General features: G+C 39.8%; 1 pseudogene across 1 annotated transcript; it reads right to left on the minus strand.

The window, feature by feature from the left end:
* Positions 1-30103: 30103 nt before the first annotated feature.
* Positions 30104-36330, minus strand: LOC114291228 (pre-mRNA-splicing factor SLU7-B-like; annotated as a pseudogene). The gene is made up of 4 exons (XR_014328344.1): positions 35964-36330; positions 34876-34938; positions 31083-31494; positions 30104-30835 (listed from the first exon to the last, which is right to left on the minus strand). The product of XR_014328344.1 is annotated as a pre-mRNA-splicing factor SLU7-B-like (transcript).
* Positions 36331-72089: the final 35759 nt, after the last annotated feature.

Raw genomic sequence — 72089 nt, forward strand, 5'->3', positions numbered from 1 at the left:
CCCGCTATACACCACTGGAGAAGGCTTGTTTGGCCTTGGTATGGGCTACCAGGAAGCTGCGGCACTACCTGTTAGCTCACTCTGTAATGTTGGTTTCACGTTTGGATCCCATCAAATATCTTTTCGAGAAACCAGCACTTACGGGTAGGCTAGCCCGTTGGCTGCTATTGCTTTCTAAATTCGACTTGAAGTATGTAACACGCAAGTCGGTGAAAGGGAGAGCGGTAGCGGAGTTCCTTGCCGACCACCCGGTTGAGGGGGATGAAGCGGTTGAGTACCTATTCCCAGATGAAGCCATTTTGCACATCGAAGATGAAACTTGGACGATGTACTTTGACGGAGCGTCAAACCAGTATGGGTATGGGATAGGGGTGTTGCTGATAGCGCCTGACGATTCCCGTATCCCTTTGGCATTCAAGCTCCAGTTCAGAGTCTCGAACAATGAAGCAGAGTATGAGGCATGTATTGCTGGTCTGGAAGCAGCCCTAGAACTAGGGGTAAGACGATTGGACGTCATTGGGGACTCGAATCTGGTTGTGTCTCAAGCAAAAGGAGACTGGAAGGTCAAGGAGGAAAGGATGATAATTTACCACCAAACCTTGGATTTGTTAATTCCTCGGTTCGAGAAGCTAAAATTCACCCACCTCGTAAGAGAGAACAACAGGTTCGCAGATTCACTAGCAACTCTATCTTCCATGATAGACATCCCGTCTGGAGTCCGGATGCGTCCAGTCATCATTGATCAGAAGTTTGCACCAGCATACGAGTCGATTTCCGCCATAGACGAGGCTCAAGACGACAACCCCTGGTATTACGATATTTGGAACTTCTTGGAAAAGGAGACGTATCCACTAGGGGCAAATGCCAAGGATAAGAGGGCGATCAGAAGAATGGCTGTTCAGTTCATCATCTGCGGGGGTAAACTGTACAAAAGGGGTCATCTGGGAATGCATAAGCTCTGTGTAGAAGCTGAAGAGTCGAAGCGCCTAATGGAGGCTATTCATGGAGGGGAGTGTGGTGCGCACATGAATGGAGTAATGTTGGCCAGAAAGATCCTCAGGCAGGGTTACTACTGGTCGACCATGGAGGAGGATTGTATCGGCTTTGTTCGGCGATGCCACAAATGCCAGATCCACGCAAAATGTATGAACATCCCACCATCCAAGCTTTACAACATGACGTCCCCGTGGCCATTTTCCGTGTGGGGGATTGATGTGATCGGAGCTGTTACCCCGAAGGGGTCGAACGGACATGAGTATATCCTGGTAGCGATAGATTATTTCACAAAGTGGGTCGAGGCCCAATCATACGCGGTGTTGAAGGCGTCGCACGTCGCCAAGTTCATCAGAAACAACATCATTTGTCGCTACGGGGTACCAAACGAGATCATTTCGGATAATGGATCCCACTTTAAGAAAGAAGTGGTCGACTTGTTGGAAAAGTATAACGTGGCTTTTCATAAGTCATCTACGTACCGGCCGCAAACCAATGGAGCAGTTGAGGCCGCCAACAAGAACATCAAGCATATACTGCGGAAAATGGTGGAGACCTATCGAGATTGGCCAGATAAGTTGCCGTTTGCTCTGTGGGGCTACAGGACTTCAATTAGAACTTCTACCGGAGCAACTCCGTATTCGTTAGTTTATGGAATGGAGGCTGTTCTACCTATTGAAATTGAAGTTCCGTCTTTACGGGTATTGGCTGAGTGTCAGATAGCTGAGGCAGATTGGCAGCAGAGCAGGTTCGAGGAACTCATGCTCTTTGATGAGAGAAGGCTGAAAGCACTGTATCACGTTCAGAGTTATCAACGCAGAATTGCGCGGGCTTTTAACAAGAAGGTTAAGTCCAGAAATCTAAAGGAAGGGGATTTGGTACTCAAGGACAACCGAGCTCCCATCCACGACCCGAGGGGCAAGTTCAGACCCAATTGGACTGGTCCCTACATCATCAAAGCTATCTGGTCAGGCGGAGCTGTGGTTCTGATGGACTTAGATGGCTTAGAATTCTCTCAACCGATCAACATGGACAAGTTGAAGAAATACTATCCTTGAGAGGCTCGCTAGGCCGAAAACCCGAAAGGGCGACCTAGGCAAAAGTTAGAGCACAAAAAATTAGAAAATATAAAAACTGAGCTCGCAAGGCTGAAAACTCGCAAAGGGCGGCCTTGGCAAAAGTTATAGCGCAAAAGGAGAGTGAAAATACTCGAGTGAACCCGAGCCGGAACTACGTAAGGCTTGATTCCCATCCTTGGGATACGTAGGCAGCTTCATCCCGAAGTTCAGCCGTAACATTTCCCCGATCAACTTTGTCCATTTGATCATCTCAGTCATCTTTGTCTATCAGCATTCGTTGGAATCCCCAATACAGTGCTCTTCAGACTAGGGGCAACTTTCTGTTGCTGTGCAGTGCTGCGGCGCTCTTCAGACTAGGGGCAACTTTCCAGTTGCAGGAATCTGGGGTTGTGCGTCTCAGTGACAAATCTCAGGCGTGTCCAGTTCTGATCCACATCAAAAATGTTTTTGAGAAGTTTTAATAAAAGCTGACTTTGTTCAAATAATCTTTTTACAACTTTGACCATTTTTGGACCAAGGTGGAAAATTTTCAGTGCCACAACTTTCAATTTCTTTGATTTCAAAACAGAGTTCTCATGCTCTTACATACAATTGAAGTTGCTTTTTATTACATTCATAAGAGAAAACTTGAAAATACTAATAAAACAATAAATCTAGGGCATAGTCAAATCAGGTGTTCCTGCGCCCCCTCCCAGAGCTGGTCGAAGCCTCAGATGCCAAGTTGGGCCCGATCTGTGCTTCTTCATTGAGCCAATCTATGCACTCATCAGACAAAGTGCAACTGAAAGTAGGAGCGGGGGCCAAGAGTTCTCTCATCCTCCATGCGGTGGCCTGCCAAGCAAGCTGTGCGCCTCGGGCTGGGAATGCAGTAGGATACTCTACCCCCTCTGGCGGGCAGGTCTGATCATGGCCAAATTGGCGTCGAATCCGAAATGGGAAATAGAATACACAGTGAGTGAGACCAACCAGTTGAATCCCAGTCTGCCGAGGCATGTTATAACTCATCGCCGGAAGGTTCAGCCAAGGGCACCGCCAAGCAATACGGTCTGCGGACAAGTGGCACATCCAAGCGAACCACCATCCCTCATCCAAGGCATTGACTAGACAGTGCCGGAAGAAGTAGCCGCGAGCTGAATATGCTGGGCAGGACTCCACAACTTGTAGCTTATCCATCAGCCATACCTGGGGAGGGATTGAAAAATGAGAGATTAAAGAATAGAGAGATGTACGAGGAGAGAAGAGTGAGAATGGGGTTTTTGTGAGAAAAGACCGAGCTTGAAGGCCGAGTGATGTGAGCAATACATGAATGCGAGATTGGGTGGGAAACATTACCTGTAGTAGTAGTGGACTTCCTGCTAATCTGGTCGTCTCATGGCGATAAAAGGCGTCTAAGCCCATTAACGTCTCGGCCAGAGCCATGGCAATACAGCTCTTGCCCTCTCTCAAGCCTTGGGCAACCTCAATCAGCCGGACACTAGCCCCTCCAGAGCCCGAGACAAATAGAAAATGGGATAGCATGCACAAGCAAAGGGCATGTCGCCGGAAGCCTTGCCAGTGATGGTTGTTGCGATCACCAACATCAGAAAATCGATTGGCCAAACTCGGAATGTCCAACATCCCGTCACAAATCAGAGACCGAGCATCGCGCATGTTGAGTCCACACATGCGCCCTAAGGATTAGGCATGAGCAAAATTAAGTTGGGGTAGAAGCTCCTCGTCACGCTCGGACTCCATTAAGGCTCGGAAGTCTTCAAAGGTGGGACATATCTCTTGCCCGGCGAAGCTAAAGACATGTGTCACCGGATTCCAAAACCTTGCCGCGGCATGAAGAAACGGGAAGTGCAAGGGGGTGCGACCCAGGGTGAATAGTGCATTTATGCCAAAACCCCGGAAATTCACTTTTTCCGAGCCATCCAAGCTAGCAATCCAAGCTGTGAGGTTTTGAGCAAGAAACTCTTCCATTAGAGCAAATCGGTGTGAAAATGAGAAAAACTACGAAGTTAGGATCTTTTGTAGGAGATAAGGTTGAGTGGGGGACAGGTGTCAACATTCTGCTGATCCCCTCATTTAGTGCCGGCCGGCCAAACTGTTTGCCGACCGGCCATAATAGTTTGCCGACAAGGCAATTTTATGGCCGGTAGCCATTCTTTGTAGCCGATGGTCTCTCCCCCAAGCCGATGGGCTTCCTTCTGGTTTCCTAAGCTATCTATGCTAGGCATCGGGGAATTTCACCACCTCCAAACCCTCCTCGGCGGTCGATTCTTGCGGAGCCACGCCTGTCTGCTTGTCGAGTTTTTGAACATTTGCTTATTGAGTTGTATTTCGCTCTCTTTGAGCTCTTGATTTGTTTATCGAGTTGTACTCGCACTTATTTGGTTGCATCGTGTCTTTGTTTTGCTTATCGAGTTGTAAGTCGATTCACTACCTGATTATTACGATTGCACATTTCCAAAATGAGTTCAATTTCGTTCACATTGTGGTGTGATACCCTGCGATGCGATGCACAGAAAATCCACAAATGCAACATCTTTTGAACAAAATGGATTGTTTCATTCCCATCACGTGTTTTGCAAAATGTGTAACTTTGAAAAAGAATAAAACCTGCCCGAAGCAGTGCAATGTGCTTAAATTACTAGTAAAAAAGGAAAGTAAAGCGCAGAGTGACAAGGTAACAAAGTATCAGAATTGATACCAGTGAAACTCCCCTTTGCGGTTAAAGCACCTTCCGCATCTTTGTTCGGGTCAACCACGTCGTTGGACGCCTTCACAATACGGGAAAACACACCTTTGAAACGTGAACCTTCGAGTTGACCTCAGGCCACAATTTCTGCGAGCAACGCTCGATGCGTGCGAAGAATGTCCCGCCCCATATCCTTTTCATGCTTTGTGAATCCCACAAATTGTTTCAATTATGCTATGTAATGGTACATCCTTTCATTACCTGCGTAGACCGCATGTTTTGATTGCGTAGACCGCATGATTTATCAATTTCATTACCTGCGTAGACCGCATGTTTTGCTTGCGTAGACCGCATGTTTAATTTCATTACCTGCGTAGACCGCATGTTTTGATTGCGTAGACCGCATGATTTATCAATTTCATTACCTGCGTAGACCGCATGTTTTGCTTGCGTAGACCGCATGTTTAATTTCATTACCTGCGTAGACCGCATGTTTTGATTGCGTAGACCGCATGTTTAATTTCATTACCTGCATGTTTTGATTGCGTAGACCGCATGTTTAATTTCATTACCTGCGTAGACCGCATGTTTTGATTGCGTAGACCGCATGTTTAATTTCAATACCTGCGTAGACCGCATGTTTTGCTTGCGTAGACCGCATGATTTATCAATTTCATCACCTGCGTAGACCGCATGTTTTGCTTGCGTAGACCGCATGTTTAATTTCATTACCTGCGTAGACCGCATGTTTTGATTGCGTAGACCGCATGATTTATCAATTTCATTACCTGCGTAGACCGCATGTTTTGCTTGCGTAGACCGCATGTTTTGATTGCGTAGACCGCATGATTTATCAATTTCATTACCTGCGTAGACCGCATGTTTTGCTTGCGTAGACCGCATGATTTATCAATTTCATTACCCGCGTAGACCGCATGTTTTGATTGCGTAGACCGCATATTTAATTTCAATACCTGCGTAGACCGCATGTTTTGCTTGCGTAGACCGCATACTTGTCAATTCCATTACCTGCGTAGGCCGCATGCTTATGATCAATTTCGTCGCCTGCGTAGACCGCTTGCTCCACTTACCTAGTTGTATTTCCATATGCATTGTCATGCTCCCCACTTGCTTTGCGCTGTCACGCATTTCGAGTACACTACTTTGCATGTTGCTAACGATATTGTACCTGTTAAGTTTGTTTTCTTTTCAGGCACGATATTGTATGTACGGTTCATTTGAGGCTGGTGCAACCAGACGAGCCGCACAGGTATTGTATCTCCCGAGTGAGACGTATTGAGAATCGCATAATTCTCTTACATCCTTTCTGCATTGTAGTGTAGTTTGATGTGTGCTAGCTTAAAACTGTCGCATATATGCTTCGTTACAGCTTTCTTTTCATGATCATAAGTTATGTTCGGCTCTCTGCATTGTCTTGCATTTTGCCCCTGCCTTCGGGCGCATATCTTGTTTGTCTTGCATGTTTGTCTAAGTCTTCGGCCTTGTCAAAAATGGGTCGTCTCTGGGCTTTGACATTCACTCCCGTCATTGTTATGACTTTCGAGTTCTGTCAAAGAGGGGCAACTGTAGACACCCCATTTTTGACCGTCCTCAAGACTTGGACGTCACCGCATGAACACTCGGTGATTATCCATGTTCATGTTCGTTTGGAGTTCCCGGAGGTCTCGGCTCGCGCGCCCTGCCTCAGGATCTCCGAACTTGACCGTTTAGTGTCTGGTTTTGCACCGAACACTCGTGTTTTGCCTTGGAGGGGCAGGGAATGCCTTGTGAGACATCCCCACACACCACCGGCAGTGGCTAGAGGCCACCGGCTGGTTTTTGCTGCCATCGGCACTTTTGTTTGCCGGTCGGCACATTTTATTGCCGGTCGGCATAGTTTGTTGCCGGTCGGCACTGTTTTTTGTCGAAGTGACATTTTTGGGAAGCCGACCACTGTTCATCCACTTTATGGAGATATTTTGTGCCAGCTGTGATAGCTGGCACCAACTCTTCCCCCCTCCATACACGTGTATGGAGGGATCTCCCTCTAGCCAAGCTTGTTGTATAAGCTTTGCAAGAGGGAGTCCTATAAGAGAGGGGCTTTCCTCTTGGATCTAGGTTAGACTTTGGCAACCAAAAACCAGAGCTTAGAGATATAGATACATATTATCTCTATATCTCTCTCTCTCCACTCCTTTGTGTGTGTTTCCTTGGCCTAAAGGTGGTTTTTACCTTACTTTTGCACCATTACACACATTATTACACCTTATTCCGAGATTGAGGGACTTGGAGGGTTGTTTCTTGAGTTCTTGGACTGGTTTTGATCAAAAGAAGAGGGCTAGACCATTTGTTCTTCAAGGGTTCTTCAAGGGTGAGCATCTTGTTTTTTATTCCCCAAACTTGCAATAGTTTTCTACCTATCTTGCTTGCTGTTTTAGCTCTTGTGTATAACATGAAAAAGGCTTATATTTTCATGCTTTAGAACTTTCATTAAGGTGGTTTGGTGTTTTGAGTGCAAACTCACTCTATTAGGCCTTGTTTGGCCACTTTTGTTGCCTCTTTGGTTAAGCTTTGGTCATCTTTATATCTTGATCTCTTCACCACTGAAAATCAGTGTATTTTTAGTGTTAAAAAAGTCGGTTTGATGTCTTGCATAGGGGAGGGACACCCCTCTCCCTTTATGGTCTTGTTTCCTTGAGTTGTGGCCCAAAAGGGTGACATGCATGCTTGCTTGGTTTTTGCTTCATTTCAGAACTTTTTGGGTGTTTTTAGGTCATGTGGGATCTCTGTTTTTGGTCGGATTTGTGCCTCCTTGTATGCTTGTAATACTTGCTTTGCATTGCTCCATTTTGCTTAGAAGTGTATCTCATGATTAGGCCATGATTCTTGTGTGTGTTGGCTTAGTTCCATGAAGCTTTTAGCATTGTTTTTCCATGCTTAAAGTCTGTTAGTTATCCATTTGGTCATGCTTGGCATGTTTGTTATAGGTGCTATGTATTTTGGCTTGAAAACTTTGAGCATGTTGACCTCTAGCATGCATGGTTGTGATCACCCTCATGATTTAACATCATTTAGGACCACATATTTAGTCCAAGAATCATGTTTGTATGTGTGCATGCATGACCTCTTTTATGCCTTGAGGGTGTACCCTCTTATGCCTAGGAATGAGCCTTGATGCATATGCCTCTTGGGAGTCACCTTAGCTGCCATTTTAGGAGGGTTTGGAGTCCTATCTTGGTCTGCAAAATTCTGTTTTTACTCGTTTTAATCATGCCATGAGAGGTCATGTTGGTGGGGGTAAGTTGTCTCCTTCTTGTGCCTTAATCTTGAGACCATAACTTTGCTTGTTAACATGAGATGTTGCCCATCATTTTGAGCATTTTTTGGTGCTGTTTTGGGGTGGACTAAGGTCTGTCCCTTTATGGTTCAAGGCCCCCCATTGCATGCTTGTTTCATGTATATTGCATGGTTGCTTCATTAAGCCTCGTAGCATGCTAATCCCATTCCAAAATTGGTCTACGTTTGCATCACATTTGCACCTTGCATGCTTGGCATTACACATTTGTCATGTTAGTTGCATAGTACTTGTTGTGCCTTGCATCTTGGTATCATGTTGCATGTTGAGCCATGTTTGCATAACATGCATTGCATTTACTTGGTTTGGGGTGTCAAACCAAGTGTGGGAATCAAGGAACATTCATACTTCAAGTGATGTAATGTGCCTCGATTCCCGGTCACCGGAGCCTTTGATTCCAACTTGATAAGGCTTCGGTTTTCATTTTGTTTGTTGCATGCATCTTTATATCAAATGGCAAATTTGATTCCTTGAGCCACCATGCACCATTGGTGGCTCGAAGATCGAAGGACATGTTTCCTTGAGTTCAAAACATGATAGGAAGTATGGCCATGCTTACATATGCCTGAAAACCCCATGCCATGCACTGTCTATTCTCTGTTTGCTGTCAAACTGTCTTCTGCAGGAAGTTTCTGCCGACCGACAGAATTTAGTGCCGACCGGCAATATTTTAAGTGCAGATGAATCCAAGAACAGCCGATGAAAATTGTAGAGTGTCGGTGGAAATTCTGTCTGGCCGGTGGTGCTCTGCAGTGTGTAAGGAACCTGCTCCAGGACTTGGGCAATTTTCAGAGAGATAAGGCAGTACAAACAGAGGTGGCAGGGGTACGGTACGGGTTTTTCGGGCGAGTCAAGTTCCGAGCATGCATCATCTGCGCATCTCGAGGCAGAGGCTGCGGCCACCCTCTCCTTTCTTTTGCATCTTTTTCTCTTAATTAATTAGAATTTTTGTAATAATTTTGTTTGTTTATTATTTGGGACTGTAATATTTTATTTGTTTATTATTTTGGGACTGTAATATTCATTTGGACCCTCTGAGTGAGGGTAAATATGTAATAAGTGTGGGTGAGTGTGTGCATGTCTTCCAATCCCCATTTCTTTCTTCCCTTTTATTTACCTGCTTATGATGGTAGATTAGGGCATTTTTTGAAATTAGCATACCTTATGCTGTGCATGCGTGCATTCATTAGTATTACATGCATTACGTTCGGTACATCACGCTAACTGCATTTGTATTTCAATTTACAAATCGAATATGTGATAATTGATCGCATTACATATGCCATGATTAGGTTAACCGAACCTATCTAAATTGCATCTTGTATGTGTTGCATTAGGCAAATTAACATGAACTAGGACACGCACATTTTGCTAACTAGTTTACTGTTTTGGCACGGAGTACTAGGTAAGCTTTTATGCTTTAGCATATCGCATGCGTGTGAATGTTACCATGATAGCATGATTACCATGAGGCTAGCTGCTTATGTGATATAAACTGCTTGAATGCCTGTGGATGGAGGTTGAATTACCTAAATTAGAATAATACATTAAAACTGTGGGTTTTTAAGCCCACTAGATAGTGGCAAAATCATCTTTTCTAAAAGCCCACGTGAGGGTGGCAAAATCCGCATTTTAGCCTACTTGCGAGTAGCAAACCAATTTCAAAACAAACATAAAAATGTTTTATTCCAATTTGGGCGATTTGGTCTATACTTGTTTGCTGCGCGCATAACATAGTAATTCTAGGCTAACAATTGGTTTAAGAACACATAAAGTTTTCAAAAACGTGTATCACGGTTAGTAGAGGCCGGTCTTCGGACCGGACGAAAGGGGGTGCTCATAGCTGACCTTCCCCGATCGTACCCAAGCTCCCGAGCCGAGACAACTCCGGTGATGACGGACATGTGGCCTTCGGCACCTAGTCAGGGTTTCCTAAATTCTCCCATAAAAAATATTTAGGTGGCGACTCTGTATCTGGCAAAGCAGTCCATGTTTGGCACTTCTTTTCAAAAAATCTGTTTCTCAAAACAATTTGCCAGATTTGGACTCTTTGGTTCAGATTAAGAACCGTGACACAAATCGAGTCCGAACTGTAGCGAGGGTCCCTTGCGAGCTTGTTATACTATTGAATCCCAATTAAGTCTTAGTTTATTTTAATTTTAATTAAATTTAATTAAGTTCCCACAAGCTTTACACATTAGACCAAACTTATTAAACTTCTCACTTACAGTTTTTGAATCAAATAATCATTCAATTTTTTATTTAAAATAGATCCTCCATTCTAATTTAATTATTTTCATTAACTCACTAATCTTGATTCAGTTTAATTAATCAATTTAAATTTTCAAATTTTCCTTATCTATTTAATTCCAATTAAGTTAAATTAGACTCATCTAATTTCAGTTAACTTGACTAATTTTTCAACAATTTCTATAAAATATTCTAAATATCAAATTAATAATAAGCTATAAGCTCTTCAATTAGAGTTTCTAAGATGCTTTAATAGATTCAATTTCTAATTTGAAGTTATCCTCCAGCTCAATTTTATCCATTAAATTTTAATACATATACTTTCCTATAAATTGAAGTCTTATAATTTTAATCACGTATAATTCTTTTAAATTATTTGCCATTATGTTTGTATTTAAACATTCCATCACATTAATTTATATTTCCATTTCTAAATATCATTTAGTCAAATAATTATCATTTATTTGTTTTTATTATATAATGTTTTATTCGATATGGCATTTATTTGTTTTGACAACTGAAGCCACTAATTGCTGATATTTTACTAATGTAAATTTGCAATAATAATAAATTTGCCAATACAAACATACAAAACTTAAGACTTAGATTAACGTTAGTTAGCGTTGTAAATAGAGATATAGATCTACTTAATTTGACTTACGAAATGGCATTCGATAGGGCTGCATGGAGAAGAATGATTCATGTGGTCGACCCCATTTGATAGGACTTAAGGCTTGGTTTGGTTTGGTTTGGTTTGGTTTACAAACATACAAAACTTGTAGAATGAGGAGAGAAAAAAATACAAAATACAAAATAAGTTATTCGTAATTCATTAAACAGAATTGAAAGGACATATAAAATTGCTATTTACACACATACATATATAAAATCCCAAATTCAAGACATAAATATACAAAAATCAAAGATATATACATACATATTTGTTTGGAGAGTCTCTGGGGCTCTTCAATTGTAACTAGCAAAAAGATAGGATGATAAAGTAGGTAGCCCAATAGCCAGCCCATTGGAGCCCAAAATTAGAGTTACATTGGCTAAAATGCCTAACAAGCCTTTTTTAACTATTTCCTTGGAGATGTTTATATAGCGATCCCGGTTGTCCCTTTACTGTTCTGTTGTATTCGGGACTCGGTTCCGTGAAGTTGGTAGTGGTATCTATCTTGTTGTTGTCCTTTAATTCCACTTGAGTGAGTTTTAGGATGTTGTGAGCAGGGTTGTTACAGGTTGGTTAGGCCTTGGTTTCAATTCCTTGTTGTTCAGTTTTTAGGCTATCCGCTCGAGCGGGTCTTCTTGCGCTCGAGCGGGGATTACACACCTCCAGTATTTCGTGTTCCTGTAAAACTTCTGCAGATGTGGTTTTTACGCTCGAGCGGGATTGTTTACGCTCGAGCGGGTTTGTTGGTGCTCGAGCGGGTAGTACTTTCTGGGTATAAGTTCTGGGAAGGGGAAATCTACGCTCGAGCAGACTGGTTTTCGCGCTCGAGCGGAAGTGCTTTATTCTTGTGTCTTGGCGCTCAAGCGGGACTTATTGTGCTCGAGCGTGTCCAGATTTTTGTTCTTGGAGCTCGAGCGTTGTGTTCTCCGCTCGAGCGGGTCATGCGTATATGAGTTATCCGCTGGGTGATTTTAAATCACTTTTTACTTTCCTTTCTCTCTCTTACTTTTTCTAAAACCCATTTTGAGAACTCCTCTCTCTAAAACCTTGACTTCTCTCTAGGTATTGATCTAGTAGGAGTGATTTCCTCACCTTTGGACTTTACAAAAAAGTTGTTGATCGTCAAGGGCTACCTTTTGATCCGAGAAATTCATGGGTTGGAGCATTTTCGTCTTCTTCACCTTCTTAGTTGGGAGTCATCTTTTGAGGTAAGGATATCCTACTCCTCTTTATGAGTTTTGTCTTTAAATTTTGGCATTTCGATATGTTGGGGGTTGTTGGGTAATTTTGAGAGAGTTTGGGCCTTTGTGTAATTTTACAAAAGTTGGGTTTTAAATATATAAAACCTAAATACATGTGTGGCATGAAGGAATGAAATTAATGTTGGAACATTGACGAAAACAAAACCGGGAGGGGTTGAAATGTTAATTATGGGAAATGCCCTAATTACATTGATTGATTAATTTGTATAATTAATTGTTGGAAATGAGGGATTGAATTGAGAATGTGGAAATTGGAAAGGGAAGGGATTAAAGGGTGTAGTTGGATCATTTATCGCTCACCTAATTGAAATGTCGATTTAATATCCATTTTGTGGATTTATTTTCTGTTTAGAAATAACTGCTTTGGGCTATCGGTGGAGGATAGTCTTGATTGTTGTAGACAATGCATGATGATTAGGCAAACTAAAACTAATCGATTGAATGTGTCATAGAGTATGACAGTGGATAGAATACATTAATTTTATGTATTGATTGATTGTGTATAGAACCTTTGTGTTTATATGCATTGTGTGTAGAGGAGGAGATGGGGGATGTACTCCGCGGTTTCGGGGAAGATGGAGGATATACCTCTAAACCGGATAGTGTTGGGAGGAGATAGGGGATGAACTCCGTAGATACAGCTCATATGCTTTTCTAGAGAAGTGAAGATACAGCTCATAGGCTTATCTTTGAGAAGTGTAGATACAGCTCATATGCTTGTCTAGTGAAGTGTGGATACAGCTTATATGCTTATCTGTTGATGCGTAATATGTTTATCTATTGATGTGTTGATATAGCTAATATGCTTATCTATTAAATAAAGATGGAAAATGAAAAGTGACATAGACTCGTATGTTATGAAATTGTGACGTGATATATGTGAATGTATCGGTGTTGGCCATCTATCAATTGCTAATCTTTTAGTCATTGTTCATAGTTGGTTTAGTATATCTCTGCTGGGCTGTGGCTCACCCTATATGGGAACATCATTTTCAGGTACAGGTAGCATGCCACCTCCAAGGACATAGCTTGGGAGGCTAGAGGCGGACACACTTTTGTTGTCTTATTTCTTTGATGTATTACATGTAAATTCAAGCCAAGGGCTTAATATGTTATCGAGTTAGCACTCTCTTTTGTAACCAAGTGTTAACTTGGAAAGCTGTAAGCCCGTAGGGCATTTGCTTTGTTGTTAACATGTAATACTTTTGTAATGAAGTACTCTAATGAATTGAAGAATGTAGATCTTTTGTATATAAATGTATGTCTCTATTGATGGGTTTAATGCTATTTTTTTGAGGGCGTTACAACTTGGTATCAGAGCGTACCGGTTCGAATACTTTGCGTACGTGGGAAGTGATTAGTATCACAATGGGTTTGTCTCGCTTGATAGAGACTTAGGTGTAGTGTCATATGCTATGTGTTTAAATTGATAACATGCTTATGTGTTTATATGGGTATGGGATTTAATTTCTAGGATGTTGATTGGATCCTTGGGTTTCTGGGAGTCTTGTTGGAAAAGCACTTGATCAATGTTGTTTCTAACCGGAACTCTATTAACGCCTCGGGACTATCATCATCTGGAAATGAAATTTGTAAGTGCTTATGTGTTTATGTGCTTACATGGAGTGAATTACAGTTGTCCATGCATTAGGATGCGAGTGTTATAGCTTTGGCACATTTGTGAATGTGCTAATAGTCTTGGTTACCTTTATTAGGATGTCAGGACGAGGGCGTGGTAGACGTGGCAGGCATCGTAGGCAGGAGGTACCTCTACCGGATGACGTTCCGACAGTGCAGGAGGGGGTTGGTCAGGCCAACGTGGCCGAGCCAACGGGTCGGCAGGCTATGGGGGCCTTGGCCCGAGAGATAGTAGGAGCTTTGGGTATTCTCAGAGCTGAGAATCAGGTTGCTGAGGCAGGGCCTTCCTTTTTGAAGAGGGAATTCTTCCGGTCTAACCCGGACGAGTTTGTTGGGGATCCGAATGAGCCACTTAAGGCTGACGAGTGGTTGGAACAGATGGAGAAGACGTTCGAGATGCTTGGCATCGAGGACAGAGCATTGAAAGTGACCTTGGCATCCTTCCAACTGAAGGGAGATGCGGGTCAATTGTGGAAGTACGAGAAGGGCAGTGTTGGTAGTGCATGGGAGGCGTTTGTGAATGCTTTCCAGGAGAAGTTTTTATCTTCAGCTGCAAGGGAGAAGCTGAGGGAACAGTTTTGCCAGCTTAAACAGCAGGGCTTGTCAGTGGCCGAGTTTGAGGCTACTTTTACCAGTCTGTCCAAGTTTGCACCTGAACTGTTGGCGTCCGAGGAACGCCGTTGCTTTGAGTTTGAGCGGAAGCTAAGGCAAGGCCTCAAGATGAGGGTTGGTGGATCTTTCATCCGAGGGTATAGACAGTTGGTGGATGCTGCAGCTCATATGGAGCTCATGATGCAGGAGGAGGATGAGGGGCAGAGAGGCTCCAAGAGGAGCCAAGATGGTCAGGGTGACAGCAGGAGACAGAGGGGTCCTAACCCTCAACAGTCTCAGGGTGGTTTGGCTAGGTCGACCTTTCCAGTGCTGAGTGCAGGCTCCGAGAGAGGTAGTCAGGGGGATTTCACCTGTTACAAGTGTGGCCAGCTGGGTCACAAAGTTTTGGTTTGCCCGCAGAAGGGAGGGGGTCAACGAGCTGCTTCTTCATCAACTAGACCATAGGGCCAGAGTCAAGGCAGGGGCCAGTCCTTGTCTTGATATCAGTGTGGTCAGCCCGGGCACCTAAAGAGTTTTGCCCGCAGTTGAGTGCCACTTCGGGAGCGTCTGGTTCTAGGCAGACGCAGAGTTTTCAGCCAGCTCAGTCTGCGCAGGCCTCGAGGGCCAACCCGGGAGCTTCGTCATCCCAATCTGTGCAGCAGTCTTTTGCTCCTAGAGGTGAGCAGCTGGATCAGGGGCCTACAGGACGCGTGTATGCTGTTACCGCACAGGATCTAGTATCGGCTCCATCAGTAGTGAGAGGTACTTTTCTGTTTTGCAACTCGGTTGCTAGTGTGTTGATTGACACGGGTGCATTTCATTCTTTTGTATCTGCTGCGTTTGCATCTGTTTTGGAATTGGAGTTGGCACAGTTAGCATCTCCTATTTGTGTGGTATCGCCAATTGGTGGTGAGTTGATCTTGAAACAAGGTGTTAGAGGTTGTGACATAGAGGTCGCCGACCATAGGCTTCCTTTTCCTTTCGTTGTCATGCCTATGAAGGGTTTTGATGTTATTTGGGTATGGACTGGCTATCGTCATACCGGGCTGTTATCGATTGTTACCGCCAGAGGGTCACGTTATGTACCTTGAGCGGGGAGTGGTTCCATTTCTTGGGAGACCGGGTTGGTAGTGTTTTGCCACCGGGGTATGATTCGCGAGGGCGGAGTGAGCTTAGTGGTCTACTTGCTAGCTTTGAGAGTGGTGAGTGTGGTGAGACCCAACTTGTGTTGCCGAGGGTGGTTTGTGAGTATTCGGATGTCTTTCCCGAAGACCTTGTTAGTTTCCCACCTCACCGAGAGATAGAGTTCTCTATTGATTTAATGCCCGGCACAGCGCCGATTTCTATGGCACCTTATCATTTCGCCCCAGCCGAGTTGAGTGAGTTGAAGATTCAGCTCTAGGAATTCTAGATAAGGGTTTTGTTCGCCCTAGTGTTTCGCCGTGGGGAGCACCGGCCCTCTTTGCTAAAAAGAAAGATGGTGCCTTGAGAATGTGTATAGACTACCGGAAGTTGAATCGGGCTACGGTCAAGAATAAATACCCTATGCCCCGTATAGATGATCTGTTTGACCAGTTGAAAGGTTCCCGCTGTTTCTCTAAGATAGACTTGAGATCAAGTTACCACCAGCTGAGGGTCAGGGAGGAGGATATTCCGAAAACGGCATTCCGTACGCGGTATGGCCATTATGAGTTTCTGGTGATGCCGTTTGGGCTCACCAATGCACCGGCAGTCTTTATGGATTTGATGAACAGGATCTTCCGGGAATTCTTGGACTGTTTTGTAGTCGTTTTCGTGGACGACATTCTTATCTTTTCGCCTTCTGAGGAGGAGCACGAGGAACACTTGAGAGTGGTGCTTGAGTTGCTTAGAGCCCATAGGTTGTATGCCAAGTTTGGGAAGTGTGAGTTCTGGCTAAGGGAAGTCAAATTCTTAGGCCACGTGGTATCCGGGGAAGGGGTGTTCGTTGATGCATCCAAGGTTGAGGCAGTGCAAGATTGGGCACAGCCTACGAGTGTGTTTGAGATCTGCAGTTTTCTAGGATTAGCTGGGTATTACCGTCGGTTTGTGAAGGATTTCTCCAGGCTAGCTTCGCCGTTGACCAGACTGACTCGGAAGGGAGTCAAATTTGTGTGGAGTGAGACTTGTGAAAAGTCATTCCAAGAGCTGAAAGTTAAATTGACCACCGCTCCGGTTTTGATTATTCCGGAGAGAGGGTCGGGTTACGCGGTTTATTATGATGCCTCACGAGAGGGTTTGGGTTGTGTGTTGATGCAAGAGGGGAAAGTGGTAGCTTATGGCTCACGTCAGTTGAAAATACACGAGAAGAACTACCCTACACACGACTTAGAGTTAGTAGCAGTGATCTTCGCCTTGAAGATTTGGAGGCACTACCTTTATGGTGAGAGGTTCGAGGTGTTCTCAGACCACAAGAGTTTGAAGTATCTGTTTACACAGAGAAATTTGAATTTGAGGCAGAGGAGATGGATGGAGTTCATTGAGGATTACGACTTTGAGTTGCATTATCATCCAGGGAAGGCCAATGTTGTGGTCGATGCCCTCAATAGGAAATCCATTAGTGATATAGCCTGTATTGCCATCCGGGAATGGGAGATGTTGGGTGCACTTGGCGAGTTTGATTTGCATCTAGGAGAACCTGTTGAGGCTGCGGCCTTGTTTTTTGTTGTTGCGCAGCCTACACTTGTGACTAGAGTGTTAGAGGCACAAAGAGGTGACCTTGAGGTAGAGTCCTTCCGAGAGAAGACCTTCAGTGGGAAAGTTGAGAAGGGTTTGACGGTATATCCCGACCAGAGTGTGAGATACCGAGACCGCTTGTTTGTGCCGGAGTCCTGCCGAGAGGAAGTACTCCGAAAGTTCCATCATTCATGCCTTGCGGTGCATTCGGGAGGCACTAAGATGTATCGAGATTTGGGTCGCCAGTTTTGGTGGCAGGGTATGAAGAGAGATGTGGCAGTTTTCGTGTCTAAGTGCCTTACTTGCCAGCAAGTGAAGGCCGAGCATCAGAGGTCAGCGGGTTTGTTGCAACCCTTGCCTATTGCCGAGTGGAAGTGGGAGCATGTCACTATGGACTTCGTTGTAGGCCTTCCGAGGACTCAGCGGGGTAGTGATGCTATTTGGGTGGTTGTAGACCGGTTGACTAAGTCGGCGCACTTCATTCCCATGCGCGTGAGAGATTCGATAGATCATCTCGCCGACTTATATATTCGGGACATAGTGAGATTGCACGGGGTCCCAGTGACGATCGTCTCAGATAGAGATCCTCGTTTTACTGCTAGGTTGTGGCAGAGTTTGCAGAGTGCCTTGGGCACTAAGTTGACCTTTAGTACGGCTTATCATCCTCAGAATAACGGGCAATCCGAGCGTACTATTCAGATCCTTGAGGATATGCTTCGGGGTTGTGTCCTTGACTTTAGTGGGACGTGGGAGAGGCACTTACCATTGGTGGAGTTTGCCTACAACAACAGCTTTCAGTCTAGTATCGGTATGGCACCGTTTGAGGCCTTGTGTGGCCGACCGTGTAGGTCTCCAGTGTGTTGGGCCGAGGTGGGTGATGCACCTTTGTTGGGTCCGGAGTTGGTTAGGGAGACGACGGAGAAAGTTGAGCTTATCCGTAGGAGGCTTGTTACAGCCCAGAGTCGCCAAAAGAGTTATGCCGACCGTAGGAGGAGGCCTTTGGCATTTGAGGTAGGTGATCATGTTTTCTTGAAAATATCACCTAGGCGAGGTTTGATGAGATTTGGGAAGAGTGGGAAGTTATCCCCTCGGTTTATTGGTCCCTTTGAGATCCTTGAGAGGATTGGGGAAGTTGCTTATCGTTTGGCTTTGCCACCGCAATTGTCCGGGGTTCATGACGTCTTTCATTTTAGTATGCTTCGGAAGTATGAGCCGGATCCGTCCCATGTGTTGGATTGGACCGACTTAGAGGTAGATGAGGGTGCCTCGTATGAGGAGAGACCGGATCGGGTCTTAGATAGGCGGGATCAAGTCCTGCATGGCAAGACCATCCTTTTGGTAAAGGTTTTGTGGAAACATCACGGAGTGGAGGAAGCCACTTGGGAACGTGAGTTGGATGTCCGCAAGAAATATCCGGACTTGTTTGTTGATGAGTAATCTTGTATTTAAATTTTGTAATGTTGTTGGACTTAAGAGCTTTATATATGTCTTGAGTTGTAAAACATTGGTAATGTTTTGGTTTAATGGGAGTAGGTTGTAAAACTTACCTTGATATGGGAGTTGATTATGATATTGCATATGTTGGCTATATTGTAGAATTGGAGTTGTATCATGTATATTGATTATGATATAAACTGTGAACCATGTGTGTTGGAAATGGTTGGAAATGGAAGAAAATTGCATGTTGATAATGCACTTGTAATATATGTTGTGAAATGCCTCTTGAAAAGAGATGGAATTGACCGGTAATGGGTCGAAATGCTAAATATTATGTCGTAATATTGTTGAGAATGGAGAAAACCTGTTTTTGAAAAACTTGTGTTTAATTTCGGGGACGAAATTCTTTAAAGGAGGGAGGTTATAGCGATCCCGGTTGTCCCTTTACTGTTCTGTTGTATTCGGGACTCGGTTCCGTGAAGTTGGTAGTGGTATCTATCTTGTTGTTGTCCTTTAATTCCACTTGAGTGAGTTTTAGGATGTTGTGAGCAGGGTTGTTACAGGTTGGTTAGGCCTTGGTTTCAATTCCTTGTTGTTCAGTTTTTAGGCGATCCGCTCGAGCGGGTCTTCTTGCGCTCGAGCGGGGATTGCACACCTCCAGTATTTCGTGTTCTTCCAAAACTTCTGCAGATGTGGTTTTTACGCTCGAGCGGGTTTGTTTACGCTCAAGCGGTAGCGCTCGAGCGGGTTTGTTGGCGCTCGAGCGGGTAGTACTTTCTGGGTATAAGTTCTGGGAGGGGAAAATCTACGCTCGAGCGGACTGGTTTTCGCGCTCGAGCGGAAGTGCTTTATTCTTATGTCTTGGCGCTCGAGCGGGCCTTTTTGCGCTCGAGCGTGTCCAGATTTTTGTTCTTGGAGCTCGAGCGTTGTGTTCTCCGCTCGAGCGGGTCATGCGTATATGAGTTATCCGCTGGGTGATTTTAAATCACTTTTTACTTTCATTTCTCTCTCCTACTTTTTCTAAAACCCATTTTGATAGCTCCTCTCTCTAAAATCTTGACTTCTCTCTAGGTATTGATCTAGTAGGAGTGATTTCCTCACCTTTGGACTTTACAAAAAAGTTGTTGATCGTCAAGGGCTACCTTTTGATCCGAGAAATTCATGGGTTGGAGCATTTTCGTCTTCTTCACCTTCTTGGTTGGGAGTCATCTTTTGAGGTAAGGATATCCTACTCCTCTTTATGAGTTTTGTCTTTAAATTTTGGCATTTCGATATGTTGGGGGTTGTTGGGTAATTTTGAGAGAGTTTGGGCCTTTGTGTAATTTTACAAAAGTTGGGTTTTAAATATATAAAACCTAAATACATGTGTGGCATGAAGGAATGAAATTAATGTTGGAACATTGACGAAAACAAAACCGGGAGGGGTTGAAATGTTAATTATGGAAAATGCCCTAATTACATTGATTGATTAATTTGTATAATTAATTGTTGGAAATGAGGGATTGAATTGAGAATGTGGAAATTGGAAAGGGAAGGGATTAAAGGGTGTAGTTGGATCATTTATCGCTCACCTAATTGAAATGTCGATTTAATATCCATTTTGTGGATTTATTTTCTGTTTAGAAATAACTGCTTTGGGCTATCGGTGGAGGATAGTCTTGATTGTTGTAGACAATGCATGATGATTAGGCAAACTAAAACTAATCGATTGAATGTGTCATAGAGTATGACAGTGGATAGAATACATTAATTTTATGTATTGATTGATTGTGTATAGAACCTTTGTGTTTATATGCATTGTGTGTAGAGGAGGAGATGGGGGATGTACTCCGCGGTTTAGGGGAAGATGGAGGATATACCTCTAAACCGGATAGTGTTGGGAGGAGATAGGGGATGAACTCCGTAGATACAGCTCATATGCTTGTCTAGAGAAGTGAAGATACAGCTCATAGGCTTATCTTTGAGAAGTGTAGATACAGCTCATATGCTTGTCTAGTGAAGTGTGGATACAGCTTATATGCTTATCTGTTGATGCGTAATATGTTTATCTATTGATGTGTTGATATAGCTAATATGCTTATCTATTAAATAAAGATGGAAAATGAAAAGTGACATAGACTCGTATGTTATGAAATTGTGACGTGATATATGTGGATGTATCGGTGTTGGCCATCTATCAATTGCTAATCTTTTAGTCATTGTTCATAGTTGGTTTAGTATATCTCTGCTGGGCTGTGGCTCACCCTATATGGGGACATCATTTTCAGGTACAGGTAGCATGCCACCTCCAAGGACATAGCTTGGGAGGCTAGAGGCGGACACACTTTTGATGTCTTATTTCTTTGATGTATTACATGTAAATTCAAGCCAATGGCTTAATATGTTATCGAGTTAGTACTCTCTTTTGTAACCAAGTGTTAACTTGGAAAGGTATAAGCCCGTAGGGCATTTGCTTTTGTTATTAACATGTAATACTTTTGTAATGAAGTACTCTGATGAATTGAAGAATGTAGATCTTTAGTATATAAATGTATGTCTCTATTGATGGGTTTAATGCTATTTTTTTGAGGGCGTTACAACTTTAAGAGATTTTTTTTTTTTTTTTTTTTTTTGAGTTTTATTAATTGATAAGGATACTCATATGGTCCAAGCTTATTATCTACATTCTTTCCCAACCACTTAGGTAACTGTTTTATATTTAAAATAACTAATTTGGTTTAAAGCATTTAAACGTGGATTGTAGTATGTTTTCCGTAAGAGCTATTATTTGGATTGTTATAGAAATTGTGGAGATTGATGAGGGAAAAAAGAAAGAAAGAGAATTTTGACAGGGAAATTGCCACCGCCTCACCAAAGGTAGATCAACCAAAAAAAAAAAAAAAAATCTAAAACAATTTTTAGATTTGTTTTTTTGAAAAAATTAAAATTAATTTGAGAGTAATAAAAATCAAAAATATATTTTTAAAATTTAAAAATTTATTTATGACCAAAAAGATAAAATTATAAAAATAATAATAAGTATTTTTTTTTTCCCCCAATTTTTTTTAGATTTTTAGAAAAAAAGAAATTTGAAACTAGTTTCTAAAAATAAAACCAAACATATTGAAATTAATACTCGACCACATTCTTTGGAAAAGTTTAAATTCTTCAAATTAGCTATCTCAACTTAAGAGTGTGTTTGGGCTAGATGGGTTCATTTTGTAAGCAAATTCAATGATCACTTTAATTTTACAATTCAATAACTAGAATATTTAAAACTCTTTCAAAAGTCATAATGAAAACACAAATCACTAAATCACCTCGATTCACTAGCAAAACTTTTACCGACGAATAGTGTCATCGTCGCTAAATGTTTAGCTCTGTGCCCACGCCAATTTGTCATCGCCAAAAGTAAGCACACTAATAGCAACACTCATGGTGTTGCTAAAAAATAAGCCTCGTAGCTAAAAGTTTTGAAATTTTGGCACTAACCAATGATTTGGATGCTTAGTCAACGTTATGCTCTTTTAAGCAATGGTAGTAAATTGCATTGGTAAAGGTCTACTTTTACCAACAAAATTCATCACTGTGTCGGCGAAAATATACTTTTGGCTATGAAAAATTGGCGATGTCGACAAAAGTACAATTTCTTGTAGTATTTTCTCTCAATCTCTCTTCTTTCTTTTTTGTGCGAAAAAGAACAGGAAAACTTGGACAGGAAAATGAATTGATTGTAACAGCTATCTTCTTCCTTTTGCAATTTAATTGAACCTCAACCTGTCCAGCTTTTCTTGTTCAACTATTGTTGAAATCTATTCATTTTCACTGTCTCCAACTTGAATGCCTAGGTCCTTTGCCACGCTTGTAAGGTCCGTTTTGCATTGCTACAATTAGATCGTTGGATGTAACTAATAAAGAAGACTCCTTTTTTTCACAGGCATTTAATGGAATGCAATGGGGAGAGTTTAACTATAGAAGAAATGCAACAATTTCTTATGCTAAGATACAGGGAAAAGCTGCACTGAAAGCCCACCAACATGGTCAAACTTGAAGACTGGAGATAAGCATGTCATCAGGTATTCACATTACATGAAGAAAACATTTTCAAAAATTTTCAACTTGTATTTGTTGTCGGGGTGAAATGTTCTATCATGATTACTGTTAAGCTCGTCTTGTTGGATGTAGTCTATTTGGTTGATTTTGGGACAGTCCGCTTATTATTTGTTTACCCGGTGTTTGTAGTCTCCTATTATCACTTGGGTATAAGTGTTGGACAGGGAATCTTATTGATTCACTATGGTGTGGTGATGTGAAGTTTGTGTTGTGCGTCGAGCCCCGTGCTTGACGCGCTCACTTATCTATTTTATTTCCATTGAGTTGATGTGTCAGTTATGGGTTAGCTATTTTGTTGTTGCGAATTGTTGATTTTCGAAAATAGAGTTATATCCTTTAACATGGTTGAGTTGCGATTTGCATTGAATTTTGATGTTTGATTTTCGATATGCGTGTCAGTTGAGTGAATTAAAAAGAGGTTCTGGTAAGAAAAGGAATGTGGCTATAGTGTCAGTTTGAACAAAAGGGTTTTGGAAGGAAAACAAGATTCTGTGTAGGCTATCAAAATAAGTTGGGGCGGCATTAGAGCTGCAAATGAACTGAATTATTTTTAAAAATTATTTATGACCTAAAAGATAAAATGAAACAAAAATAGGAAGTATTTTCTTTTTTTCACCCAATTTTTTTTTTTTTTTTTTTTAGAAAAAAAGAAATTTGAAACTAGTTTCTAAAAATAAAACCAAACATATTGAAATTGATAATCTACCACATTCTTTGGAAAAGTTTAAATTATCTCAAATTAACTATCTCAACATAAGAATCTGTTTGGGCTAGATGGGTTCATTTTGTGATCTAATTCAATGATCACTTTAATTTTACAATTCAATAACTAGAATATTTAAAACTCTTCCAGAAGCCACAATGAAAACACAAATCACTAAATCACCTCGTTTCGCTAGCAAAACTTTTACCGATGAATAGTGTTATCGTCGATAAATGTTTAACTCTTTGCCCACGCCAACTTGTCATCGCCAAAAGTAAGCACACTAATAGCAACGCTCATTGTGTTGCTAAAAAATAAGCCTCGTAGCTAAAAGTTTTGAAATTTTGGCACCAACCAATGATTTTGGTGCTAAGTGAACGTTATGCTTTTTTAGCGATGGTAGTAAATTGCGTCAGTAAAGGTCTACTTTTACCACCGAAATTCATCACTGCGTCGCCAAAAATATACTTTTGGTTATGAAAAATTGACGTCATCGCCAAAAGTTCAATTTCTTGTAGTACTTTCTCTCAATCTCTCTTCTTTTGTTTTTGAGCGAAAAAGAACGGGAAAACATGGAGAGGAAAATGAATTGATTGTAATGGCTATCTTCTTCCTCTTGCAATTTAATTGAACCTCAACCTGTCCAACTATTCTTGAAATCTATTCATTTTCACTATCTCCAACTTGAATGCCTAGGTCCTTTGCCACGCCTGTATGGTCTGTTTTGCGTTGCTATAATTAGATCGTTAGATGTAGCTAATAAAGAAGGCTCCTTTTTTTCACAAGTATTTAATAGAATGCAATGGGTAGAGTTTAACTGTATAAGAAATGCAGCAATTTCTTTTGCTACGACACAGGGAAAAGCTGCACCGAAAGCCCACCAGCATGGTCAAACTTGTAGACTGGAGATAAGCATGGGATCAAGTATCCACATTACATGAAGGAAACATTTTCAAAAAATTTTAAGATATATTTGTTGTCGGGGTGAAATGTTATATCATGATTACTATTAAGCTCGGTTTTTTGGATGTAGTCTATTTGGTTGATTTTGGGACAGTCCCCTTATTATTTGTTTGCCTGGTGTTTGTAGTCTCCTATTATCACTTGGGTTTAAGTGTTGGACAGGGAATCTTATTGATTCACTATGGTGTGGTGATGTGAAGTTTGTGTTGTGCGTAGAGCCCCGTGCTTGGCGCGCTCACTAATCTATTTTATTTCCATTGAGTAGATGTGTCAGTTATTGGTCTGGTTGTTTGTCCGCGCGAATTGTTGATTTTCGGAAATAGAGTTATATCCTTTAACATGGTTGAGTTGCGATTTGCAATGAATTTTGATGTTTGATTTTCGATACGCATGTCAGTTGAGTGAATTAAAAGGTAGTTCTTGTAAGAAAAGGACTGTGGTTGTAGTGTCAGCTTGAACAAAGGATTTTGGAAGGAAAACGAGATTCTGTGTAGGCTATCAAAATAAGTTGGGGCGGCATTAGGGCTGTAAATGAGCTGAATTATTTTTAAAAATTATTTATGACCCAAAAGATAAAATGATACAAATATAGAAAGTATTTTTTTTTTTATTTTTTCACCCAATTTTTTTTTAGATCTTTAGTAAAAAAGAAATTCGAAACTAGTTTCTAAAAATAAAACCAAACATATTGAAATTGATAATCTACCATATTCTTTGGAAAAGTTTAAATTATCTCAAATTAGCTATCTCAACTTAAGAGTGTGTTTGGGCTTGATGGGTTCATTTTGTGATCTAATTCAATGATCACTTTAATTTTACAATTCAGTAACTAGAATATTTAAAACTCTTCCAAAAGTCATAATGAAAACACAAATCACTAAATCACCTCGTTTAACTAGCAAAACATTTACCAACGAATAGTGTTATCGTCGCTAAATGTTTAACTCTTTGCCCACGCCAACTTGTCATCGCCAAAAGTAAGCACACTAATAGCAACGCTCATTGTGTTGCTAAAAAATAAGCCTTGTAGCCAAAAGTTTTGAAATTTTGGCACCAACCAATGATTTTGGCGCTTAGTGAACGTTATGCTTTTTTAGCAATGGCAGTACATTGCGTCAGTAAAGGTCTACTTTTACTAACAAAATTTATCGCTGTGTCGTCGAAAATATACTTTTGGCTATGAAAAATTGACATCGTCGCCAAAAGTACAATTTCTTGTAGTATTTTCTCTCAATCTCTCTTTCTTTCTTTTTTGTGCGAAAAAGAACGAGAAAACTTGGACCGAAAATTGAATTGTTTGTAACAGCTATCTTCTTCCTCTTGCAATTTAATTGAACCTCAACTTGTCCAGCTTTTCCTGTTCTACTATTGTTGAAATCTATTCATTTTCACTGTCTCCAACTTGAATGCCTAAGTCCTTTGCCACGCCTGTAAGGTCCGTTTTGCATTGCTATAATTAGATCGTTGGATGTAGCTAATAAAGAAGGCTCCTTTTTTTCACAGGCATTTAATGGAATGCAATGGGCAGACTTTCACTGTAGAAGAAATGCAGCAATTTCTTATGCTAAGATAAAGGGAAAATCTGCACTGAAAGCCCACCAGCATGGTTAAACTTGAAGACTGGAGATAAGCATGCGATCAGGTATTCAAATTACATGAAGAAAACATTTTCAAAAATTTTCAACTTGTATTTGTTGTCGGGGTGAAATGTTATATCATGATTACTTTTAAGTTCGATTTGTTGGATGTAGTCTATTTGGTTGATTTTAGGACAATCCCCTTATTATTTGTTTACCCGGTGTTTGTAGTCTCCTATTATCACTTGGGTTGGACAGGGAATCTTATTGATTCACTATGGTGTGGTGATGTGAACTTTGGGTTGTGCATAGAGCCCCATGCTTGGCGCGTTCACTTATCTATTTTATTTCCATTGAGTTGATGTGTCAGTTATGGGTCTGGTTGTTTGTTGTTGCAAATTGTTGATTTTCGAAAATATAGTTATATCCTTTAACATGATTGAGTTACAATTTGCATTGAATTTTGATGTTTGATTTTCGATACGGGTGTCAGTTGAGTGAATTAAAAAGGGGTTCTTGTAAGGAAAGGAATGTGGTTGTAGTGTCAGTTTGAACAAAAGGGTTTTGGAAGGAAAACGAGATTCTGTGTAGGCTATCAAAATAAGTTGGGACGGCATTAGGGCTGCAAATGAGTTGAATTATTTTTAAAAATTATTTATGGCCTAAAAAATAAAATGATACAAAAAGAAAACGTATTTTTTTTTATTTTTTCACTCAATGTTTTTTTAGAGGAAAAAAAAAGAAATTTGAAACTAGTTTCTAAAAATAAACCAAACATATTGAAATTGATAATCTACCACATTCTTTGGAAAAGTTTAAATTATCTCAAATTAGCTATCTCAACTTAAGAGTGTGTTTGGGCTTGATGGTTTCATTTTGTGATCTAATTGAATGATCACTTTAATTTTACAATTCAATAACTACAATATTTAAAACTCTTCCAAAAGTCATAACGAAAACACAAATCACTAAATCACCTCGTTTCACTAGCAAAACTTTTACCGACGAATAGTGTTATCGTCGATAAATGTTTAACTCTTTGCCCACACCAACTTGTCATCGCCAAAAGTAAGCTCACTAATAGCAACGCTCATTGTGTTGCTAAAAAATAAGCCTCGTAGCTAAAAGTTTTGAAATTTTGGCACCAACCAATGATTTTGGCGCTTAGTGAACGTTATGTTTTTTAGCGATGGTAGTAAATTGCGTCTGTAAAGGTCTACTTTTACCAACAAAATTCATCACTGTGTCACCGAAAATATACTTTTGGCTATGAAAAATTGACGTCGTCACCAAAAGTACAATTTCTTGTAGTATTTTCTCTCAATCTCTCTTCTTCCTTTTTTGTGCGAAAAAGAACGAGAAAACTTGGACAGGAAAATGAATTGATTGTAATAGATATCTTCTTCCTCCTGCAATTTAATTGAACCTCAACCTGTCCAGCTTTTCCTGTTCAACTATTGTTGAAATCTATTCATTTTCACTGTCTCCAACGTGAATTCCTATGTCCTTTGCCACGCCTGTAAAGTCCGTTTTGCGTTGCTATAATTAGATCGTTGGATGTAGCTAATAAAGAAGGCTCATTTTCTTTCAGAGGCATTTAATGTAATGTAATGGGTAGAGTTTAACTGTAGAAGAAATGCAGCAATTTCTTATGCTAAGATACAGGGAAAAGCTGCACTAAATGCCCACCAGCATGGTCAAACTTGAAGACTGGAGATAAACATGCAATCAGGTATTCACATTACATGAAGAAAACATTTTCAAAAATTTTCAACTTGTATTTGTTGTCGGGGTGAAATGTTATATCATCATTACTGTTAAGCTCGTTTTGTTGGATGTAGTCTATTTGGTTGATTTTGGGATAGTCCCATTATTATTTGTTTGCCCGGTGTTTGTAGTCTCCTATTATCACTTGGGTATAAGTGTTGGACATGGAATCTTATTGATTCACTATGGTGTGGTGATGTGAAGTTTGTGTTGTGCATAGAGCCCCATGCTTGGCGCGCTCACTTATCTTTTTTATTTCCATTGAGTTAATGTGTCAGTTATGGGTCCGGTTGTTTGTTGTTGCAAATTGTTGATTTTCGAAAATAGAGTTATATCCTTTAATATGGTTGAGTTGCGATTTGCATTGAATTATGATGTTTGATTTTCAATACGCGTGCCAGTTGAGTGAATTAAAAAGGGCTTCTTGTAAGAAAAGGAATGTTGCTGTACTGTCAGTTTGAACAAAATGGTTTTGGAAGCAAAACGAGATTCTGTGTAGGCTATCAAAATAAGTTGGGGCAGCATTAGGGCTGGAAATGAGCTGAATTATTTTTAAAAATTATTTATGACCTAAAAGATAAAATGATACAAAAATAATAAGTATTTTTTTTTATTATTTTTTCACCCAATTTTTTTTTTAGTTTTTTAGTTAAAAAAGAAATTTGAAACTAGTTTTTAAAAATAAAACCAAACATATTGAAATTGATAATCTCCCACATTCTTTGGAAAAGGTTAAATTATCTCAAATTAGCTATCTCAACTTAAGAGTGTGTTTGGGCATGATGGGTTCATTTTGCGATCTAATTCAATGATCACTTTAATTTTACAATTCAATAACTAGAATATTTAAAACTCTTCCAAAAGTCATAATGAAAACACAAATCACTAAATCACCTCGTTTCACTAGCAAAACTTTTACCGACGAATAGTGTTATCATCGCTAAATGTTTAACTCTTTGCCCACGCCAACTTGTCATCACCAAAAGTAAGCACACTAATAACAACGCTCATTGTGTTGCTAAAAAATAAGCCTCATAGCTAAACTTTTGAAATTTTGGCACCAACCAATGATTTTGGCGCTTAGTGAACGTTATGCGTTTTTAGCGATGGCAGTAAATTTCGTCGGTAAAGGTCTACTTTTACCAACGAAATTCATCATTGTGTCGCCGAAAATATACTTTTGGCTATGAAAAATTGACGTCGTCGCCAAAAATACAATTTCTTGTAGTATTTTCTCTAATCTCTCTTCATTCTTTTTTGTGCGAAAAAGAACGGGAAAACTTGGAAAGGAAAATGAATTAATTGTAACAGCTATCTTCTTCCTCCTGCAATTTAATTGAACCTCAACCTGTCCATCTTTTCCTGTACAACTATTGTTGAAATCCATTCATTTTCACTATCTCCAACTTGAATGCCTACGTCCTTTGCCACGCCAGTAAGGTCCGTTTTGCGTTGTTATAATTAGATCGTTGGATGTAGCTAATAAAGAAGCACTACTAAAATTTCAATTTTTTGCGATGGTAAAATGTCGTCGCTAATGCTCTTAATGCCGTCGCAAAAAACTTTTTGCGACGGGAAAAGGGGGGTCGCAACTGCAGGCGTTGCAAAAGAGTTTTTGCGACGGTACAGTGCCGTCGCTAATGTTTTGCGATGGCATTTTTGCCTTTTGCGACGGCACTTTGCAATCGCTAATAATGTTTGAAATTTCTTGACTTTTCGCGACGGCACTATTTTACCATCGCTAAAAATGTTATTTAAGACGGCAAAAAATGTCGTCGCTAATAGTCTTTTTTTTTTTTGCAACGACAAAAATACTGTTTTTGTGACAGTATGATACCGTCGCAAAAAGTATAAAAAATATGAAATTTTCTATTTTTGCGACAATGTACTACCGTCGCAAAAAGTATTAAAAAATAATAAAATTTCTATTTTTTGCGACAGTTTAGTGTCGTCGCAAAAAGTAAAACCTATAACAAAATCAATAAAAATATTAAAATTTTATGTTTTTGCGACAGTGTAATACCATCACAAAAAAGAAAAAAACATCTTGCGATAAAATTATTAAAAATATTAAAATTTCTCTATAATAATTGCATAATAATATAAAAATTCCTGTAAAAAAATAACAATTCATAATTACACATCAACAAAATTATCCCACTACATAATGTTCCATAATACATATATAATGTTTAAATACATGATTTTGTTCATAATTCAAGATAACATAAACCAAAATTAAATGTTTTTCTCATCATTCTTCGTAGATAACAAAAACAAAAGTTAGCCACATTCTCCACATGCATGCATTCCACAACACAAGGAGCACACTCGTACATGGGAAATATCTAAAAAATAAAATAAAAATAATTAATGACAATATAATTACGTGTTAATGTTAATTACAAAAAAACATAAAAATTTAACTACTATAGCATCAAATACAACATTTTTTTTGTTAGTCATCAAATCTCACATGGATAATTAAACATCTCAATCAAATACAAAAATAAAAATTTAACTGCTATAGCATCAAATACAAAAAAAAAAAAAAAACATAAAAATTATATCTGAAATCTGGCTCTAACTCCCAACAACATTAAATACAACATTTTTTTTGTTAGTCATCAAATTAAACATCTCAATCAACAATGAGAACAGATGCATTTCTAAGAAAATTAAGCAATGGAAATAAGTTATGACACCTTCAAAGAAATGTCTGCCTTTTAGTATCTATACAAAAGTTCATCATCCTTCAATTAATTGGCATATACGCATATATTATGTTTATACACATAAAGGTGTATATATATCCTAGACTGAGCTATAGGCTACACAACAAAATGTAAACCTCTAGACCTATATGTATTTTATTCATGGAGTTCCATAACCATGTTAATATGTGGTTAAGCAAGCTCCAAATGCTCTTTGGAAGAATCAAATTTTTATACACTACTCAAAACAGACTTCTTAAAAACATAGGCCTTTCTAATGTTGTAACGGGTTTTGGGATCATAATGGGCAGAGTTTACATCAAGATTAAGAAGGTATTTTGTTGTGTCCTCCCAAATACGCAGGTTCCTGACAAGAAAAAGAAAACAAACAAATTTTTCCAACAAAAAATTGAGAAAACAATTTCCACATCACAAAACCAACAAGCATGCATACAAGGTAAACCTATCTCCTATTCAACAATGAAACCCCTCAACCCCAAAAACAAAATAAAAAGTAAAAAAACTTGGCTGTATGATAGTTTTTAATAAATGGCAGGAACAAGAAAACAATAAAAGGAGGAAGAAAAAAAATAAAGAAAAGAAAGAACAATCACCTTACAGTTCCTGTACTCCCACCACCTGTTGTTCGCACACGCTTCTCAACCTTTGCAAAGTCCATCTGTTTGCTCTCATCAACCTTGGCTTCATCTACCTTTAGAGCATCTTCATTGTCTTCATCATCACTAACCTCATCCTCTCCATTTTGGTTACCATTTTTCTCTTCTAATTTTTTGAGTTGTTGCTCCTTCAAGTATTTCTTTCTAGCTTCATCCCTTGCTTCATATCTCTCAATGACATAGGCATAGCTAGCTGCATCATAGCCATTCCAACGTTCCCGTTTGCCATCATAATCCAACTCAAAGGTCTCTTTTCTCGTCTGGCGCAATGTTTTTGTCTGTCCACTTTGCTCCCACTTTCCGTGGCCTGTCCATGCATGACTTTGAGTCATGTGTCATGGCTCCGCAGCTGCAGCAGAGTGTAACAAGAGCTCATATCAATTCAACTGTAGTTCCCCACATTCATATTAAAAAATACACATAACAAAATGTGGTAGCCTTCCCAAAATTATAGTCAAAGTAAGTTATTTATACTTGAGAAAAAGAAAAAAAAAAAAAAAAAAAAAAAACACAACTTAGTTCAAGCATTCAAATTTGCCATCTCCAACAATGATATGTCATAAATTCAAAAAGTTTACGATGAGCTAATTAAATGTTAGCGACCACCACACACACACACACAAAAAGAACGAAAAAAAGATGGTATCGAAAATAAAGGGAAGAGCTCTCTTGAAGATCTCCCCCAAAGGTACCAACTATGTGATGATATGGAATCAACTAAACTATACAAGACCTAATGAGCATTAACAGCAAGTTATGCCTCGTGTAATGAATAACTCTCCTACTAGCAAGGGCATCTCCAGAAAATCTTCCCTATAGTGTGCAAAGCACATGCTATAATGCAGTTAATTGCTCAACACAAGATATCAAAAGAATAATTAAATAAATCCAATTATGTGCAGTGAGCAGTTTAACAATCATCATAAAATTGGCATGTTAAAATTTTCAATGTATTAAGCAAAATGATATGCTAAGACTTAACCACAACCAACCCCAGCCACACTATCCCCATCCCACCAATACCTTTTCTTCCCTCCCTAAGGCAGAGTTCTCATCTATAAGGCAGGGTAGAACCTCCATAGTTTAAACATTGGTACTGAAACAAGCAGATTACATGAAACTCTTCTACAACTAAAATCTATATTGATTACATCTTCATGTCAATGACTAGCCATTGCGAAAATTAATGAAAAGAATAGAGAACGCATGCATGCACCATACATAGAAAGAAAGAGAAAGAAAGCAACTTTCACTTATTTTTCACAAGCACCCTTCCTAAACGTTTCAGCCTGATAAATTTTTGCACCTCTGTCATACCATGATTTGGTATAATTTGAAAGAAAATAAGGTACCGCCTTCCACTCCACTAGATCTTCCACCCCATCTCACTATAACAGAAAATACTCATCAACTTTTCCAACCCACGAGCCACAAACATAGTAATTTGTTAGTAATGAGCGCCCATGTGGCATGACCATTTGTATTTGAATTTGAATCTTATCCAAATAGGTTTTGAAATTGAATTCAAACCTATTTAGGATAACCACTCAGGATACAGATATTATCTCCATTAACTGATATGGATAGATAATAATAATATATTATATATCTGAAATATGGGTTATGGATGAAAAAGAGAGAAACAACGTATGATCTGAGTTTTACCCATATACTGACTCTCTCCCAAAAACAACGATCAAGTCATTTGCACTGTGATTTGTGTGGGTGATATTCAATCTGTGATATCACTTCACTGTTGGGTTGGTTTATCAGACTCTGGAAGCACGTGATTTATCCACGAGGTTCTATCATCAAAAAGGTATGATCTAAACATTTTATCCGCTGCATTTTTTATACTTTGATTTAACATAATTGTAGAGAAGGACATGAAGTATGCAGGCATGCTACACAACGTGCTCTTAATAGGGAGATCCACTTGGGTGAACTTTTATTACTTATCAAAAAAAAAGATCTAATCTAACTCTATTGTAATATGCTTTCTGAAGTTCTTAATGGATCCTCTTATGGTTGTCCTCATACGTCTATATAGACGAGCCATCTGAGGTATTTGCAGGACAAAAGTTAAAGTCACATGAAGTTGCAACTAATGTGCTTTTAATTTGTATATCCTACATGGTTCTTCGAATGCAAAATCTATGGTCAAAAGTACTGAGAGTTAAGACCATATGGACCCCTATCTTCAGCTTCGAAACAAATTACTGATATTATACATCAAAATATTTATAACTGTCACATAATACAAAATACATTTTATAGACTTTGTTTACCAATAGAGGTTAATCAACAAAGTCCCTACTAATTTTATGGCTCAGGCATTTGCTACAAGTTTAATTACACTCTCTTCAAGGTTGAACAGTCAACACTGAGCATAACAAGGAAAACCAATAGGATATAAATCTCAATAGCCTAATTTAAACATAAGAAATATCAACCTGACATTAACAAATTCAAGAATGAAGACAAATACAAGGTTTCCAAAGAACAACATTTAAGAGGGATAAATCAAGTGTGTCTGCAAGTTCCTTAATGAATCCAAGGCCCTACCTGTTTAACAGAAACAATCGGGCAGAGATTATCAAACTTGTCAAGTTTGTTTGAGTACATGGTGTCAAAGTAACTGTATATTGCATTCTTCAGAATGCCAATTGGATGTTGATCCCTCCTATGAAGTCGCATTCCAAGTTTAATAACTATTGAATCTGGAACATTGTTTGTTGAGTAATCCCTCACTACATCTACAAATTCAATTATCAAAGTATATCAGTCAAAAAAAAAAATCTGAAACCGTTTTAACAAACTCCTACTGGTAACAACCTTCTCTGTGCAATAGATGAAATACAAATTATAAAAGTTGCACCTCAAGTTGAAAAAATCACATCAATAACATTATTTTCCCAGTCATCCCCTAGAACGCCACTAACCAAAGACATCAATTCGGTTGATGAAATTTTCAAAACTAAACAAAAAAGGGTGTCATGACCCAGTTGCAGCAATACGGATTAAGTAAATACCCATTAAAATCCCCTCCACTGAGTTTTTCTAAAATGAAGGGAGACCCATTTCCTTTACTCAAATTTCTATCCAATCCAAACCTTACACTTGGCACTTTTACCCAAACTTTCAACTAATCTGCTTAACTCCAATCCATAGCTTCCATTCAAAATTGACGCTTTGGCAATTTTACTTAAACTTCTTCTCAATTTCACACACAAAAAAAGAAAAAGAAAAAGAAAAAAGAACCCTAGATTCTTTAAATTAAGACCTAAATTGAAAACTCAATACAATGCAAAAAGAAAAAAAATGCAGACATAATTTGATCATCAACATTTCAAAAGATCCATAACAAATTCCAATTTCGACAAATAGGAAGTACACAATGTCAAACAAAAACGCATAATTACGTCCAACCCAGATAGCCAAAATTCAAAATTGGGGTGAAGACTTCAAATCCAATTAAAACCCAGAACCACAACAACAAAATTGCAAGTTGTTTGGGACCTACTAGAATAAGATATTAATAAGTGTATTTTTAACTTTTTATAAAATGATGCGTAGAAAAGTAAAGAAGAGATATTGATTAATGTGATTTAAAAAAGATAAAAAAATATACTTAACTTATGCCAAACCAAGCCTTATTGTCATACCACCTCTCTAGTAATATATTTTCGTAAAATAATAATAAAATTATTAAAATAATTTATTCCCAGACCTGCCTTACGTGCTTCTTCCAATTCCAGCTGCTTTCTATGGTCCTCCCTAGATTTGAATGCCACTGCAAGTATCACAATGCCAAATCGAGAATCATATAGTGAATCGAAATCCTAAGTTTGGAAATCATGAATCGAATCGAATCAAATCGAGAATCGTTAAGATTCAATACAAGGTCCAGAGAATGATGCCAAACAATCGTATATACAAAAACAATGAAATATATTAATTTTGATATACATTATAAAATAGTTCTTATATAAGCACATGATTATATTGTCTAACTGGGAAGACATTGCCTTCATAGTAAAAGATGTAGGTCCAAATCCCACAAACTTTGAACCCAAAAGGAATCCTATATAGAGTCTTCTATATAGAGTATAATAAAAAGAAGAATGAAATAAAATTCTTTATTTTAAAACCTAAAACACTTCATTAGTTTTGACCAATCTCTAAAACATCTTTTCACATTTGTGACGATAATCATGATAAAACATGGAAAATAAGGTTTAAAAAAATAGCATTTCCAACTCCAAACAAAATTATCCTTGAATTACTTTTACCAAACATATTTCAAATGTTGGTCAAGGTGGAGTCCTGTCCACCTCCATTTTTTTTCATAGCCATCTCTGAAAGAATATGAAGTACATTAGAAGATTAATTTCTCATTAGAGTTTTGTAAAAACTTAAGGTGCAAAATTTACCTGTTTCTGTGCATTTTTTACTCTATTCTATCTATTATGTCATAAAACACACAACTCACTTTTTGAAGCTTTGTCACACAATTTTGATTTTCCAAAAATCACAATACCATTTGTTGCTGATCAAAAAATAATAATAACAAATAAATAAAATAGAATCACAATACCACCAACTAAAAGGAAACAACAGAACATTAAGCCCAACATATATATAAAATCCCAAAAGTTCGTAATGTTGTCAAAAAAATATAAAGAATTTTATAATTTCTTTTTAATTTTTTAGATCTGGAGGAGTCAATACATGGTTGACTGGCTCAAATCGAACACACACACACACACATACACACACACACACAGCGAGAGAGAGAGAGAGAGAGAGAGATGAAACCTGGACCGGCTTGATAGGCATTAGCATATGGAGGCGCCTGAGGGAGGAACAGGTTGAGGGAAGCTGATGGCGGGTTGAGGATGAGAAGGAGGAGGAAGAGGGTAGTTGGAAACTCCCTGGAAGGTTCCGTAGTGTGGTTGAGGCGGATCGGCGCTGGCGACTCCTCTCTCCTTCCCCCCTTCACCCATCTTTTCTTTTCCCCAAAATACACTAAAAACTTCTAGGGCTTCTTAGATGATAAGTGAAGAAGATGATGACCAAGGTCACACCCTAGTCTGCCGCCGCACGCTAAAGAGAGAGAGAGAGAGAGAGCCATAAGAGGAGATTAGGGATTTTTGGTTCTTGAGATCGGGGATTGTTTGGTTGGGGAGGGAAAACCGAGCGGGAATGGAAAAAAAAAGGGCTAAGCCTCATATTATTTTTATTTTTTATTTTTTTTATTTTTTGTCACAAATGAATATTTAAACAACAAAATAAAATGGTGTCATTTAACTTTTTTTTCCCTTTTTTTTTTTTTACGATGGGAGTTGTCATTGCTAAAAAATTTAATTTTTTCTTAAAATAATTTTTTTTTTTTTTTGTAGTTAATGACATTTTTTTTTTATTTTTCATTTTTTTTAGTTACTAAGATTGAAAATTTATTTGTTTCATTTTTTTTAAATGAAATTTTTATTTTTATTTTTTTTTTTTGTAGAAGTAAGGGTAATATTTTAATGAAAATATTTTCCGTTAAAATAAAGTTAATTTTTTTTGTCAATGAAAAATATGTTTCTGTGGCCCTTTTTTTTTTGTTACTAAAAATCAAGAACTAATTTTTTGTGGTAGAAGAAAGGGAGTGGCAGTAATGGTGAAAGTAGTGGACAAGAGGTGGTGGTGGCGAAGGAGATTAGTGGTGAAGTTGTGGTGGTGGTAGAGGAGATGGAGTGGTGTGGTGGAGGAGAGGTAATGGTAGTAGTAGTAGCAGTAATAGTAGTGGTGGCGACAGTGGTAGTATTGGTAATCGTAGAGGTGGAGTGGCAACAGTGGTAGTAGTGGTGATAGTGGAATGGCATTTGCAATAGTGGTAAATGTGGTCGAGGAGATGGGTGGTGAGAGAGAGAGTTGAGTGAGAGACAGATAGAGAAGAGAGATAGAGAGACAGAGACAGAGACAGAGACAAAGTGATGAGCGAGAAAGAGACAAAGTGGTCGCTAAAAGTGCATTTTCTTGTAGTGGATCGATAAATTGAGAGGGAGCTCAATAAATAGAGAAGAGATGAGGGAGAGGGTGAGCAAGGCGAAACAGTGAGGGAGAGAGAGAGAGAGAAACAAACAGACAGACAAACAAACAAGTAGACAGAGAAAGAGAAGAGTGATGAGTGATGAGTGAGAGAGACAGAGACAGAGAGAGAAAGAGAAGACAAAGAGAGAAAGAGATAAAGAGAGAGACAAAAAAAGAGAAAAAGAGAAAAAGAGAAAAAAACAAGAGACGAGCAAGAGATAAACAAAAAGAGAGAGAAAGAAAGCGAAAAGAGATTAATGAGAGAGAGACATAGAAAAAAAAGAGATAGAGAGAGAAGAGAGATGAATGAGAGAGAGAGAGAGAGACAAAAAAAAGAGAGAAACAAAAGATGAGCGAGAGAAAAAGATAGAGCGAAAAAAGATAAACAAGAGAGAGATAGAGAGAGATGAGCGAGAGAGATAAAGAGATGAGAGAGAGAAGAGAGAAAAGAGAGATGAGAGAGATAGAGAGAAGAGAGATGGGTGAAAAACATATAGAGAAAAAGAAAGAAACAGACAGACAGACAGAGAAGAGTGATAAGTGAGAAAGAGAACAAGAAGAGAGACAGAGACACAAAGAGAAGACAGACAGACAGAGAAGAGTGATGAGTAAGAGAGAGAAAGAGAAGAGAGATAGAGACACAGAGAGAAAGAGAAGAGAGACAAAGATAGAGACAAAGAGATAAGAAGATAAAAAAATGGATAAAAAGAGAAATGTTATATCAAAAGAGTAAGACGACGTCGTTTTTTTTATTTTTTTTTATTTTTTTTTTTGTGATAGAAAAATACCATTGCATTTATTTAAATCATTTTGTGACTATATATATATGAAGCAATCTCAAAGCCACAATATATATATTATTTTTTTTTACTTTTTTTTTTTTTTTGCAACGGTACCTATTACAGTCGCAATTTTATTTTATTTTTTTGCGATTGTAGCTGGTGCTGTTGCAAAAATTCTATTTTTTTTGCGACAACAATCACTACTGTCACAAATACTCTATTTTTTTTTTGCGACAATAATTTCTACAGTCGCAAATACTTTATTTTTTGCGACAGCAAGTTGTACCGTCGCAAAAAGTCACTTTTTTCACGAAGGCAAGCTGTACCGTATCAAAAAGTCACATTTTTTTGCGACGGCAAGCTGTGCCGTCTCAAAAAGGCACATTTTTTGCGACAGCAAAGCAAAACATCACATTTTTTTGCGACGGCAAGCTATGCCGTCTAAACAAGGCGCATTTTTCGCAACGACAAGTTGCGCCATCGCAAAAAGTCACATTTTTTGTGACGGCAAATTGTGCCGTCTCAAAAAGTCACTTTTTTTGCGACGGCAAATGTGCCATCGCAGAAAGTTCCGTCACATTAACCCACTTTTCTTGTAGTCAAGGCTCTTTTTTTTCACAGGCATGTCGTGGAATGCAATGGGCAGAGTTTAACTATAGAAGAAATATAGCAATGTCTATGCTAAGATACAGGGAAAAGATGCACTGAAAGCCCACCAGCATGGTCAAACTTGAAGACTGGAGATAAGCAGGCGATCAGGTATTCACAATGCATGAAGAAAAAAATTTCAAAAATTTTTAACTTGCATTTGTTGTCGGGGTGAAATGTTATGTCATGATTACTGTTAAGCTCGATCTGTTGGAAGTAGTCTATTTGGCTGATTTTGGGATAGTCCCCTTGTTATTTGTTTGCCCGGTGTTTGTAGTCTCCTATTATCACTTGGGTATCAGTTTTGGACGGGGAATCTTATTGATTCACGATGGTGTGGTGATGTGAAATTTGTGTTGTGCGTAGAGCCCCGTGCTTGGCGCACTCACTTATCTATTTTATTTCCATTGAGTTGATGTGTCAGTTATGGGTCTGGTTGTTTGTTGTTGCGAATTGTTGATTTTCGGAAATAGAGTTATATCCTTTAACATGGTTGAGTTGCGATTTGCATTGAATTTTGATGTTTGATTTTCGATACGCGTGTCAGTTGAGTGAATTAAAAAGGGGTTCTTGTAAGGAAAGGAATATGGCTATAGTGTTAGTTTGAACAAAAGGGTTTTGGAAGCAAAACGAGATTCTGTCTAGGCTATCAAAATAAGTTGGGGCAGCATTGGGGCTGCAAATGAGCTGAATTATTTTTAAAAATTATTTATGACCTAAAAGATAAATTGATTCAAAAATAATAAGTATTTTTTTTTTCACCCAATTTTTTTTTAGTTTTTTAGTAAAAAAAAGAAATTTGAAACTAGTTTCTAAAAATAAAACCAAACATATTGAAATTGATAATCTCCCACATTCTTTGGGAAAGTTTAAATTATCTCAAATGAGCTATCTCAACTTAAGAGTGTGTTTGGGATTGATGGGTTCATTTTGTGATCTAATTCAATGATCACTTTAATTTTACAATTCAATAACTAGAATATTTAAAACTCTTCCAAAAGTCATAATGAAAACACAAATCACTAAATCACCACGTTTCACTAGCAAAACTTTTACCGACGAATAGTGTTATCGTCGCTAAATGTTTAACTCTTTGCCCACGCCAACTTGTCACCGCCAAAAGTAAGCACACTAATAGCAACGCTCACTGTGTTACTAAAAAATAAGCCTCGTAGCTAAAAGTTTGAAATTTTGGCACCAACCAATGATTTTGGCGCTTAGTGAACGTTATGCTTTTTTAGCGATGGTAGTAAATTGCGTCAGTAAAGATCTACTTTTACCAATGAAATTCATCACTGTGTCGCCAAAAATATACTTTTGGCTATGAAAAATTGGCGTCGTCACCAAAAGTACAATTTCTTGTAGTATTTTCTCTCAATCTCTCTTCTTTTCTTTTTTGTGCGAAAAAGAACAGGAAAACATGGACAGGAAAATGAATTGATTGTAATAGCTATCTTCTTCATCTTGCAATTTAATTGAACCTCAACCTGTCCAGCTTTTCCTGTTCAACGATTCTTGAAATCTATTCGTTTTCACTATCTCCAACTTGAATGCCTAGGTCCTTTGCCATGCCTGTATGGTCTGTTTTGCGTTGCTATAATTAGATCGTTGGATGCAGCTAATAAAGAAGGCTCCTTTTTTTCACAAGCATTTAATGGAATGCAATGGGTAAAGTTTAACTGTATAAGAAATGCAGCAATTTCTTTTGATACGATACAGGGAAAAGCTTTACTGAAAGCCCACCAACATGGTCAAACTTGTAGACTGGAGATAAGCACGGGATCAAGTATTCACATTACATGAAGAAAACATTTTCAAAAATTTTTAAGATATATTTGTTGTCGGGGTAAAATGTTATATCATGATTACTCTTAAGCTCGATTTGTTGGATGTAGTCTATTTGCTTGATTTTGGGAAAGTCCCCTTATTATTTGTTTGCCCGGTGTTTGTAATCTCCTATTATCACTTGGGTTTAAGTGTTGGACAGGGAATCTTATTGATTCACTATGGTGTGGTGATGTGAAGTTTGTGTTGTGCGTAGAGCCCCGTGCTTGGCACGCTCACTTATCTATTTTATTTCCATTGAGTTTATGTGTCAGTTATGGGTGTGGTTCTTTGTTCGTGCGAATTGTTGATTTTCGAAAATAGAGTCATATCACTTAACATGGTTGAGTTGCGATTTGCAATGAATTTTGATGTTTGATTTTCCATACGCGAGTCAGTTGAGTGAATTAAAAGGTGGTTCTTGTAAGAAAAGGAATGTGGCTGTAGTGTCTGTTTGAACAAAAGGGTTTTGGAAGGAAAAGGAGATTCTGTGTAGGCTATCAAAATAAGTTGGGGCGGCATTAGGGCTTTAAATGAGCTGAATTATTTTTAAAAATTATTTATGACCCAAAAGATAAAATGATACAAATATAAAAAGTATTTTTTTTTTATTTTTTCACGCAATTTTTTTTTAGTTTTTCAGTAAAAAAAGAAATTCGAAACTAGTTTCTAAAAATAAAACCAAACATATTGAAATTGATAATCTACCACATTCTTTGGAAAAGTTTAAATTATCTCAAATTAGTTATCTCAACTAAAGAGTCTATTGGGGCTTGATGGGTTCATTTTGTGATCTAATTCAATGATCACTTTAATTTTACAATTCAGTAACTAGAATATTTAAAACTCTTCCAAAAGTCATAATGAAAACACAAATCACTAAATCACCTCGTTTCACTAGCAAAACTTCCACCGACGAATAGTGTTATCATCGCTAAATGTTTAACTCTTTGCCCACGCCAACTTGTCATTGCCAAAAGTAAGCACACTAATAGCAACGCTCATTGTGTTGCTAAAAAATAAGCCTTGTAGCTAAAAGTTTTGAAATTTTGGCACCAACCAATGATTTTGGCGCTTAGTGAACGTTATGCTTTTTTAGCGATGGTAGTACATTGCGTCGATAAAGGTCTACTTTTACTAACGAAATTCATCACTGTGTCGTCGAAAATATACTTTTGGCTATGAAAAATTGACATCGTCGCCAAAAGTACAATTTCTTGTAGTATTTTCTCTCAATCTCTCTTCTTTCTTTTTTGTGAGAAAAAGAACGAGAAAACTTGGACAGGAAATTGAATTGATTGTAACAGCTATCTTCTTCCTCTTGCAATTTAATTGAACCTCAACCTATCCAGCTTTTCCTGTTCTACTATTGCTGAAATCTATTCATTTTCATTGTCTCCAACTTGAATGCCTAGGTCCTTTGCCACGCCTGTAAGGTCCGTTTTGCGTTGCCATAATTAGATCATTGGATGTAGCTAATAAAGAAGGCTCCCTTATTTCACAGGCATTTAATGGAATACAATGGGTAGACTTTCACTGTAGAAGAAATGCAGCAATTTCTTATGCTAAGATAGTGGGAAAATCTGCACTGAAAGCCCACCAGCATGGTCAAACTTGAATACTGGAGATAAGCATGCGATCAGGTATTCACATTACATAAAGAAAACATTTTCAAAAATTTTCAACTTGTATTTGTTGTCAGGGTGAAATGTTATATCATGATTACTTTTAAGCTCGATTTGTTGGATTTAGTCTATTTGGTTGATTTTGGGACAGTCCTCTTATTATTTGTTTGCCCGGTATTTGTAGTCTCCTATTATCACTTCGGTATAAGTGTTGGACAGGGAAACTTATTGATTCACTATGGTGTGGTGATGTGAAGTTTGTGTTGTGCATAGAGCCCCGTGCTTTGCGCGCTCTCTCATCTATTTTATTTCCATTGAGTTGATGTGTCAGTTATGGGTCTGGTTGTTTGTTCTTGCGAATTGTTTATTTTCAGAAATATAGTTATATCCTTTAACATGGTTGTGTTGCGATTTGCATTGAATTTTGATGTTTGATTTTTGATACGCATGTCAGTTGAGTAAATTAAAAGCGGTTCTTGTAAGGAAAGGAATGTGGTTGTAGTGTCAGTTTGAACAAAAGGGTTTTGGAAGGAAAACGAGATTCTGTGTAGGCTATCAAAATAAGTTGGGGCGGCATTAGTGCTGCAAATGAGCTGAATTATTTTTAAAAATTATTTATGGCATAAAAGATAAAATGATACAAAAAGAATAAGTATTTTTTTTTTTTCACCCAATGTTTTTTTAGTTTTTTAGAAAAAAAAAAAGAAAGAAATTTGAAACTAGTTTCTAAAAATAAAACCAAACATATTGAAATTGATAATCTACCACATTATTTGGAAAAGTTTAAATTATCTCAAATTAGCTATCTCAACTTAAGAGTGTGTTTGGGCTTGATGGGTTCATTTTGTGATCTAATTTAATGATCACTTTAATTTTACAATTCAATAACTAGAATATTTAAAACTCTTCCAAAAGTCATAATGAAAACACAAATCACTAAATCACCTCGTTTCACTAGCAAAACTTTTACCGACGAATAGTGTTATCGTCGCTAAATGTTTAACTATTTGCCCGCACCAACTTGTCATCGCCAAAAGTAAGCTCACTAATAGCAACGCTCATTGTGTTACGAAAAAATAAGCCTCGTAGCTAAAAGTTTTGAAATTTTGGCACCAACCAATGATTTTGGCGCTTAGTGAACGTTATGCCTTTTTAGCGATGGTAGTAAATTGCGTCAGTGAAGGTCTACTTTTACCAACGAAATTCATCACTGTGTCACCGAAAATATACTTTTGGCTATGAAAAATTGATGTCGTTGCCAAAAGTACAATTTCTTGTAGAATTTTCTCTCAATCTCTCTTCTTTCTTTTTTTGTGCAAAAATGAACGAGAAAACTTGGATAGGAAAATGAATTGATTGTAACAGCTATCTTCTTCCTCCTGCAATTTAATTGAACCTCAACCTATCCAGCTTTTCCTGTTCAACTATTGTTGAAATCTATTCATTTTCGTTGTCTCCAACTTGAATGCCTAGGTCCTTTGCCACGCCAGAATGGTTCGTTTTGTGTTGCTATAATTAGATCGTTGGATGTAGCTAATAAAGAAGGCTCATTTTTTTTCACAGGCATTTAATGGAATGCAATGGGCAGAGTTTAACTATAGAAGAAATGCAACAATTTCTTATGCTAAGATACAGGGAAAAGCTGCACTTAATGCCCACCAGCATGGTCAAACTTGAAGACTGGAGATAAGCATGCGATCAGGTATTCACATTACATGAAGAAAACATTTTCAAAAATTTTCAACTTGTATTTGTTGTCGGGGTGAAATGTTATATCATAATTACTGTTAAGCTCGATTTGTTGGATGTAGTTTATTTGGTTGATTTTGGGATAGTCCTATTATTATTTGTTTGCCCGGTGTTTGTAGTCTCCTATTATCACTTGGGTATAAGTGTTGGACATGGAATCTTATTGATTCACTTATCTATTTTATTTCCATTGAGTTGATGTTTCAGTTATGGGTCTGGTTTTTTGTTGTTGCAAATTGTTGATTTTCAGAAATAGAGTTATATCCTTTAATATGGTTGAGTTGCGATTTGCATTGAATAATGATGTTTGATTTTCGATACACGTGTCAGTTGAGTGAATTAAAAGGGGTTCTTGTAAGAAAAGGAATGTGGTTGTAGTGTTAGTTTGAACAAAAGGGTTTTGGAAGCAAAACGAGATTCTGTGTAGGCTATCAAAATAAGTTGGGGAAACATTATGGCTGCAAATGAGCTGAATTATTTTTAAAAATTATTTATGACCTAAAAGATAAAATGATACAAAAATAATAAGCATTTTTTTTCACCCAATTTTTTTTTTTCAGTTTTTTAGTAAAAAAAGAAATTTGGTACTAGTTTCTAAAAATAAAACAAAACAAATTGAAATTGATAATCTCCCACATTCTTTGGAAAAGTTTAAATTATCTCAAATTAGCTATCTCAACTTAAGAGTGTGTTTGGGCTTGATGGGTTCATTTTGTGATCTAATTCACTGATCACATTAATTTCACTTGCAAAACTTTTACCGACGAATAGTGTTATCATCGCTAAATGTTTAACTCTTTGCCCACGCCAACTTGTCATCGCCAAAAGTAAGCAAACTAATAACAACGCTCACTGTGTTGCTAAAAATTAAGCCTCATAGGTAAAAGTTTTGAAATTTTGGCACCAACCAATGATTTTGGCGCTTAGTGAACGTTATGCGTTTTTAGCGATGGTAGTAAATTGCGTCGGTAAAGGTCTACTTTTACCAACGAAATTCATCATTGTGTCGCCGAAAATATACTTTTGGCTATGAAAAATTGACGTCGTCGCCAAAAGTACAATTTCTTGTAGTATTTTCTCTCAATCTCTCTTCTTTCTTTTTTGTGCGAAAAAGAACGGGAAAACTTGGAAAGGAAAATGAATTGATTGTAACAGCTATCTTCTTCCTCCTGCAATTTAATTGAACCTCAAACTGTCTAGCTTTTCCTGTACAACTATTGTTGAAATCTATTCAATTTCACTGTCTCCAACTTGAATGCCTACGTCCTTTGCCACGCCCGTAAGGTCCATTTTGCGTTGCTATAATTAGATCGCTGGATGTAGCTAATAAAGAAGGCTCTTTTTTTTCACAGGCATTTCATGGAATGCAATGGGTAATGTTTAACTGTAGAAGAAATACATCAATTTCTTATGCTAAGATACATGGAAAAGATGCATTAAAAGCCCACCAGCTTGGTCAAACTTGAAGAGTGAAGATAAGCATGCGATCAGGTATTCACAATGCATGAAGAAAAAAATTTCAAAAAATTTCAACTTGTATTTGCTGTCGGGGTGAAATGTTATGTCATGATTACTGTTAAGCTCGACTTGTTGGATGTAGTCTATTTGGTTGATTTTGGGACAGTCCCCTTATTATTTGTTTTCTCGGTGTTTGTAGTCTCCTATTATCACTTGGGTATAACTGTTGGACAGGGAATCTTATTGATTCACCATGGTGTGGTGATGTGAAATTTGTGTTGTGCGTACAGCCCGTGCTTGGCGTGCTCACTTATCTATTTTATTTCCATTGAGTTGATGTGTCAGTAATGGGTCTGGTTGTTTGTTGTTGCGAATTGTTGATTTTCGAAAATAAAGTTATATCCTTTAACATGGTTGAGTTGCGATTTGCATTGAATTTTGATGTTTGACTTTCGATACACGTGTCAGTTGAGTGAATTAAAAAGGGGTTCTTGTAAGAAAAGGAATATGGCTGTAGTGTCAGTTTGAACAAAAGGGTTTTGGAAGCAAAACGAGATTCTTTCTAGGCTATCAAAATAACTTGGGGCGGCATTAGGGCTGCAAATGAGCTGAATTATTTTTAAAAATTATTTCTGGCCTAAAAGATAAATTGATTCAAAAACAATAAGTCTTTTTTCTCTTTCACCCAATTTTTTTTTAGTTTTTTAGTACAAAAAGAAATTTGAAACTAGTTTCTAAAAATAAAACCAAACATTTTGAAATTGATAATCTCCCATATTCTTTGGAAAAGTTTAAATTATCTCAAATTAGCTATCTCAACTTAAGAGTGTGTTTGGGCTTAATAGGAAATTATTTTGTGATCTAATTCAATGATCACTTTAATTTTACAATTCAATAACTAGAATATTTAAAACTCTTTGAAAAGTCATAATGAAAACATAAATCACTAAATCACCTCGTTTTACTTGCAAAAGTTTTACCGACGAATAGTGTTATCGTCGCTAAATGTTTAACTCTGTGCCCACGCCAACTTGTCATCGCCAAAAGTAAGCACACTAATAGCAACGTTCATTGTGTTGCTAAGAAATAAGCCTCGTAGCTAAAAGTTTTGAAATTTTGGGACCAACCAATGATTTTGTCACTTAGTGAATGTTATGGGTTTTTAGCGACGGTAGTAAATTACGTCGGTAAAGGTCTACTTTTACCAACGAAATTCATCGTTGTGTCGCCGAAAATATACTTTTGGCTATGAAAAATTGACGTCGTCGCCAAAAGTACAATTTCTTGTAGTATTTTCTCTCAAACTCTCTTCTATCTTTTTTGTGCGAAAAAGAACGGGAAAACTTGGGCGGCAAAATGAATTGATTGTAACAGCGATCTTCTTCCTCTTGTAATTTCATTGAACCTCAAACTGTCCAGCTTTTCCTGTTCAACTATATTGTTGAAATCTATTCATTTTCACTGTCTCCAACTTGAATGCCTAGGTTCTTTGCCACACCTGTAAGGTCCGTTTTGCGTTGCTATAATTAGATCGTTGGATGTAGCTAATAAAAAAGGCTCCTTTTTTTCACAGGCATTTAATGGAATGCAATGGTTAGAGTTTAACTGTAAAAGAAATGCAACAATTTCATATGCAAAGATACAGGGAAAATTTGCACTGAAAGCCCACCAGCATGGTCAAACTTGAAGACTGGAGATAAGCATGCAATCAGGTATTCACATTACGTCAAGAAAAAAATTTCAAAAAATTCAACTTGTATTTGTTGTCGGGGTGAAATTTTATATCATGATTACAGTTAAGCTCGATTTGTTGGATGAAGTCTATTTGGTTGATTTTGGGACAGTCCCCTTATTATTTGTTTGCCCGGTGTTTGTAGTCTCCTATTATCACTTGGGTATAAGTGTTGGACCGAGAATCTTATTGATTCTCCACGGTGTGGTGATGTGAAGTTTGGGTTGTGCATAGAGCCCCGTGCTTCACGCGCTCAATTATCTATTTTATTTCCATTGAGTTGATGTGTCAGTTATGGGTCTGGTTGTTTGTCGTTGCGAATTGTTGATTTTCGGAAATAGAGTTATATCCTTTAACATGGTTGAGTTACGATTTGCATTGAATTTTGATGTTTGATTTTCGATACGCGTGTCAGTTGAGTGAATTAAAAAGCAGTTCTTGTAAGAAAAGGAATGTGGCTGTAGTGTGTAGTGTCAGTTTGAACAAAAGGGTTTTGGAAACAAAACGAGATTCTGTGTAGGCCATAAAAATAAGTTAGGGCGGCATTAGGGCCGCAAATGATCAGAATTATTTTTAAAAATTATTTATGATCTAATTCAATGATCACTTTAATTTTACAATTCAATAACTAGAATATTTAAAACTCTTTCAAAAGTCATAATGAAAACACAAATCACTAAATCACCTCGTTTAACTAGCAAAATTTTTACCGACGAATAGTGTTATCGTCGCTAAATGTTTAACTCTTTGCCCACACCAACTTGTCATCGCCAAAACTAAGCACACCAATAGCCACTCTCATTGTGTTGCTAAAAAATAAGCCTCATAGCTAAAAGTTTTGAAATTTTGGCACCAACCAATGTTTTTGGCGCTTAGTGAACGTTATGCATTTTTAGCGATGGTAGTAAATTGTGTCGGTAAAGGTCTACTTTTACCAATGAAATTCATCACTGTGTCGCTAAAAATGTACTTTTGGCTATGAAAAATTGATGTCGTCGCCAAAAGTACAATTTCTTGTAGTATTTTCTCTAAGTCTCTCTTCTTTCATTTTTGTGCGAAAAAGAACGGGAAAACTTGGACATGAAAATGAATTGATTGTAACAACTATCTTTTTCCTCCTGCAATTTAATTAAACCTCAACCTGTCCAGCTTTTCCTGTTCAACTATTGTTGAAATCTATTCATTTTCATTGTCTCCAACTTGAATGCCTAGGTCCTTTGCCACGCCTGTAAGGTCCATTTTGCGTTGCTATAATTACATCGTTGGATGTAGCTAATATAAAAAGGCTCCTTTTTTTCACAGGCATTTAATGGAATGCAATTAGTAGAGTTTAACTGTAGAAGAAATGCAGTAATTTCTTATGCTAAGATACAGGGAAAAGCTGCACTGAAAGCCCACCAGCATGGTCAAACTTGAAGACTGGAGACAAACATGCGATCAGGTATTCACATTACATGAAGAAAACATTTTCAAAAATGTTCAACTTGTATTTGTTATCGGTGTGAAATGTTATGTCATGATTACTGTTAAGCGCGATTTGTTGGATGTAGCCTATTTGGTTGGTTTTGGGACAGTCCCCTTATTATTTGTTTGCCCGGTGTTTGTAGTCTCCTATTAACACATGGGTATAAGTGTTGGACAGGGAATCTTATTTATTCACTATGGTGTGGTGATGTGAAGTTTGTCTTGTGCGTAGAGCCCCGTGCTTCACGCGTTCACTTATCTATTTTATTTCCATTGAGTTGATGTGTCAGTTATGGGTCTGGTTGTTTGTTGTTGCGAATTGTTGATTTTCGGAAATAGAGTTATATCCTTTAACATGGTTGAGTTGCGATTTGCATTGAATTTTGATGTTTGATTTTCGATACGCGTGTCAGTTGAGTGAATTAAAAAGGGGTTCTTGTAAGGAAAGGAATGTGGCTATAGTGTCAGTTTGAACAAAAGGGTTTTGGAAGCAAAACAAGATTGTATGGAAGCGAAACGAGATTCTTTGTAGGGTATCAAAATAAGTTGGGCCAGCATTAGGGCTGCAAATGAACTGAATTATTTTTAAAAATTATTTAGGACCTAAAAGATAAAATGATGCAAAAATTACAAGTATATTTTTTTTTTCACCCAATTTTTTTTTAATTTTTTAGAAAAAAAAGGAATTTGAAACTAGTTTCTAAAAATAAAACCAAACATATTGAAATTGATAATCTACCACATTCTTTGGAAAAGTTTAAATTATCTCAAATTATTTATCTCAACTTAAGAGTGTGTTTTGGCTTGATGGGTTCATTTTTTGATCTAATTCAATGATCACTTTAATTTTACAATTTAACAACTAGAATATTTAAAACTCTTCCAAAAGTCATAATGAAAACATAAATCACTAAATCACCTCGTTTAACTGGCAAAACTTTTACCAACAAAGAGTGTTATCGTCGCTAAATGTTTAGCTCGTAGACCATGCCAACTTGTCATTGCAAAAACTAAGCACACCAATAGCAACTCTCATTGTGTTGCTAAAAAATAAGCCCCATAGCTAAAAGTTTTGAAATTTTGGCCCCAACCAATGATTTTGACGCTTAGTGAACGTTATGCTTTTTTAGCGATGGTAGTAAATTGTGTCGGTAAAGGTCTACTTTTACCAACGAAATTCATCATTGTGTCGCCGAAAATATAATTTTGGCTATGAAAAATTGACGTCGTCGCCAAAAGTACAATTTCTTGTAGTATTTTCTCTCAATCTCTCTTCTTTCTTTTTTGTGCGAAGAAGAACGGGAAAACTTGGACAGGAAAATGAAATGATTGTAACAGTTATCTTCTTCCTCCTGCAATTTAATTGAACCTCAACCTGTCCAGCTTTTCCTGTTCAACTATTGTTGAGATCTATTCATTTTCACTATCTTCAACTTGAATGCCTAGGTCCTTTGCCACGCTTGTAAGGTCCACTTTGAGTTGCTATAATTAGATCGTTGGTTGTAGCTAACAAATAACGCCCCTTTTTTTCACAGGCATTTAATGGAATGCAATGGGTAGAGTTTAACTGCAGAAGAAATGCAGCAATTTCTTATGCTAAGATACAGGGAAAAGCTGCACTGAAAGCCCACCAGCATGGTCAAACTTGAAGACTGGAGACAAACATGCGATCAGGTATTCACATTACATGAAGAAAACATTTTCAAAAATGTTCAACTTGTATTTGTTATCAGTGTGAAATGTTATGTCATGATTACTGTTAAGCTCGATTTGTTGGATGTAGTCTATTTGGTTGATTTTGGGACAGTCCCCTTATTATTTGTTTGCCTGGTGTTTGTAGTCTCCTATTATCACTTGGGTATAAGTGTTGGACAGGGAATCTTATTGATTCACTATGGTGTGGTGATGTGAAGTTTGTGTTGTGCGTAGAGCCCCGTGCTTCGCGCGCTCACTTATCTATTTTATTTCCATTGAGTTGATGTGTCAGTTATGGGTCTGATTGTTTGTTGTTGCGAATTGTTGGTTTTCAGAAATAGAGTTATATCCTTTAACATGGTTGAGTTGCGATTTACATTGAATTTTGATGTTTTATTTTCGATACACGTGTCAATTGAGTGAATTAAAAAGGGGGTTCTTGTATGGAAAGGAATGTGGCTGTAGTATCAGCTTGAACAAAAGGGTTTTGGAAGTAAAACGAGATTTGGGGTGGCATTAGGGCTGCCAGTGAACTGAATTATTTTTAAAAATTATTTATGACCTAAAAGATAAAATGATACAAAAATAATAAGTATTTTTTTTTTCACCCAATTTTTTTTTAGTTTTTTAGAAAAAAAAATTTTGAAACTAGTTTCTAAAAATAAAACCAAACATATTGAAATTGATAATCTACCACATTCTTTGGAAAAGTTTAAATTATCTCAAATTAGCTATCTCAACTTAAGAGTGTGTTTGGGCTTGATGGGCTCATTTTGTGATATAATTCACTGATCACTTTAATTTTACAATTCAATAACTAGAATATTTAAAACTCTTCCAAAAGTCGTAATGAAAACACAAATCACTAAATCACCTCGTTTCACTAGCAACAGTTTTATCGACGAATAGTGTTATCGTCGCTAAATGTTTAACTCTTTGCCCACGCCAACTTGTCATCGCCAAAAGTAAGCACACTAAAAGCAACGCTCATTGTTTTGCTAAAAAATAAGCCTCGTAGCTAAAAGTTTTGAAATTTTGGCACCAATCAATGATTTTGGCGCTTAGTGAACGTTATGTTTTTTTAGCGATGGTAGTAAATTGCGTCGGTAAAGGTCTACTTTTACCAACAAAATTCATCACCGTGTTGCCAAAAATATACTTTTTGCTATGAAAAATTGACGCCGTCGCCAAAGTACAATTTCTTGTTGTATTTTCTCCCAATCTCTCTTCTTTCTTTTTTGTGCGAAAAAGAACATGAAAACTTGGATAGGAAAATGAGTTGATTGTAATAGCTATCTTCTTCCTCCTGCAATTTAATTGAACCTCAACCTGTCCAGCTTTTCCTGTTCAACTATTGTTGAAATCTATTCATTTTCACTGTCTCCAACTTGAATGCTATAGCGATCCCAGTTTTCCCCTGTCATTTGTTGTATTCCGAACTCGAGTCTATTGGTTATATGTTGTTGTTTGTATCTCGTTTCCATCCTCTGATTCTCTTTATTTGAGTTTTGGGATGTGTTGGGTGAGTTTGGAATAGGTTGGTTGTCAGTTTGAACAAATGGTTTCTGCCCAGGATTTTGCTTCTTCGCTCGAGCGAGGCCTGGGTATTTGCTTCCTCGCTTGAGCGTGAGTTCTTGCGCTCGAGCAAGGATTGAGGGTCTTCAGATTTCTTTTCAGACGCTGCTTCTTCTCAAGTGAGCTTTCTTGCACTCGAGTGAGCCTGGTCTGGTGTGTCTCTTCGCTCGAGCGAGCAGTCTTGCGCTCGAGCGAGCCCTAAGTTTTGTGTTTCTTCGCTCAAGCAAGAACTCTTGCGCTCAAGCATGCGTCTGGGTTGCAGACCTGAAGCTTCGTATTGTTCACTCAAGCGACGCTTCTTGCGCTCGAGCGAGGTTCTTTTGTGTCTGGTCGCTCGATCGACCACTCCTTCGCTCGAGCGAGCCTCGATTATATCAGTTGGCAGCATCGTGATATTCATCACTTTTGCATTATCTTTTTCGTTCCAAACCCTAATATCAACAGCCTCTCTCTCTACACACACCCTCTCTCTACAAATACTCCATGTTCTAGAGGTTCTCTACCCTAGTTCCTTTGTAAGAAAGCTAGAGTATTGCGTGGACTTCTTTTTTATCCAAAAAAGTTGGACTTTGGAGTATCTTGGGTTTTTCTCTTCATCTCCTTTGAGCTTCTCCATTTGAGGTAGGGATAATCTACTCCGTCTTATGAGTTTTAACATGAATTTTAGTCATTTTGTATAAATGGCGAGATTTGGGAAGTTTGGGTAAAGTTAGGGTTTGAAATTTTAAAGTTGAAATGTTTGAAAGGGGGGTTTTCTATTTTTGGACCCCATCGTGTATGTGAGGTCTTGAAATGGGGTTATTTGGGTTTAAGTGATGAAATTGAGCCTTAGGGTTGATGTTTGAGAAAGAGGGGAATAATGCCCTAATTGGACCTAAGTAGGTCAGTTGTGTAATTAATGAAATTAATTATGGAAATGTGAAATTGAATTAGAAATCATGAAATTCAGAAAATATGAGATGGAATGGTGTTGTTGGATTGATAAATCACTCACCGATGGAAAATGTAATAATTTATTTGTTTGATAGATTTATCTATCTGTTTAGAAATAACTACTTTGGGCTATTAGTGAAGGATAGTCTTAATTGTTGTAGACACTACATGATGATTAGCGAAATTGAAACTACTCAATTGGAATATGTCATTGAATATGACGGTTCGGTATAAACATTGAATATGTGATTGAATTAGTCATTGTATATGACAACTTGTTTAAATACATTGTATATGTATATGGGTTTGGGAGGAGATAGGGGATGTACTCCATTGTTTGGGAGGAGATAGGGGATGGACTCCATTGATAACTAAGTTGGCCAGAGTGTCCAGGGTGAAAGTCCCGAAACCTTATATACATCTGAATGATGTTGATGATTGAAGTGTTGATAATATGAGTTGTAGTCTCATTTGAATTGTTTGGATAAGTAATGTACCATGTTAAAGAATTGATTTGGATGAGGAAATAGAGATGGATTAAAATACGGTTGTAAATGTTGATTGGTTATGGAACGGATGTATGTTGGTCACATATGTTAAACATTTATCGGATGCTAATGTTTTAGTTATTTCTCATATTATGTTTAGTATATCTCTACTGGGCATTGGCTCACCCTACTTAGGACACCCTTTTCAGGTATAGGGGACATGTCGCCTCCAAGGGCATAGCTTGGATGGTTTAGAGGCTGAAGGCTTGTTTTTGTTATTATATCTTTTGAGTTAAATGTAAATTCAAGGCAAGGGCTTTATATGTAAAGAGTTAGAACTCTACTTTTGTTGTAACTAAGTTATACTTGGAAAGATGTAAGCCCATAGGGCATTAACTTTTTTGATTGACATGTAACGTCCTTTGTATAGAACACTCTGATGAATGGAATACAACTTTGCCATAATGTGTATGTGTCATTCGAATGAATGTTTAATGTCATATTTTGGGGGCGTTACAACTTGGTATCAGAGCGTGCCGGGTTTGAATATTTTGGGTACGTGGGAAGTGGTAAGTACCACAATGGGTTTGTCTCGCTTGTTAGAGACTTAAGTATAATGTTATGTGCTTATGTGTTAACATGTTTATGTGACTATATGGGTATGGGATTTAGTTTCTAGGATGTTGATCGGGTCTATGGGTTTCTGGGAGTCCTGTTGGAAATGCACTTGATCACTGCCGTTTCTAACTAGAACTCTAGCAACGCCACGGGACGATCATTATCCGGGAATGAAATTCGTAAATGCTTATGTGATTATGTGCTTATGTGGAATGAATTACAGTTGTCCATCGTATTAGGACGCGAGTGAAATAGCTTCGGCACATTTGTGAATGTGCTAATGTTTTTGTTACCTTTATTAGGATGTCAGGACGAGGTCGTGGTGGTAGGCGTGATAGGCCTAGGAGGTAGGAGATGCCTATACCGGATGAGATTCCGACACAGGAGGAGGGTGTTGGTCAAGCCAACGTGGCTGAGCCAGTAGGTCAACAGGCCATGGACACCCTAGCCCTCGAAATGGCAGGAGCATTGAGGGAGTCAATGGACATTCTTCGAACTGAGAATCAAGTCCAGGCCCATGCAGCTGAGGCAGGGCCGTCTTTTCTGAAGAAAGAGTTCTTTCAGTCGAATTCGGACGAGTTTTTAGGTGATCCCAAAGAGCCACTGAAGGCTGATGAGTGGTTAGAGCAGATGACGAAGACATTTGAGATGCTTGGCAACGAAGACGGAGGTTTGAATATGACCTTGGCGTCCTTCCAATTGAAGGGAGACGCAGGTCAGTGGTGGAAGTTTGTACGGGGACGTATTGGAGGAACTTGTGAGGCTTTTGTTAATGCCTTTTAGGAGAAGTTTTTGCCTCCCACTATTAGGGAGAAGTTGAGGGACCAGTTTTGTCAGCTCAAGCAACTGAACACACCAGTGGCTGAGTTTAAGGCTACATTCACCAGTTCATCTAGGTTTGCACCTGAGTTAGTGACGACTGAGGAACGCTGTTGTCTGGAGTTCGAGAAGAAATTGAGGACCAGACTCATGTTTCGAGTGGCCGGGTCCATGATTAGGGAGTATGGGTGCCTTGTGGTGGCTGCTGCCCATCTTGAGACCATTATGCATGCAGAAGAGGAGAGGATGAGGGGCTCCAGGAGGAGTCAGGATGGCCAGGGGGACGGTAAGAGGCAGAGGGGTCCTAACCCTCAGCAATCCTAGGGAGTATATTCGATATCTACCTTTCCAGTACCGAGTTCGGGTTCTGGGAGAAGCGGTCAGGGAGACATCACTTGTTACAAATGTGGTCAGTTGGGCCACAAGTCTCCAGCTTGCCCGCAGAGGGGAGGAGGGCAGCATACAGCTTCATCTTCGGCTCGTTCTCAAGGCCAGAGTCAGGGCAGAGGCCAGCCGCTCACTTGCTATCTTTGTGGGCAGGCGGGGCACTTGAAAAGGTTTTGTCCACAGTCGGGTGGCACATCTAGTGCGTCTGGTTCGAGACAGACATAAAGTTCTCAGCCAGCTCAATCAGTTCAGGCCTCGAAGGCCAATCAGGGAGCCTCTTTGGCTCAGTCTGTGCAGCAGTCTTATGCTCCGAGAGGTGAGTAGGTGGATCAGAGACCTACAGGGCGCATGTATGCTGTTACAATGCCAGACCCAGTACCGGCTCCATTAGTAGTGAGTGGTACCTTTTTGTTTTGTAACTCGATTGCTAATGTGTTGATTGATACGGGTGCATCCTATTCCTTTATTTCTTCTGCATTTTCATCTATTTTGGGATTGGAGTTGGCACAGTTAGCATCTCCTATTTGTGTTGTGTCACCTGTTGGGAGTGAGCTGGTTTTGAAACAGGGGTGTCAGGGTTGTGATATAGAGGTCGCTGATCGTCGGCTTCCCTTTTCTTTGGTGTTGATGGATATGTTTGGGTTTGATGTGATTTTGGGTATGGACTGGTTATCGTCATACTGGGCTATTATAGATTGCTACCGTCAGAGGGTTACTATATGTACCTTGAGCAGTGATTGTTTTCATTTCTTAGGAGATCGGGTTGATAGAGTTTTACCACCGGTGTATGATCCGCAAGGGCGAAGTGAGCTTTATTGTCTTCTCGCTAGCTTTATGAGTAGTGAGTGTGATGAGACCCGGGCTGAGCTGCCAAGGGTGGTTTATGAGTACTCGAACATCTTTCCCAAGGATCTTGTTAGTTTACCACCCCATCGAGAGATTGAGTTCTCTATTGACTTAGTGCCTAGCACGGCACCGATTTCCATGGCACCGTATCGTTTTGCCCCAACCGAGTTGAGTGAGTTGAAGATTCAACTCCAAGAGTTACTAGATAAGGGTTTTATCCGCCCTAGTACTTCACCTTGGGGAGCACCGGCCCTCTTTGCTAAGAAGAAAGATGGGGCTTTGAGACTTTGCAGAGATTACCGAAAGTTGAACCGGGCTACGGTTAAAAATAAGTACCCTATGCCTCATATAGATGATCTGTTTGATCAGTTAAAAGGATCCCGTTATTTCTCTAAGATAGACTTGAGATCAGGTTACCATCAGTTGAGGGTCAGGGAGGAAGATATCCCGAAGACGGCATTCCGTACGCGGTATGGCCATTATGAGTTTCTGGTGATGCCTTTTAGGCTTACCAATGCACCGGCTGTGTTTATGGACTTGATGAATCGGATTTTCCGAGAGTTCTTAGACCGCTTCATAGTCATCTTTGTGGACGACATTCTGATTTATTCACCTTCTGAGGAGGAACACGAGGAATACTTGCGAGTGGTGCTTTAGTTGCTTAGAGCCCATAAGTTGTATGCTAAGTTTGGGAAGTGTGAGTTCTGGCTAAGACAGGTTAAGTTCTTAGGCCATGTGGTATCCGGGAAAGGGGTGAATGTTGATTCATCCAAGATAGAGGCAGTGCAGGATTGGGCACAACCTAAGAATGCCTTTGAGATCCGTAGTTTTCTGGGATTGGCCGGCTATTACCGTCGGTATGTGAAGGACTTCTCCAGGTTAGCTTCGCCTTTGACTAGATTGATGCGGAAAGGGGTGTAGACTTGGCTTTCTTTGCGCGCCCCCCTTTCGAAGAGGCACGAATTGGTCTTTCTACAGTTCGGACTCCTGTCACGGTTCTGAATCTAATCTCACAAAGTGCAATGTGAGACTGATAAACACCAAAGAATCCAAATCTGGCAAATCTTTTTTGGAAAATTGATTTTGAATAAAAAGCGCCAAACATGGACTGCTTTGCCAGATTACAAAGTCGCCACCTAAATATTTTATTTTGGAAAATTTAGGAAACCCTAACTCGTGCCAAAGGCCACGTGTCTGTCATCACCAAAGTTGCCTCGGCTCGGGAACTTGGGTACGAGGGGGAAAGGTCATGCAATGAGCACCCCCGCTTTCCTGATCAAAGGATCAGTCTCTACTAAGCATGATATGTTGTTTTATAAACCTCATGTGTTCTTATCCGGTTATTAGCTGACTTTACTATGTGGTGCACACATACAAGTATAGACTCAATCACAAGAATTGGAACAAAACAACTCATGTTTGTTTGTGAAAATGGTTTGAAAGTGCTACTCGCAAGTAGGCTAAAGCGCAGATTTGCCACCCTCAAGTGAACTTAAAACATGATTTTGCCACTTCGCAAAGTGGGCTTAAACTCGCATTCATCGAGTTGTTCCAATTCAGGCAACCAAGCCTTCACCCACAGCCATTCAAGCAGTTAATCACTTAAGCAAATAGGCTCATGGTAAGCGTGCGAAACATGGCATCACTCACACTCATGCAAGTATGCTAAAGCGTAACACTTACAGTGTACTCCAAGATAAAACAAAAGCTAGTTAGAAACAATGCATGATCCTAACTATACAAGATGCCTAATGCAACACATGCAATAATGCAACTAAATAGGCTCGACTATCTAAGATGGCATATGAATGCAACTTGATATACGTATTCAAATAAGTATTGAAATACGATGCAGTTTGAATGATGCGCCGAGCCCGGTGCATGCAAGACAAATGAATGATGCAAACATGCAAAGCATAAGGTATGCTAATTGAAAAATGTCCTAAAACTAACCATCGAAAGCAGTTAAGTAAAAGGGAGAAAGAAATGGGGTTGGAAGACATGCACACACACACGCACGCTTATTACAACAATACGCCCTCGCGAAGGAGGGTCTGAATAAATAAGCTAAGCTATGCTAAGCTAAGCTAATTATTACAAACCAACTAATTAACTATTCTAGCTAATTAATTACAACACAATTTGAATTTAAATAACTAGTTACACAAACTAATTAAAATATTACAACACTTGAATAATTAGCTATACTAACTAATTAAAGTGATAAAGTGGCCTCGCGGGCGAAGGAGACATGCATGCTCGGTTGGCGTCCGCTCGGAAATCCATTGCTTTACTGTCAATTGCCTCTGTTTGCACTCACCTTGGTTTCTGAACATTAAACCAACCTTCATACTATTTCTGCTCCAAAATAGGATCATTTCTGCACAAAAATGGACTGGTGGCCGGTTGGCCACAAAAAGTGGCTGTCGGCCACCTTAACTGGTCGGTTGGCTAGTATAAGTGGCCGGTCAGCTACTGCAAGTGGCCGATTGGCCACCTGCTTTTCTAAATTTCTGGTTTTGCTGCAACAGAGAACAATAGAGGCACAACAATGTATTTGCAAGGAAATGTGTGTACTGTCACATTCCTCATCATTTTTCAAGCTCAAAGGAGTGTGGCGCTTGGTTCTCAAGCCACCAATCAAGCATCTCAATGCATGATGGCCGAAGAACCAAGCTTGTATAAGCTTAGTGAATGCGCACATAAGACTCAAAGTGCCTCCACCCCATCATGCATGATCAAGGGTGATAGCGACCAAGAAATGTAACACGTTTTATCACTTCGAGTATGAAAACATCCCACATTTCTTGTGTTTGGATTAACGTCCGATCCAAACACATGCAATGCAACACAAATGCTTATCTTATTTATGTTTTACTTGTCCACTTTCTTGTTTACTCATTTTACATTACCAAACCATTCTTTACTTGATTTGTCCAATGTGAATGTCCTCTAATGAGAGAGAGGTTAACCGAAAGAATGGTTTAAGGCATGAGAGAGATCATGCCTTTGGCTAGGAGGAATCCTCATAAGAGGGTTAAAGCCATTTGAGCACAAACTCTATCAAGCTTAAACACAAGCACAAGGTAAACCAACCCTTAAAACAAATCAAAGGTGAAAAAATGTGGGAGATGATAGATATTCAGTGCTAAAGTGGCATGAAAAACAATACAACAACATGCAAACAACACATGCACGACATGCTAAAGGTCAAAAGCATTGAAACTAGTGAAGGACATAACACTAGAGGCATGCAATACCAAGCTCAAACAACCAAACTAGCTATGGACAGATCTAAAACATGCCAAATCAGTGGCCTAAACATGTTGAAATTAAGACACAAAAGAGTAGAAGATCATGCGCACATGTTGGCTCGCAAACAAGGCATAAGGCACAACTCTCAAAAGCAATTAAAGAGCGATATATGTGAGAGTGTGACAGAGGTATATGCTCTGAAATCACATGCTAAATGATGCCATGCCATGCAAACATCACAAATAAGGCATGCTAGAGAGCCTAAAACACAAAGTTAGTAAAGGCCAACTACACTACAGCTATACAAAGCAAAGCATATATGACCAAGACCACCCAAAACAGAGCTAAAGCATAGCAAATCAGTAGCAAAAATGTGCTGGAGTTAAGCTAACCCAAGCTAGAATGATAAACTAACTCATTAGGCATTCAAGGCTAGTAAGGATGATTGCACTACAAGTACAAAACCAACCAGCCAAAAATAGAGTTAAGGTAGGTCAAAATAAAGCCTAAAACATGCTTGAACTAAGTTTCAAAAATGTAGAAATAGAAGCTCACTTATTAGGCCATCAACACATGCAAACAAAACACAAGGAGGGAGGCCACCCCCTCCAATTTGGGACCTCAAAACCAACTTTCTACCACTGAAATTCCTTTGGAATTCAGTGGTTAAAAGGCCAAAAAGAGATTGTTTTAAAGGCTTTAAAGGATAGCACAAAGCTTAGCAAACAAGCTACAAAAGAGGGTGCACCGCCCCTAACTCCGAAAGGGCCTCAAACTACCATTTTTAACACTTAAAAATAAAGGTTTTTGTAGTTGACAACTGGGCCAAAACAACAAGCAAAGGTGGCCCAAACTAACAAATAAATAAAGCTTTAAACAGGGTAAAGCCTTACCCTTGAAGCACAGCAGCAAAGAAGCAACTTCTGAGCCAAAACCAGCCTTCAACAGCCCAAATAAGACCTTCAAGCACCTCAGCAACAAGGTAGTCTAAGTTGGCTAAGAGGTTGTGTGCAAAAATGTGAAGAAAACTCACTTTCAAGCACAACATAGAGAGAGAGAGAGAGAGAATTCTAGAGAGTAAAATTTTGCTTCCAAAATTTTAGAACCCTCAAAATGAGGGAGGGACCTCTCCTTATATAGAACAAGCAAGCAAAAAGCATGTTTCATCCCTCCATACATGTGGCCGACCGGGAGGGACCTCTCTTTATGTGTATGGAGGATGCATTCAGTGATCAACAGCTGGCATAGCTGGCACACAAAATATCTAAAAAAGAAGAAAATTGGCCGTCGGCCACCTCCCCTAACCGACCGATCACTTCAAGTGGCCGGCAAGAAGGAAAAGTGGCCGGCAATAGCCAAAAGTGGCCGGCAAGGCCCTTCTCCCCTCCAGCCAAGAGGCACCAAGGTTTGGCACAAAACAAGGCCAAAACACAAAGAGTTTAGAGGCCCAGAGATAAGGCACACAGCTGAGACCTTCGGGCACTCAAAACAAGCACAAACATGCGCAATCATCGAGTGCACAAACGATGACGTCAAAGTCTTGAGGTTGGTCAAAAATGGGGTGTCTACAAGGGGTCAAATTTGTATGGAGTGAGTGTAGACACCCCATTTTTGACTGACCTTAAGACTCAAATGTCATCGATTAAGTGCTCGATGATAGTGCATGTTGTGCTCGTTTTGAGTTTCTGGAAATTCAGCTGAGTGCCTTGCCTCCTAGCCTCTGAACTCTTTACGCTTTGGCTCGGTTTGTGGACCAAACCTTGTTTCTCTTCCCTGGAGGGAGGGAGAGGTCCTGTAGACCACCTCTTTGTGGTTGTAGACCACTTTTCTCGCTTGGAGGCTAGTTTCCGATTTTTAGAACCTTCGGCCGTGCGCCTTATCTCGGGACCGCTTAATGTTCTCCGTTTGGCATGGTTTTTGAACCACACCTTGTTGCCTCTTCCTAGAGGGACACTGTGGTCTGGGAGACCACTTTTGTGGTCGTAAACCACTTTTGGTGCCAGTAGACTAGTTTTCGAGGCTTTCGGCCACGTGCTTTGCCTCCCGAACTTTCGTCTTGCATCCTTTTTGGTTTGTTTTTGGTACAAACCTTGTTTTCCTTGTTTGGAAGGTGGTACAAGGGTGGGAGACCAGTTCTTCCCCTTACAGACCACTTTTCTTCTCGCCAGCCAGTTTCTGGTTTGCCAACTGGTCTCCTTGGTCTTTGGGCCATCTTTTCTAGTCGGCCACCACACCACTACATTGTTTTCATGCTGCTGACCTTCTCCCACAATGGACGACCACTTTTTGTCTTGGGAGACCACTTTAAGTGGTCGGCTGCTTTTCTTCACCTTTTTGGAGATATTTTTAGTCCAGCTGCGCCAGCTGGAAGGCACCAGAACCATCCTCCATACACGTGTATGGAGGGATGGTCTTCAACCCTAAGCTTGTCCAACAAGCTTGAGCCTTGTTCTCTATAAAGGAGAACCTCCTCCCTCATGCCTTAGGTTCAGAATTTTGTGGCTGGAGCTATACATACACATTTGTATCTATCTTGCACCTTTGCTTCATTTTTGTGCCTTAAAAGTGTAGTTTTATCACACTATTGCACACAAACACAGACTCAAACACCATACTCTTGGAGCTGAGGTCCCTTGAAGTTGTTTTTGAAGTTTTTGGACTGGTTTTGGTTCAAAAAGAGTGCTGGAGTTACAGCCTTGAAGGTGTTCATCAAGGGTGAGTTTCTTCCCTCTTGAACCTTGCTTTTGCTTAAGCTTTTAGCCCTATTTGCATGCTGATTTAAGCTTAACTTTCTACAGAAAAAAGTTCTGATTTTTGGTCCTTAAAATGTTTGTTTAAGGTCACTTTTTTGTTGGGGGTGGTCTACCCCCTCTTAGGCCTTGTTAGGCCTTGTTTTGAGCCATCCCTTTTGGCTCTTGTCTTAGCTTTTGCATGACCTTTCTACCACTGAAATCTAGAGGATTTTCAATGGTGGAAAGGTGGTTTTGGGGTCCTAAATAGGAAAGGGGATCTTGTGTCTTGAATACTTGCTTCATATACCTCATGTTTGCGCATGTTTGTTAAGCTTATGTTGGCCATATCTTAGCATGTATTTGGGGTTATTTTGGGATGGCATGCCACTGTTTTTGGTTGCCTTGATCACCTCATGCATGCTTAATACACTTGTAGTGTAAATTTCATAAACTAGTCTTGTATGCTTCATGAAGTAGCATGTCTTTCTAGCTTATGTAGATTCCATTTCAGTAGGTTTTTGGTGTTTTTCTAGCATGCCATGACTCTGTTTTGGGTGGGTTTGATGGCCCCTTGCATGCTCCATGCACTTGTCGTGTAATTTCATGAAGTAGCCTAATGTGTGCTATGCTTTAATATGTCATTCTAGCATGCTTTTGGCTTAACTCTAAGAAATTTTTGTCCATGTTTTAGCATGCTTAAGCTCTGATTTGTGTTGTTTTGGTCATGCATGCCTTGCTTTGTATAGCTATAGTGCATTCTAACTTGTTAGCTTTGTGTATCAAGTCCACTAACATGCATTGTTTGGCCTATTTGAATGATTTGGCATCATTTGAAATGTGATTTCAGTCCATGTAGTGTGGTCATACACTCTCATTTTTCACTTATTCAATGCGTTGGAGGATTTGCCCTTTATGCCTTAAACATGAATCATTGCGTATGCCTTCATGCCTAAGCTTGCGAACTATCATTTCAATGTGTTTTTGGGGTTATTTTGCCATGATATAACTCTGATTTTTGTTGGCGAAGCCATCCCATGCTTGGTCTTGGTAGGTGTAGTGTAATCCTCTCATATTGCCCTTGCATGATCCATGTTTTGGCCCTTCATGTTAGCCTATTTTGGCTTCCTTCCATACATGTTTTAGCATCATTTTGGCATGCTCTAGGACTATTTTGGGTTGTATTTTCCATATGCTTCATGAATTGCATGGCTGTAGTGCAATTGGCCTTACTAGCCTTGTGTTTTGATGCCTCATGCATGCTATCTTTGAGCTATTTGGATGGTTTGGCATCATTTCTCATGTTATTTCAGAGCATGTAGCATTGCCATGTTCCCACTTCATTCACTCTTTAAGTGTCTTTGAGTGTTGTGCATTTGTTCCCTGGCTTATGGACCAATGTGTATGCCATCTTGCCTAGGCCTTTGAGCCCCCATCTCAGCATATTTTGGTCCTTGTTTAGACCTATTTGGGCTCTGTCCATGGTTGGTTCATGCGTTTGTGCCATGTATTGCATGTCTCTAGAGTAGTCCTCTTTGCTAGCTTTAATGCTTAAGGACCTTTGCATGCTACACTTGTGTTCATTGAGTGATTTGGCATCATTTCATACCTTATTAGATAGCTTATAGTGTTGTTACACTTCCACATTTGTCACTCCTTGAGCACTCTTGAGAGTTATGCTCTTAGGCCTAGTTGATGGGCCGATGCATGGGCATGCTTTGTTTTGCATTTCATCCATTCATTTTAGCAATATGGCCACTGTTTTGGGCATGGCTGAGGTCTGCCCACATTCGGTTTAAGTCCATTGAGCATTGTGTATGCCATGTTACATCGCATTATGCATGTTATGTTGTTGTTTGCATTGTCTATGCCATGTTCTTGTTCACACTGTGTATGCCATAATCACATTGCATTGAGTATGCCATGTTATCCATTACATTGCGTATGCCATGTAGTTGCATTACATGTTTTCATTCTTGAGTTGCATTGCATTTGTTTGGAATAGGTGTTAGTCCAAACACGAGAAACGAGGGACGTTTCATACTTAAAGTGATGAAACGTGCCTCAATTCTCAGTCGCCGACACTCTTGATCACACACGATAGAGTTTTAGGCTTTATGTGTTTACTTGTGCATTCATTTTACATTGAATTGTGCAATTTGGCTTCTCAGCCATCATGCATCAAGATGCGTGAATGGTGGCCCGAGGGTCGAGAACCGCACTCCCTTGAGCTTATGAAATGATAGGGAGGGTGGTGGTTGTGCACACATATCTTGCAAATACATTACCATGCCCTTTCTTGCTCTCTGTTGCAGCAAACTGAAGAAGTGCAGCAAAAACTGGCTGGCCAGCCAGAAAAACTAGCTGGCCGACCACTTTTTCTGGTCTACAGTAACAAAAAGTGGTCGGCACGTGGTCTCCCACATCAACAATTGGTCGGCCACCCTCCCACAGGTCCCCAAGGTGAGTTAGAAGCTTTCTGGAGCTTGGTGCAAAGTTCTGAGGATAGTTGCAAACAGAGGCAAGTTGGGGCATCGCGACGGATTTCCGAACGAGGCGACCAAGCATGCATACACTCTTCTCCCTTTAAGGCTCCTATTTTACTGCTTTACTTAGCTAATCTGCTTACCTAGTTTATGTTTCATTTTGTACTTAATTAGCTAATGTGCTTAGCTATTCAATTTGTGTTGTAATAATTAGTTGTAGCTAGTTATTCAATTTTGTTTTGTAATAATTAGTTTAATTAGCTTAGATTAGCTAGTTAGCTTCTTATTCGGACCCTCCGTCGAGAGGGCCAACTGTTGTAATAAGCGTGCATGTGTGTGATGCTTGTCTTCCAACCTTCATTTCTTTCTCCCTTTTACTTAACCACTTACGGTGGTTAGTTTTATGGCATATTTCGATTAGCATACCTTATGCTTGCATGCGTGCATCCATTCATCTGTTTTGCATGCACCGAGCTCGGCGCATCAAACTAACTGCATTGTATTTCAATTCCAAGTTGAATACATGTATCAAGTTGTATTTCATATGCCATTCTAGAATAGTCGAGCCTATTTTAGCTGCATTTTTGCATGCGTTGCATTAGCCATCTTACATGAACTAGGATCATGCATGATTTCTAACTAGTTCTTTGTTTTGACTCGGAGTACACTGTGAGTGTTTATGCTTTAGCATACTGCATGTGTGTTAATGTTGCCATGAAAGCATGCTTGCCATGAGGCTAATTGCTTATTTGATATAACTGCCTGAATGCCTATGGGTGAAGGTTGGATTGCTTGAATGGAACAATTCATTGAAATTCGTGATTTAGCCTACTTACGAGTAGCAACTTTAAACTGTTTTCAAACGAACATGCAATGTTTTGTTCCAAGTTAGGTGATCTAGTCTATACTTGTATGCTGTGCGTATCACATATTAATTCTAGGTTAATAACCGGAATAAGAACACATATGTTTTCAAAAACAAAATATCATGTTAGTAAAGGCCGATCTTTGATCGGGCGAGCGGGGGTGCTCATTGCATGACCTTCCCCTCTCGTACCCAAGTTCCCGAGCCGAGGCAACTTTGGTGATGACGGACACGTGGCCTTAGGCACGAGTCAGGGTTTCCTAAATTCTCCCAAAATAAAATATTTGGGTGGCAACTCTGTATCTAGCAAAGCAGTCCATGTTTGGCACTTCTTTCTAAAAATCGGTTTTTCAAAACAATTTGCCAAATTTAGACTCTTTGGTGATTTATCGGCCTCGCATTGCACTTTGTGAAATTAGATTCAGAACCGTGACACAAGTCCGAACTTGTAGTAGCCTAAAGAACAAACCAGATTCGCGCCCTCGCAACGCGGAGCCCGAGAGTTCTCGGGGCACGTCTACAGTGAGACTTGTGAAAAGTCGTTCCAAGAGCTTAAAACTAGACTTACCACCGCTCCAGTCTTGATTATTTCGGAGAGGGGTTTGGGTTATGCAGTATATTGTGACGCCTCACGAGAGGGTTTGGGTTGTGTGCTAATGCAAGAGGGAAAAGTGGTAGCCTATGGCTCACGTCAGTTGAAAACACACGAGAGGAACTATCCTACTCATGACCTAGAGTTAGCAGCTGTGATTTTTGCTATGAAGATTTGGAGGCACTATCTGTATGGTGAGAGATTTGAGATGTTCTCGAATCATAAGAGTCTAAATTACCTGTTTACATAGAAAGACTTGAATCTGAGGTAGAGAAGATGGATGGAGCTTATAGAGGATTATGACTTCGAGTTGCATTATCATTCAGGAAAGGCCAATGTTGTGGCCGATGCCCTAAGTAGGAAGTCCATTAGTGATGTAGCTTACATTGCTGTCCAAGAGTGGGAAATGTTGGGCTCCCTTGGGGAGTTTGACTTGCAGTTGAGCAAGTCGGTTGAGGCCGCAACTTTGTTTTCTGTAGTGGCACAACCTACACTTGTGGATCGAGTGTTGGAGGCACGGAGGGGTGACCTTGAGGTAGAATCCCTTCAGGAGAAGATCTCTAGTGAGAAGGTAAAAAAGGGTTTGACTGTGTATCCCGACTTGAGTGTGAGATACCGGGACCACTTGTTTGTGCCAGAGTCTTGCCGAAAGGAAGTACTCCGAGAGTTTCACCATTCACACCTTGCGGTGCATCCGGGAGGCACAAAGATTTATAGGATTTGAGTTACCAATTTTGGTGGAGAGGTATGAAGAAAGATGTGGCGGTGTTTGTGTCAAAGTGCCTTACTTGTCAGTAAGTGAAGGCCGAGCATCAGAGGCCAGCGGGTTTGTTACAACCCTTGCCTTTACCCGAGTGGAAATGGGAGCACGTCACGATGGATTTTGTCATGGGTCTTCCGAGGACTCAACGGGGTAGTGATGCCATATGGGTGGTAGTTAACCGGTTGACTAAGTCGGCGCACTTTATTCCTATGCGTGTGAGAGATTCAGTAGATCATCTTGTCGACTTGTATATTCGGGACATAGTGAGGTTGCACAAGATCCCAGTGTCAATTGTCTCAGATAGAGATTCGCACTTCACTGCTAGGTTATGGCAGAGTTTGCAAAGTGCCTTAGGCAATAGATGGACTTTTAGCACGGCTTACCATCCTCAGACTGACGGGCAGTCCGAGCGCACTATTCAGATCCTTGAGGTTATGCTTCGAGGTTGTGTCCTTGACTTTAACGGGTCATGGGAGAGACACCTACCATTAGTAGAGTTTGCCTACAATAACAGTTTCCAATCGAGTATTGGCATGGCACCGTTTGAGGCCTTGTATGGCTGACCGTGTAGGTCTCCAGTGTGTTGGGCCGAGGTGGGTGATGCACCTTTGTTGGGCCCGGAGTTGGTGCGGGAAACGATGGAGAATATCACCGAGACAGGGTTTGATGTGGTTTGGGAAGAGTGGGAAGTTGTCCCCTCGGTTTATTGGCCCTTTTAAGATCCTTGAGAGGATTGGGGAGGTTGCCTATTGTCTAGAATTGCCACCGCAGTTGTCCGGAGTGCATGACGTATTTCATGTTAGTATGCTTTGGAAGTACGAGCCGGATCCATCACATATATTGGATTGGACTGACTTAGAGGTAGATGAGGACGTCTCGTATGAGGAGAGACCGGTGCGGGTCTTGGATAGATGGGACCAAGTTTTGCGAGTCAAGATGATTTCCTTGGTGAAGGTCTTGTTTGCCGTATGCTATTCCTGAACGGTTTACCGGAGGCTTGCTTTGAGAAGCATGTCATAAGGCTGACCGGTTGCGGGCTCTACCACGACGGAAACACAAACCTCGGTTCTTATCGGGGCACCCTTTTTGACCATTCGACCTAGTGCATATGCGGAATCCGTAGTGACCATTCCAAGCTAGGACAGGTTGCTTACCCAATTGTAGGTTGTTTTGAAACCGCTGTGTGCGTAGTGAAACCCTAGCTCCTGACAAAATAGGACAGGGAAACCCTACCCCAACATAGGGGTGTTTTGGCACTCATTTTCTTGCCATGTGCTTTTAGAGTGTGCCACTACAGGAATGCATGTATCAGTTTGCAAGTCTGGGTATCAAGCCTGAGGGCATCAATATTTGGGAATCAATTTTACCTGAGGGTATCAGATCCAAATTTAGGGCAGCGATTTTGGGCACAGTGAACAGTGTTTGAGAACGGTGTATTCAGCTTACAACAGCCAACTGTGTGTTGTTTTGCCAACTGTGTGTTGTCTTTATTTAAGCCGCTATGCTGTCCATTTTTCTATTTATTGTTTCCTTATTATGCTTTATTTATCTTTTTGCAAGGTAGTTTAGCACTATTGTATCCGACCAGGCAGATATTCCCCAAGCACTCTGGGTTAGAGGTCACACACTTCATCGATCTAAGGATCTGATAGACGGACCACCAGTGTACCATTCATTACCCCCGGTTATTAGACGGAGGTCGATTAGGCACAGTGTATCAGTACAACAGTTGCCAGATCAGTGGTCCTTGAGTAGTCGGGCTGAGGTTTCAATTTCTACTGCAAGGACAGATATACTGGTTGTCCAGATAGACCAGCACCCCATGGCAGGTATGGAAGAGATGATGCGTCAACTCCATGAAAGTATGCAAGCCATGCAGCAGGATACTGCCCGCCAAGCAGAGTCGGCCTCGCGCCAAGCCGAGGTAGTGGCCTAACAGACAGAGTTAATTGCCAGGCTACAGCAGCAAACTGGGGCGTCTGCTTCGCACCCACCTCCTCCCCTACCTAGAGTTCCAATACTCAGGGAGACAACAAAGGTCCAGGAAAATACAAACATGCCAACGGGGCCATCTCCGCCCCCAATCCTACCCCAGCTATCCAAAACGCCTACCAATCTAGTGGATTTGCCGTTTGAATTTGAGGTGGATCCAACAGCACAAAAAGTGAGCAATCTGGAAAAGCTTTTCAAGAAGGCTCAAGGTGTGAAGTCCATTCTGGATATAGAGGATGGATATACCGATTCGGCCGTGACGCTGCCGGACCAGTTTAAGATGCCACACATCGACCGTTTTGACGGGTCTGGAGATCCTATGGTGCACCTGCTACTGTTTTTGGATATCCTAAGGAAAATGGGCCTCTCCAGATTGCAAAAGCTTTCCCTGTTTGGCCGGACCCTATCAGGTGTAACGGCTATTTGGTATGCAAAACTGGAGGACTCTGTTAAGAGGAACTGGGAGGAGATGGCTGAGGCCTTTTTAGCTCAGTACTCCTATAACACTCAGATTGAGGTCATAACTCATGATCTTGAGACAACCAGGCAAGAGCCGAAGGAGAGTTTCTCCGATTTTGTGACCCGCTGGAGGGCTAAAGCCTCGATGATGACCATCAGACCCATTGACAAAGATCAGATACGGATGGTTGTGCGCAACCTCCAGCCCAAGCTCATGCAAAAGATGATCGTTCTCCCCCTACCCACCTTTACGGATCTACATGAGATAGGGGTACAGATCGAGGACGCAATGAAACAGGATTTGATTGACCATGAAAGAGAGCAGCCTTAGAGGGCATTCAACCGCAGTACAAATGCAAGCACAAGCAGTGTTGCAGCTGCCAGATCTTCAGATGTAGGAATGGTCACCACCACCACTCCAAAAACCCTTGCAGCTACACCCCTTACCGATGCGTCCAGAAGTAGCTCACAAACAGCCAGATATGCCCCCCGAGGCCAAAGAACCTTCACCCCGCTATACATGCCTTTGTCCAAGGCTTTGGGGGTTTTGATCAAGAAAGGGCACCTGAAACCCATAGAGCCGCGGCCCTTACCAGAAAAGCTTTCTTCCTCCCATAACCCAGCAAAGTACTGTTCCTATCACCAATAGCATGGTCACGAAACCGACCAGTGCTTTCGATTACGTCATGAGATTCAGGATCTCATTGATAACAGGGTGATTATGCCTCCGGAGAAGCCGAATGTCACAACCAACCCTCTCCCACCACATAACCAAGCTACACCTCCCAAACGCATTAACCTGATCCAAACTGGGGTTGTGCCATACGAACCTAACATATATATCACCCCTTCTTACCTACCCAAGCCGGAGGTGTTCATTCTTGACAGCACTGATTTGTGCATGATGGACATCTCCCGAACCCAACCTGAACTGGTGGTGGTTCCTATCGAAGATAGAATTGAGATGACTGCTGAGGCAGATAGTAATGAGGATTCAGAGCCTGAGGGGTCTGCGAGTTTTGAGTACAACTCGAGCGGTTATATCACACCAACAGATCAGCCTAAGCCAAGGGTGGAATTGCCAGTGGGGGCAGAGATCTGTGTAGTTCGAGAGGATGGACCTAATCAGCGGCTAGATGACCTAGCGAAACTGGAGGAGGATATCGCGAATCTACAAATCTTCAATGAACAGGATCTGGGAGACGTGACTGTCAACTGGTTTGATTTGGAAGGGTCAGCAGAAGTTATTGGGTGGCTCAGCGACGAACCGGATGTTATTGAGCAGTCTCAGCCAGAATGGGGTCCATCAGAACGGGGACATCAACAGTGGCCAGAATGGCCGGGAATCAGGAGCAACCGTCGGAGAGCACCGGTGTTAAGAATTTTGCTCAGGGTCAGAGCATTTTGAGTACAGAAGATGCTGAACAGCAGACTACACTGAAGCAGTTTGAGCGGGAAAAGATCAAAGATCTAGAAAGGGCTAGAAAGGCCAAAGCCCCTGAGGGGACAAAAGGTACTGTGCGCACAAAAATAGTCGTAGCGGAACCAAATAGCTGCTTGTCGATGGCCGACGGAATGTGGTGGGAAGACGACGACCTATGTATTGCCCACACCGACGAAGATTTGGGGGAAAGCCAACTGGATGATACCTGGTATGTGGGAGAGGTTGACCACATGACTAGAAGTGGGCGGTACTTCAAGCCCCCGCATTTAGATCAACCAGAGGCGTCCGGGAAGAACAAGAAGGCGGAGAGGCAGAAAGAAAAATTGCTCGAAGATGAGACTGTGCTGAAACAGCTCAAGAAGATACAAGCAGACATCTCCATCTGGGGACTGCATATGGCCTCAAGAGTTCATAGTCAGGCTGTCTTTTCAGCGATAGACAAGGCCAAACTTTCACTCGACACCACGCCTGAACAGCTGGTAGGATTGATTTTTCCGGGAGGTGCTTCCCTGACATTTACCTTCACTAACAAGGAGCTGCCGCCTGAGGGCGCAAACCATAACAAACCGCTCTACATCTCTGTGGAGTGTAGAGAAAAATGGATACCAATAGTTCTTGTTGACACAGGATCTGCTATCAACGTATGTCTGTCGAGGACGACATATGTAATCGGGTTGAAGCCCGTAGACTTTTTGCCTACTGTCCAGGTGATAAGGGCATATGACAATACTAGCAAAGAAGTGATGGGGACTGTACAGATTCAAACTCAGGTCGGTCCAAGACAACAGGAGATTGACTTTCATGTCTTGGACGTTCCCGCAACCTTTAATCTACTCCTAGGGCGGCCGTGGCTGCACCAGGTGAAGGAAGTCTCTTCCACCCTGCATCAAATGTTGAAGTACCCCCACGGGAAGGGGTTGGCTATAGTTTTTAGGAATTCGTCAATCCATCCACTACCAGAGGTTTTTACACCAGTTCTGGAGATCGAGCATGGCGCAGAGGATATGTTCCTGTCAGGATTTACCCTAGTCGAGGCCCGGGTTGGACAGAACATACTGGCTATTGATGAGGGGTTATATGTTAGTGCACAACCTGTGTACCTCATGAACAAGCTCCAACACATCCCCGAGATGGGATTAGGCAGAAGTGGCCGAAAAGGCGTTGCAGCATCGGCCGAAGTGCCGCACAACCCGCATACCTTTAGTCTAGGTTATCTGCCTACCAAGGAGGATTGGGTGAGGAAAGACAAAGAGATGGCCGGAAGAGCCAAAGCAAAGCAGGCCGGGAAGCGTTATAAGTTGATGCATTGGCCTATCCAGGGTACCCTAAACGAACGCTTTGTCCGAGAGGGGGAAGACATTCTGTTCTGTGGCTTCCGAGAGCCAGGGTTAAATGCAGAGAGGCGGCGGTTGCCGGGGTTCGAGATTTTCTTTGACTTGCAATTGTCTGGGGATGATGTTACTGAGGAGGAAACAACCCACCAGCTGAGGTTGAACAGTACAAATAGGAGGATTCCGAGGGCGCAGAGATTGAAATGGGGGTAGCACTGGCTTGTCTACTTTCAGATCCTCCGATCGTACATGAGTGCTTGGGGATAACTTCTCGGTGTCCATGATCGGGAATGAAACGGCTACGAGC

The sequence above is a fragment of the Camellia sinensis genome, chromosome 4 (assembly GCF_055761805.1).
Source record: "Camellia sinensis isolate YWXY chromosome 4, ASM5576180v1, whole genome shotgun sequence".
NCBI classification, from domain to species: domain Eukaryota; kingdom Viridiplantae; phylum Streptophyta; class Magnoliopsida; order Ericales; family Theaceae; genus Camellia; species Camellia sinensis.